This window comes from Propithecus coquereli, unplaced genomic scaffold (assembly GCF_000956105.1).
Source record: "Propithecus coquereli isolate 6110/MARCELLA unplaced genomic scaffold, Pcoq_1.0 Scaffold301, whole genome shotgun sequence".
Lineage (NCBI taxonomy): Eukaryota > Metazoa > Chordata > Mammalia > Primates > Indriidae > Propithecus > Propithecus coquereli.
In genome coordinates this window covers 2,724,785-2,795,502 of record NW_012148631.1, presented here as the reverse complement: position 1 = coordinate 2,795,502, position 70,718 = coordinate 2,724,785, and the positions used below count along the sequence as shown (strand labels likewise).

Genomic DNA, 70,718 nt, shown 5'->3' with positions numbered 1-70,718 from the left:
ATTGTTAGTTTTATTACTTTTGCCAAATCATACAGCTCATAAGTGCTGGTGCTGGGATCTGATTTCACTGTTCACTCCGCTACAGCAGAGAGAAGCAGGACAAGAAAAGAGCAGAGCTGGGGGCCCGGTCCCTGAATTGTTTTGGCCAGAACTGATTGCACACTGGACGTTTTCCTAAAAAGATAGGCCTGGCCTGGCTGCTCCTGACTCAGTGGAGCTGGCAGGGCTGGCAGGTGAGTGGGCTGGAAGCCCTGCCTCCAACCGCGTGCCTGAGTTACGCCACCACCCGGGCTGGGGTTGGCCAGACTGTGCTAAGGACTGAAATGGGATAGGAGAGAAAAGAGATGGCCCAAGGCCTGGACCGTTCTGCCCCCAGAATAGCCATTCCTCTCTGTTCTTGCCCAAACCGAGGATGAAACCTCTGGTGTAAGAGATGTAAGACTCACGGGGAATGCGTCCTCAGAAGGGAGCCACGGTCCCAGCGTCACCGCCAGCTCAACAAGCATAGTGGGGAACATCCTGACTCAAGCTGGACACACCCAAGGTCAAACCCCAGGCTTGACCCTGGGCAGGAAGCTTTAGCCTGGGGGGCCTCAGTTTTATCCACAAAGTGGGTATAAAAAAAACACATCATCCTGGGTTGCTGTGGGGGATGAAATAAAACTAGCCCAAGAAATGCACTTGGCACACAGTAGGAGCTCCACAAGTGTCCGGTGGTGTTCCCTCTGTCTCCCGGTCCCACCCCCTCTAGGTCTCTCTTTCTCTCTCTCTCTCTCTCTCTCTCTCGATCCAGCTCATTCCAGGGCAGGAGTTGGAAGGAACGAGAAGACCATCTTGGAGGCAAGCCTTAGGCTCTGCAGAAGGGATCTAGGGCCAAACATAACATCAGATTATTAAAAATGTGGACAGTAAACACCGGCACAACTGGCCAGAACACAGTGGCCCACAGACCACAGCCCAGCTGCTGCTCATGCCCGTGGCCACACCACCTGCTGCCCCTGCATCTGGGACAGACCCAGCTCTGCAGGCACCCGGCACAGACTGGCATGTTTTTTCTAAGCCGAGCCCCAGGGACCCGGCCAAGCCCTGTCCTTACAGTGAGACAGCCTGGGGAACCGCTGACAGGGTCTGCGCTCAGAGGAAGGGGCCTCACACCCAACCCCCCTCCTTGGCCATCAGACAGGCCCTGAACAGGTGACCAGAGACCAAGCCCCACAGGGACCCTACAAGCTCTGGCCTGATAGCACAGTGCTTGATGCAGCATACAGACCAGGATGGGAACCCCAGCACCCAAGTTAGCCTCTGTGTGAGCTTGGGCAAGTCACTTTACTTCTCTGAGCCCCCAGGGTCCTCATCCAAACAATGAGCATATTAAGAGCCACCCCTCTCCCCAGACTGTGCTGTGAGGGTAAAATGAGACAATGCATTTAAAACACAGGGCTTGGCACACTAAAGGGTGGGGCTGGGCCTCAGTGCACCCTGGCGCCCCATCCCAAGCTGGACAAGACCGATGCTGGGAACCAAGGTCCCATCATAACTGGGGTCCATGTGGTCACTGGAACAGCCACTTTGGTGAGCACCCAAGGGCGAGCAGCCTGGGTGCAGGGGTGAGTGAGCAGGCATTGGAGCCAAACAGTGGATCTGAACCCCTCTGTGGTGTCACAGTGTCACTGCCCCCAGCTGGGCCCCAATAGCCCCCTCTGTGAATAGGAATATCACCTACCTTACTACCTTACTTTCTCCTTCAAGGAATTATTGAAATTATTGTTGAGTGCTTTCATTGTGCACAGCTCTAGAACCCGTGGATAAATAGGGCTGGACTCCTGTCCTCAAGGCCACTGTAAAGATTCAGGAGTCGCTGTGTGGACATTGCCTGGCATTTGGCAAGCACCCAGTAAGTTGACTTTCCTACATTAATTACTGTGTCTCTTTCTCTCCCTTCCTTCCTCCTTCCCTCTCTCCTTTGGTGGTCCCTCCCTCCTTCTCTCCTTTCCTTCCTTCCTCCTTTCCTTCCTTCCTTCCTACCTTCCTTCCTTCCTTCCTTCCTTCCTTCCTTCCTTCCTTCCTTCCTTCCTTCCTTCCTTCCTCTGTGGGTCATGAATCAGACAGGGGCCCTCTGGGGATAATTACATGGAGAATGGGGTAGAGGGTTCGACCCCCTCATTCCCCAAGCAGGTGCCAAGCCCTTCCTGGCAGGTGCAGACCGGGGCCTGGAAGGAAAAGACAGAGCTGGTGGCCGCAACAGGAGAAAGGGTTTAGAAAAACAACCTACTCGAGTTACCTTCTAAACGACTAAGACTTTGGCCCCAAGACCTTCCTTACAGCCCTGAGTTCTCTGATCCTCAGCTCTGAGAGGGAAAGGAGAGGAGGGGCTGGATGACTCAGCGGCCCTTCGGGCAGAGTTTGTTCCAGCCCAGGGGCCCAGGGAAGTCCCTTTTGGGGAGGGGGAGATGCTGGTCACATACGTAAGCTGGAACTGGCCCTGGGACTCCCCACGTCACCCTAGGGTCATGACCCCACAGGGAATGGGGCTGCGGCACCCTCCCCCTGGCCGAGGCCTGCCTAGCCTGCCTGCCTGCCTGTGTCACCACCCAGCCTGGCTGAAACCCGAGCCAGAGAGATAGAGCCCGGCCGAGCCAGCCAGTTATGTCTTAATGTAATTTAGCTGTAATCGCAGCGTGTTTTCCCTCGCTATAATTAGTAAAATGTGGTTGTTTTCTGTGTTCCTGGAAGATGTCTGAACTGGAGCCAGCTCCCCGTAGCTTTTCTGACAACTCTCCCAAACAGGCCCACCAGCAACACAGTGGATTTACCAATACTGTTTTTTCCTCTTAACCTGAGTTCCCCTGATTCCTGAGTTGGGGCCTCTCCCTCCTGGCCCTGAGGACAAGCCCCAGGGTTTAGCACAGGGCTGGGCACGATATAGGTGCCCCAGAAATGTGAGTGGGCGATTGAGTGATCAAACCAACAACCCCAAAAAGGCATGTAGGGAACGAATTCCTCTGTTAGGATTTCTACAAGATCCTCAAAGAAATTGTGTGTGTGTGTGTGTGTGTGTGTTGTGTGTATGTGCTGGCAGGCGTGTGTGTTGTGTGTTGCGTGTGTGTGTGCTCGCAGGTGCAGCTGTCCACATATGATAATGTGTACCCATATGTGTACCCATGATAATGGGCACAGCCCGCTATGTGACTGTGCTTGTGACTCTGTGTGTGTGTGTCTGCCGACGGTGTGGAGACTGCGTGGGTTGAGTACTGTGTGTGTGGATGTGTGTGGTCACCCAAAGAGTGCCAGAACTGGTCCTGAACACTGCGATGACCGTGTGACAGGGCAAAGAACGTGGCACTCCGACTGTCCCTGTGCTGCCATCGTCGCTTGCATCTCCTGCCTTGGATTAGACTTAGGCACAGTCCTTCGTCCTTTCACTCAGGCAACAGCAAACATTACTTGGGTCCTACTATGCACTGTCATCTGTCACTGTTGGTGGCTCTCCACTGGGTCTCTCTGTAGCTTCTCACACCCCCGCGTATTCACTCATTCAATGAACATTCGTTAAATAATTGCATGGGGTAGCCTGTGGTTTTGTGTGGGGGGGGAGGGTTTCCATGAAAGATCAAGATTCACATTTTTTGCCTTTGCCAAATTCTCTCCCAGTGGGAAACGTATTTCCCATAGTAGGCCACTCAGCCAGGGGCAAGGACTCCCACGCCACTTACTGTGTGGCCTCACGCAAGCTACTTAACCTCTCTGAGGGCAGTTGAGATGTGCTTGATGTGTAAGTGCTCAATAAACATACATTTTTATGTTAGTAATTGTATGGGCTTTATTTTTTCAATTAATCAGCAATGCTTGGAAAGTGCCCCCACCAACCATTTCTTCCACCAAGCCCGCAGTTCCACCCAAGAAATCGAGAACTAGCCGAACATTTGCATCAGAGGATTCCGCACCGGAGGAATGCTGGGCTCGGGTTGGCTGAGTTCACCTGGACTCTGAATGTTCTGATTGGCTGGGGCATGAGTGGGTGTGGCCCATTCTCCAGAGTGCACTTGGCCCTAATTCTTAAGAGAGTGACGTCGGACCCAGACAGTGGATTTGACTTTTTACCTGGATTATTGTTCTTTCGATCTTTTCTCAGGAAATCTCACCAAATGTCCAGCTCTATGATTTCAGCAGATAAACGCCTCCAAAGCATATCCGCCCTTACAAAATGCATCAACCTTGTATTTGCCCAGCGGAGGACGGCCGGCCGAGGTGGGAACGCGCTGCAGGGCGGAGATGCGAGTTCCACCTTCTTAACCTTGGGCGGGAGGGTGTTAGGGTCTTGCTCCGGGGACTTGCGCACGTGAGAGCCTCCAGCTCTTGCAATGGGGCACTTCTCTCTGCTAAGCTCGCTTCTGGCAAGGAGCAGACAGAGAGTCGCTTTTTGAAAACTGTGGTTAAACACAAATAAAATTTTAGCATCTCAACCATTTTTAAGTGTACAGTTGAGCAGTGTTAAGTACATTCACGTAGTTGCGCAGCCAATTGCCAGAACTGTTTTCATCTTGAAAAACTGCAGCTCGTATCCATTAAACAGCAGCTCCCCACTCTCCCCTCCCCCCAGCCTCTGGTAACCACCATTCTTTCTGTCTCCATGAATTTGACTATTCTAAGTGTCTAATAGATGCGGAATCATGCAATATTTGTCTTTGGGCACTGGCATATTTCATTTAGCATAACATCTTCAAGCTTCATCCATGTAGTAAATGTCAGAATTTCCTTCCTTTTTAAGGACCAGATAATATTCCATAGACCACATTTTGCTTATCCATTTACCCATCAGTGGACATTTGGGTTGATTCCACCTTTTGGCTGTTGGGAATGATGCTGCCATGAACACGGCTGTACAAATAAATATCTGTTCAAGTCTATGCTTTCAATTATTGTGAGTGTATACCCAGAAGTGGAATTGCTGGATCGTATGGAAATTCTATTTTTAATTATTTTGAAGAACTCAACATATCGTTTTCCATGGCAGCTGCACCATTTCGCATTCCTAGTTCCTGCACATCCTCACCAATACTTGTTATTTTTGAGTTTTTTTTTTATAGTAACCATCCTAATGAATGTGAGGTGGTATCTCATTGTGGTTTTGATTTACATTTCCCTGATGATTAGTGATGTTGACCAAGAGACTCACTGGTGTTTTTTTTTTTTTTTTTTTTTTGAGATAGAATCTGTCACCCCAGCTAGAGTGCAGTGGTGTTATCGTAGCTCACAGCAACCTCAAACTCCTGGGCTCAAGCAATCCTCCTGCCTCAGCCTCCCAAGTAGCTGGGACTGCAGGCACGCACCACTACATGTAGCTATTTTTTCTATTTTTAGTAGAGACCTGATCTCCCTCTTGCTCAAACTGGTCTCAAACTCCTGTACTCAAGCAATCCTCACTCCTCAGCCTCCCAGAATGCTAGGATTACAGTTGTGTGAGCCACCATGCCCAGCCAAGAGATTCATTTTTGAACCATGAAACCAAATGGAGATTTTTCTCCACTCGCAGTACTATCTCTTGAGACCCGAAGTGGATGTGTTTTTTTATTTATTCATTCATTCATTCTTCACTCACTCATTTATTTGCCATGCCTTAAATGCTGTGCTAAGTTCTCCACAGATATTTAGAAGAGATACAACACCAAGGCAATAATACTGAGAAAAGATATGTGAAATGACATTTAAATGCAATATAGAGAACTACAAATGGCCATTGAATATGTGAAAAAAACCTCTTCACCTCACTAGTAAATCACAAAACTTGGAGATACTTAAACAAAAGATGACTTTTCCTTTTTTGCCTCATCTTTTGGTAAAGATTTTTAAAGTTGATATTAGTACTAAGAATATGAGAAAACAAGCCCTCGCATATATTGCCAGTGGGAATGTAAACTGAATTTTCATTTTTGGAAGACAATTAAGCAAGTTCATGTCTAGAATTTATCTTAATTTAAAATTGGGGCAAACGCACAAAGATGGGAATTTTGTTGTGTCATTTATAATAGCAAGGAATAAGAAACAACACAAATGACCATCGAGAGAGAATTGTTTAGTGAATAAATGATGGGATGGTATGGGGGAAGTTAGTGGCAATGAATGATGTTTAAAACAAAATTCTGCCCTCCACATATCCAGGTTCCACATCCCCAGGTTCAAGAAACCACAAATCAACAGTACAAAGTTCCCAGGATACGGAGGGCTGGCTTTTTGTATCCGTGAGTTCTGCAAAACCGACTGAGGGACTTGAGAATCCCTGGATTTTGGCATCCTCAGGGGGCCTGGAACCAAACCCCTCCAGATACTGAGGGACAACTGTAAGCTAAAAGGCAAGTTCTAGAAAAGTCTACGATGCATGTTAGCATAAATAAATGAATATACATATATATAGAAAAAATAGGTATATAGACAAATATTTTGTAAAGTATTGTGGGAAGATATATATGCTGCTCTCGATAGTGCTTCTTTTAGTTTTAAAGAGTATTTTTGCCTTTAATCTTTTGCAAGTATGCATTTTCTTTGGAATGTTTACAATGTATTTGCTCTGCTTATATAATAATAAGAAAAAAGAATATTTTTAAAGTAAATAAAAAGCAATAAAATGTGGTAAATGACAAAATAATGATATATTAAAATTCCAAGATGCACTTTTAATGTGATGCTTCAAAACATGATGCCTAGAAACCGGAGAAGAAATCATGTTCAAATCACATGTAAAGTAAGAGTTAACTAGCTCTAAGTGAGAACCCCAGGCGGGAAGAATCTCCAATGTGTAAGGAGTACAAACTTAATGGCTTTTATTTTGGCTGGGGAGACATCTTTCTTTTCTGATTTTGCTTCCATTCAAGTTGCTGTCTGTGTCCAGATACATGAGGTGCTGTTTTTAAGGGAAAAGGTTTAATCTGAGGCTGGAAACAGTTGGTGGAGCTTAGTCAGGATCAGGCAACCAGACAAGGGAAGAGGAAGGAGGTCTAAACGGGCTGGGGTGCATGGAAGGCAGAGAGTGGGAGAAGGATGGAGGGAGAAGATCATTCTCAGTACGTTCAAGCAGATGGACAGCTGCACCACACCTCCGGCCCCCAGAGCTGGTGCTAGGAGGAGAGGACCTCTGGGCTGCTTGTGCTGGCGGCTCCTGCCGGGGCCACACTCAGCACATGTCAAAGAAAGTCCCGAGGGAGTTCTAAGAGACTCCCTCCAGGTGAATCCCAGAAGTTCTCATTTCCCAAACGGGGGGCCTCCCCAGGTCTCCACCCCTTTCCCCCATATTAAGATTTTACTGACTCCCCATGTCCTCAGAATAATGCCCAAACTGCCCTAGCCTGACATTCGAAGTCCGCACCATGTGGCCAGCCCTCCCCAGACTCATCTCCTGACACTGCCACTGCAGCCACACCAGACTCCTTGAATGTTCCAGAACTTCTCATCAGTCCCCTCTGCCTGGAAGTCTTCCCCATACCCTGGGGTGAACTTGCAAATTCCTCCCTCTGGGCTTGGACAGAAACTTCTACCACACTGTTCAGCGACTTGAGGGCATTGTGTCTGCCTCCTCTCCACACCGTATCCCCTGAGGTCAGAGACCTGCGGCAGGATGTGCAAGAAACATGTTTCGTGGTTTGGAGTCGGTCTCCAGCCCCTGTCTCTTCCATATGCCCCCACGGAAGCCCTATCCGTTGCCATCACCACCCCAGGCCCGAAGACTGTAGGATTCAGCAGGTGGCAGAGAGGAGAGAGGATACACCAAACGACACGGACAGCAGCTCCCAGCCCCTGCGTGCTTGCCGTGTGCAGGGACATTCTAAATACTGTACTCATTGCATCTTCATTAGGAACTTCATAAAGTCGGCACCACTATGATCTCCTGTTTACCTATGATGAAATGGGCATTGCATAGGGTAAGTCTTTGCCCCAAATCATGCATGTGGGGACAGGTGGAGCCAGGTGTCGAACCCCATAGCCCACATTCCTGAGCACGAGACTCCATTAAGTGACAAAATAACCAAAAAAGATTTTATTTCTTGTCACACTGTGTGAAATGATGCTAGAGTACGTCTGGAAGGATCATTGTGAGGGAAAGGCTATGAAATATTTGAGAAAGAAGAAGCATTGGAGGGGAAGGGTAAATACTATCTGTGCATTATAGAGTCACAATACTTAAAGTTACAGAGTCTAATCTCATAAGCAGGTTTTTATAAGAATCAAAGCATATAATGAAGATGTCATTTGACCTCTGCAGCATCTTGCAAGATAGGTAGGGTGGGTGTTCTTACCAGCATCAGCATCACTTTTATGGCACGACAATCAGACCCCGTGAGGGGGAAGTATCTGAAGTCATGGAGGGAGGAACAACCTGGGGCAAGGGAACTTGTGAGCAGAGATAACCCATTTTCTTTTAGAGGCCGGAGTCAGCAACAGCCACCACCACTGCACCCTAAGGCGCATCTCTGAGGTTCAGCACAATATCCCCACCATTCCCTGTTGCCCTGCACTTGGCCCCCTCACTCATCCACCTTGCCCACCTGGCCCTGCATCCTGTGAGCTTGTGGCCCCTAAGCTGTTGCCCTCACCTGTCCCTGATCTGCCTTTGTCTCTCTAACAGGAGTTTGAACTCCTTGAGAGCAAAGCTGCACCTACCTCTGTCTCTCCAGGCTGAGCCCTATGCTGGCTCATAGCTGGTGCTCAACAAATGACTAGTCGAGAAAATACCTCAAAGCTCCTCTTCCCGCAGGAGGCCAAGACAAAGTATCTATAGCCCCCAAAGGACAGTGGGCACATTTCTGTCATCCCTCATCCAAGTTCCCCTGGATACTGGAAGGCTCACATCCTATCTTCCAGCAAGAAGAGAAATACAGCCCTCTGTATTAGCCAGGGGAAGCTAGGCCCTCTAACAGATAGTCCTGACTCCTCAATAGCTTAACACAATAAAAGTTTATTTTTCCTTCCCATGCTCTGGGCCAGGCAGCCCTCCATGTGGTCATTCAGGGCCCAAGCCTCTTCCATATGTGCTTCCATCCTTCTCCAGGCCCTCAGAGTTCTACCCTCTCAGCCAGTGGCCAAGAAAAGAGAAGGGGGCTCCCAGGATGTTTTTAAGGACCAGGCCCAGAAGCGGCATGAATCATTCCCACCACATTCCACGGCTTAGAAATCAGGCATATGGCCACACCTAACTGGAAGGAAGAAAAGGGAGAGCAATCTATCCATGTGGCTGGGAAGAACAAGAACATGGAGATGGATAAACATCTAATTCTCTCTGCCAAGCCCTCCTTGCCCTTCATTTCTGCTCAGAATCCTGGAGAAATGCTCCAAATTCACAGAGACTGTACCCTTTCAAGAGCAAGAAACTAAGAAGGAAATGATTTTCTAATCTCATTCTCAGCCTTACTCAGTGATTCCTCCCAAGTACTGTTTCAGTTATCTATTGCTGCTATATAACAAATCACCACAAAACTTGGTGTCTTAAAACAACGATCTAGGCTGGGCTCAGCTGTGTGGTTCTTCTGCTCCACATAAATGTCTGCTGAGTCTGGACCACCCAAAATGCCTTCTTCACTCACACATCTTCCACGTCGACACCTAGGGTGTTAGAACGGGTGGCCATCTCACTCTCTCTTTCCACATGATCTCTCCAGCAGGGTAGCCAGAACTCTTTATATGGTACCTCCAAGGGCAAGAGTTCCAAGAGACCAAGCCCCATTGTGCAAGTATTTATTAAGCATCTGAATGCATCATGCTTGCTAATGTTCCAATGAACAAAGCAAGTCAGATGGCTAAGCCCTGAGTCAATGTAAGAAAGTAGTACACAAGGGCATGCATACCAGATGTGCTTCACTGCAATATAACAGTCTACTGCAGATGCTTCAGCAGGGCAGAGTGAACAATGTGGGATCTTTGAACCCAACTGATCAGGGTACAAATCCCAGCACTGCCAGTTATCAGCTAGATAACCTTGTAATGCCACTCAACCTCTCTGAGCGTTTATTTACTCATCTGCATAAAGGAGATGAAGGCACAAGAGAACCTACCTCAAAGGGTTGTTGTAAGAATTCAGTGTGATCATGCTTAGCACTGGTCCTGGTCCCCACTAAGTGCTCAACATGCATTATTAGTTCCTGTGTCCCCATCCCCAGCTGGACCCACTTGACGATGCTTCCCCACTATAGGAAATTGGTTGTACATACTGCAGCTACACTTGATTATCCCAACATCACTGTGAACATCAGAAAATTCCAGAGATTTGACACCTACAAAAGACCAGGGTGGATCCCAGGAAGGACCTGGATCAGGAATTCACTCCATTACACCAAAAAAGAACCTTACACTGTGCAAGAACCACATCCCACCCTAATGTTCCCAAGTGGCACAAGCTGCCATGAGACCATTGATTCAATTCACATGACTGCAGACAACTGACCCAGAAGGGGGTTTGGGACTGCATGCTGCTCAGAGGTGAAGTAGGGGACTCTTATTTGGTATGGCTTGGGGAGGGATTGATAGAGATTATGGGGTCCCAAATATCTATCCCCCAAGCCATCCCTTGGCTGCCACTGCCTATGACAGTCATGTATCCCAGAGTCCCCGGTCAGGGTGGAAGTCTCCTAATCGGGGAAAGACATTCTTTCCCCAGTCACTGAGGCCAAGGATCAGAGCATCTACCCTGATGGTGGGACCCAGAGAGGACCTTGCCCTTACCTTGAAGTCAGTGCCACATGTAGAGTGAGCAGGCAGAGGGCTGTAGGCCAAAAGGCCTGGGTTCTTCTGCTCTAGCCTGAACCAGCTCTGGGCCCATGGGCAAGTCCCTACTCCTCTCTATGCCTGGGGTCAGACACATTCCATCAACAGTTTTCCAATTTTGGGCTGCTTCCATCAAATTTATCTCTTAAATATTGTGATTCTGAAGGAAATTCATCTAAAGGGAGAGAGGCAACATAGCACAGAAGTTAAGTGTCACAAGCTCCACAGGCAAACAGACCTGAATTCAAATGAGGAAGCTTGGGCAAACAGTTCACCTTGCTGAGCCTCAGTCTCCCCATCTGTGAAATGGAAATAATACCAGAACATATGCCCACTGGGTTGTTCCAAGTATTAAGTGAGATCATGTATCAGAACACTTGGCATTGTGCCTGGCACATGGTGAGCGCTCCATGGATGTAACCAACTTTTATCATTTTTAAAAGAATCTGCTCAGTGTTTTTTAAGGATTGCAACCCTTTGCTTTGGTGGTCTCTGGTCACGTCAGTCCTAGCCCCCACCTCTAGTTCCCGTCCCAGCATCATCCCCCACCACAACAGCTGATGCCGAGGACCACTGGGCCTGGGATTGACCCTGCTTGGACATGGACGCTGGGTCCAGCTCTGGGTGACCTTGAGTGAGTCATTTCACTTCTCCAGACCTCAGTTTTGTTATCTGTTAAGTAGGGGTGATGACACTGTCTACCTCCTAGGGTGTGGTAGGAATTAGTACAGCACCTGACATAAAATAAACACTCAATAACTGCTGTTATCAGTAAGTTTAATTGGGGTAAACATTTTGGGGGTTTGTTTTCTTAATCATGTTTGGGGGTGGTGGGTGCCCTCTAGTGGTGGAGCCCCCGCTGGTGGGGCATGCCTCAGCCTTTGGCCTGGGGGGAGGAGGGTGGCGAAAGGAGGACAGTTGGGCCTAGATCTTAGAGGTGGACCTTCTCGGGACTGGGGGTGAGTTCCAACCCAAGGCCACCACAGCGGGGTCTGGGAACAGCGATCTATAAGCTGGCTTGGCAGGGAGGACGGATTAGAGCCCTGGGTAACTTCTCTGCAAAGAAGGAATGAGCAGCGCCCGCCATGGAGCTAGGAGACAGGCACGAGAGGTACCGAGGCGGTTCTCGTGCTGCCTTCTACTGCCAGACGCACCTCGCCACCATCCTCCCGCTGCCTCGTCCAGATGGAAAAATGAGGTGAGGTAAAGAAAGGGACTCTCCTAAGGTCACACAGAACATCCAAGGCAGAGCACAGGCCCACGCCCGAACTCCAGGTCCGGTGCTCTCGGCCCCACACTGCAAGGTCAGCTTGGCCAGGCCGGGCGATGGGAAGCAGAGGACATTTCATTGAATCATAGTGAAGTTTCGAAGAAGGGGGAATTGCAGCAGGCGGAGTTCCCAGGGCTGGAGCCCTGCCCAGCCGGTCCCAGAGCTCAGGGAGGGTGGGAATGACGCAGCCCGGCCGTGGCGGTCTCAGGAGCACCATTGGCCGGGAATCTGCGCAGCGGCAGCCAGCAGGGCTGCAGAGGCTCTGGGAAGGATGGCTGAGCCGGTGGCCCAGGCTGACTTCGCAGGAGCCCCGTGCAGCAGGCACAGCATGCACTCGGGATGGCTCCGTGGCAGAATCCGAGAGGACCCCGCCCACCCACACACTCACACACGCAGGAAGGACGTGGGCCCGGCAGAGCCCGCGGGCAACAGAAGCCTCGTCAGCAAGGAAGGGGTCAGCCTGGAGCAGCGAAATCCCTGAAGACCCATGAGAGGGGCTGGCTACGAGCAGAAGGCCAGGCCCAGCTGTGGGCCGAGGCCGAGGGCCGGAGGCTGTGGACACAGCCAGCTCACTTCCCCACTCGGACGGGCCCCCTTCCTGTGCTCCAACCTGGGAGGCCTCGCCGGCTATGTGTCCTAAAAGCTTTCTCACGAATTAACAGCTCAGCTGAGACTCACAAGGCCTTTGTCGGATCATCCCAACCTACAGATGAGGAAGCTGAGGCTCAGGGAGGGGCAGGAGCTGCAGGGCGGCGGGGCCATCCCCACCCAGACTGGCCGTCAGCCCCTTCCACATCCTGAGAGCCGCAGAATGAGGCTAGTGGGAGGAGAGAGGAAATCTGCTCAGCCACCGGCCTCCAGGACCCTGGTGCAATGCCAGCACCGGCCCCTACCTGGGAGCCACCAGCCCAGCCCCTGGGCCCCAGTGGTTGTGCACTCCCAGGACTAGGTGCAGAAGGAGGCAGTGTGTGGAGACAGAAAGGAAGCTGGCTTTGGCACCTGGACCTGCGTTCAAATCCTGGCTGTGCTGTATAGTTACTGTGTGACCTTGGACATGTCACTTAAATCGCAGCTACCCAGTTTCCTGAACTGACAGAAAGGCATGATATCTTCTGCACATTGCATTCCTGGTAAAATCACAACTGCCATTCATTGTGCCCTTTGGGGCCAGGTACTGTTCTAATCGCATTAGCGCATTAACTGGTGTGTTCCTTTCAGCAGTCTCCTGGTGCCGTTTGACTGGTAGCTCCGTCTGCAGATGAAGAAACTGAGAAACAGCCGGGAATAGGCAGAGCAGGGATTTGAACTCAGCCCGTCTGGCCCCTGAATACTGGGCTACACTGCCCATTTATAACGTATGAAAAGTACATCCAAGATGTTAGATGCACCACGGGGCTGTGAATTTTGGGTTGAGTGGAGTGGCGAGGCTCAGAGAACACACTGACCAGGGAGTGCCTACCCCTGCCAGGGTCCACTCGGACCAACTAGATACGAGTCTGCACCTCTGGGAGACCAAGGGGAAACCGAGTCAGGGAAGGCTATGGTTGTGGTCTGGGGTCCCAGGTCACAGCCCCAACCTGGTCCCTTCATCAGATCATGTGCTCCTCAGTGGTCACCGAGGTGCCCTCTGGGCCAGGCTTGGGACTGGACACGCAGCACAAGGCAGATGAGGGCCTGACCTGGCAGCCCCTTGAGGGCAGGAGGCCCTGCCAGACGCCACGACAGTGGGGAGGTGGGAGACCAGGCCATCTCTCCGGTAGGGTGGACTCCCTACCTGGTGGGAAGGCACTGGGCCCGGAGCCCAGGGCGGAGGGATTGCGATCTCCCAGTGCCCCTCCCAGCCCGGGAGCTGCCCCTTTAAAGAGAGATGGGGCAAGGCAGTGTGCCCCCTCGGGCTGCAGCTGCAAGACTCCTGGCTTTCACACCCAGCCTGAGCCAGGGATAGGGATTGGGAGCCCCCTGCCCCTCCCTTGACCTCCCAGCCGCCTCTCAGCCCACCCCAGCCCGAGGTCCCCGTGCCTTGGTCCCAGCCCCTCGGCGCCCCAGCCATCCCACCCGCTCTTGATCTGTTCCCTGGCTGGGACTCCTGGCTGGGGCTGCGCGGCCCTTCCCTTCCCACTCCGTGCTTGGCAGAGGGGTGAGTGTCTGTTCTTGAGCGAGCGGGGCCCAGGGGGCCGGCCTAGGCCAGTGAGAGGAAAGGGGGGTGGAAGGCAGGGCTGTCTAAAGGGAACCCCCTTTCCCAAGAAGCCAGCTCCGCCCACCATGGGGGTGTGGGCTGAGGGCAGGCAGACAAGGCACCGGCCGGAGCTTGCGTGCTGGAGAGCATCTATGTGCGTGGAAGACCAAAGCAAGCGGTTCGGCTCTAGAAGAACCCATTAACCAAGGAGAGGCCAGACTCCTGCAAGGACAGAAACACCCTGTCTGCCTGGGCAGGCTTAGCCCTCAGTGGGAGAAGGGCACGTGACCACGCGTCCGGGAGAGCACTGACCCTGCACCCGGCACCATGCTGGGCACTTTGCAGGTCTGATGCCAGGTCACGCCCGTACCCGCCCCCCTTCCCGCCCGAAGCTCTCTCCCAACTAGGAGAATGAGTTAGAACCTGGGCTTGGGAGTTGGGCAGATGCTGGGTTCAAATCCTGACCCCACTGTTTGCCACCTGTGTGACCTTGAACATGTCATGTCACCTCTCTGGGCGTTAGTTTCCTCATCTGTAAAATGGTGGTAACAGTACCCACCTAGGGGGCTGGCGAGTGAATCGGGCATTAGGGGTGCTCAGTTGGTGCATGTTCCTTTTCGTGGGGCTGCCTGCCCTGCACCCCCACTCGAGTCCCATGGGTCCCAGTGGAGGCCCAGGTGCAGTGGGGAAGTCCCTCCCCTCGGCTCTGCCATCCTCCTGCCTGTGTGCAGCGGATGCCAGCAAAGGATGCACACAGCCGGGATGTGGCCTCTTGCAGAAAGAACTGCGGACTCTCACCACCAAGGCTCCTTGGGACCCACCCCTGCACTGTCACCCACGGGCATCAAAGTGAGGTAGAGAGGGAGCCACTGAGAAGTGGGGTCCTCCCAGATGTGCGCCAGAAGCCCAGGGGCCAGTCGGTGCCTGCCATTCCTTAGCAGAGTGGTCTTTGCCCTCCTGAACCTTGTCTTCTGTCTTGAGGTAGGGTGTACAGGAAGGTCCCCAGAGACTCCAGCGTGACAGCGCTCAAGCCCAGGCTGAGCAAAGCCAAGGGGATGCAAATGCAGCCCTCAAGGCTGCCCTCGCCTTTGTTTGCTTTATTGAGTAAAAGAAAATACTTTGAACATTTAATGGGGACTTGGGGAGGGGAGGAGGGGTCAGGGGGAGGCTTCATCCAAGAGAAACAGCCTCCAAGGAGCATCCAGCCAAGAAAACCCGAGGAGCTGGAGCAGAGGCAGAGCAGCCAGGGGGACGAGACCTTCCCCCACAGTGAGCAAGGCAGCCCCTGCCCCGCCCCCTCCCGCTCCTCAGTGCCTCCTTTCCTGCTGCCCCCAGGGGCCACCCAGAACCCCCAGCTCACCTGTCACTCCCCCTTGGGCATGTTCATTCACTCCTTCATGCACTCATTGACTCATTCATTCATTCATTCACCCAGGCAGTCACTTTTCTGTTCCTCTTTCATTCATTCCTTCCCTGGTTCATTCATTCACTCACTGAGGCACTTGCTCCAAGGTGAACAGTCAGGGGCCCTGCCCTCAAGGCATTCTGGGGTTAGTGCGGGACAATGGCCCAGGCAGGGAGATTGCCAGGAGCCTGCTGGGGCTGTAGGAGGCCAGTGGGTGCTCACCGATTGGCAAGAAACCCTGTTTCTCTAAGGTGAGTGCAGGGCACCAGGTGGTGCAGGCGGAGGGGAGGACAGTCCAGGAAAATGGCCCAGAGGTGGGTGGGAGCCACTGTGCTTCAGAAGGGGGCCAGGAGACCAGGGCAGGCCAACCCCGGTGCCAGCAGGGCACATCTCAGGGTCCCCCCGGGCTGCTGTGGGCCTTCCCTACTGCCAGGCCAGGAGCCCCTGGCATTCCCCAGCATTCTCCGTGGGCCTTTTCTCCAAGCTTCCCTGGGGACTTAAGCCAGAATCCTGCTGGGAGGCCTCCCATCCTGTGGTGAGTTGGGGGGTGGGGGACCTGGAGGGCACTTATCTCCCCCACCCGCAGGAAGCCCAGCACTTCCTACTGTCTGGGTCTGGGTCGCTGATCTGAAAATCTTCCTCCGGGCTCTAGTCTTCAGAGGCAGCAGGTCTTGAAATTCAAGCTTGTAGATTGCCAAAGCCACGCAAAAACTGCTGAGTATTTTTCTGAAGGAGCGGGAGGAGAGGTAGAAGTTGAGGGGAGAAAAACAGAGGACCTGGAAAATGAGCGAAGCTGGCCCCTCGTTGGTTCCTGTGGCACTGTAAGCCCAATGCCTGCCCGGCAGAGAGAGCTCTCAGGTGGAGTCCTTGGGGATTCCAGCGGCACCCTTAGGGTGTGACGTGGCTCCTCCACATTGGGGACACTGGTCCCCAGGCCATGTGTCCACCCTGAGGGTTCCTTTCCACCAAACCGGTGTGTGATGATTATGCCCCAGGGAAGTCACTCACGCCCTTTGCCTCAATTTAGCACCTGAAAGCATTAAAATCTCCCAGGTGACCACTCCCGCTGGGGGTGCTGGCTGTGACCCAGAACTGCAGGGGAAGGGACCTAGATGGTAACTGGCTCCCTACTTGCTCCTCAAGCACAGCAGAAAGAGGAGGTTCTGAATTCAAAGGCCATCTCCGCCCCTACTGAGTGACCTGGGTTCAGTCAAGCAACCTCTCTGGATTTCAGAGTAAATGGGGGCATAGTAGCTATAATAATAAGAAGAGTTACAGTTTTCAAGTGCTTAGTTCTTGCCAGGCTCTAGGCTCAACCCACGACTTCATTTAAGCCGCCAATTCTATGAAGCGGGTACTTCTATTATTGCCACTTTACAGATTAGGAAACGAAGCGAAGAGAGGTTAAGTAACTTGCCCAAGGTGACCCAAGCACAAGGGAAAAAGCAAGGATTCCAACCCACCCACACCAACTCCAAAGCTTGCAGACTTAATCATTATACTGCGTCTTGCAGTGTTTTCGTGCATTCATTGAACAAATAAAGGACATCTTCTTGCGCTGGCACTGCACGTAGAGAAATAAATGTTGTCTCTGCTTTCAAGGAGCTTCCAACCCAGTGGGTGAGACAAATAAGTAACCAAATAGAATGCGATGTGATTGTTGTTATAATAGGCGAATTATAAGATGCTGGGTGTATTAGTCAGGCTATTTAATGCCAGCTGCTTTAACAACTAACTCCAGCACCTCAATGGCTTAACAAGACACTTCGTGGTGCAATGCATTGGCAAGGGCTTCTGCTCCACGCAGCCACTATATGATCGGGCCTCCTTGGAGCCTTGTGCTGGAATCCTCTCCTGGATGTCAGCCAACAAGCAAGAGAGATGTCATGGAGGACTACACGGAACATGTTATGACCTGGCCCAGAAATCACATACCTCAGCTGCCCACATTGTTCCGCTAGAACCAGTCACGCTCCCCACTTAGCTGCAAGGGAGGCTGGGAATTGAGGAGATAACAGCAGTGAGTATCTGCAGGCATCTGCCACAAGGTGGGAGACAAAGGGGAAAGTGCCCCCATCTGGGTTGAGCAGAGATGCCTCCAGGAAGTAAGCATGAAACTGGGTCTGGTGGCGACAGGGGCAGTGGAAAGGGCGTTCCAGGGTGACCTGAAGTGGGGCTGGGGTTTGGCTAAGCACAATCAGTAACAAAGGTCCTACCCTCAGGGTCTCTATCCCTGGAAGCAGGTATTAATAGAATTGGGGAAAGTGCTGTGGACACAGAACCTGGGCTCCAGTCCCGGCTCTGCTCACTGTGTGAGCGTGGGCAGACCTGCAACTCTCCAAGCTCAGTGTGCTCATCTGTAAAATGGGGATTCCAACGTTAGCTTGGAGGTTAGAGATGGAGCCAGACACACACAGCAGGCGGTCAGTAAATGGTGACTATCCTTGCTGTTGGTGCTTCCTAAATCCATACTCCTTACCCTGGGGTGTTCTCTAGCAGTGTTAGTTAACACTAACAGTGGTGGTAGTAGTGGTAGTAGTGGTGGTTAGGTAGCACTAACAGTAGAAGGTGGTTTCCTGCATGGACTGTGAGGAAAATATTTACCCTGTTCCTCAGCGTATTATCTGATTCCCACCACTTCCCAGTCCTGAAGCCTCCAGGGGAAGGGAGCTCCCTCCATCTAAAGGCTGAACACCTGTCCCAAGTGGGAACTTTTCACCCAGTGACTTAAAGACCCAAGACTTTCCCGTCCCAAACTGTCAGAACTACAAGGCACCTAAAGGTGATTCAGGCTATTGTCTAAGAGATGGAAAAATTGAGGTCCAGAAAAAAGCAGGAATTTTTCCCAAGGCCCCACAGCCCCAAAAATATGACTAGCAAATAGGTTGCACCTCATGTGACCCATTGGTTGTGGCTGCCTGGAGCACAATGGTGAGATTTCTGGGCCTTTCTCTGGGCTCAGTGGGAAAGAATACCAGAATCAATCAGCCGTGCCAGTCATGGCAGGTTTGAGAGCGTATACAGTAGGTAACATCTACATTACTACAGCAGATGATGAAAAAATGCAATGGTCCTCCTCACCAACCTCTACTTTCTCCCTAAGAAGTTAAGCAACATTCATAGAAGGTGGTTCCTAAACATAATTAAAAGAACTTAGGGGACAAAAATCTAATGTCCAAAAAGAAGTGAAATCACTTAATAAAAGCTGGAGTGTAGACGCTATAGCAACTGTAACTCTTCACCACCACTCAGGCACAATAACCCGGGACTCCAGCAAGTGGCTCCGAGTCCTAAATTACAGTAGACATTTGATTTTGCCGTTTCCTCTTCCTAACAATGTCCCGATTTGTCCTGAGGAATTGCCTGTTCCCCCTGCACACAGTTTATTGCATCTGTTCCAGTCTCCCCGTCCCCCCACCTAAGCCTGGAATTTGAATCTTACGCAGAGAGACAAAGAGAACAGAAGTAGTTGAGTCTTGGTGCCCAGCTGTCCAGGCTCGGGACGAAGGGGTGGCCCCCTCATCACAGATGTTTTCACACGGCACTGCCACCATCTGTGTCTCCTGTGAGCCAGTAGGTTCCTTGAGGACAGACCCTGTCTTGGTCACTGATGAATTTCCAAAGCTTTGCAATCTGTCAGCATGTAGCCGGCATTCAGTAATTTTTATTGTTCTTGAATGAATGAATTAATTAATTAATATAAGAAAACATGTAAGTTTTGAATCAGAGGACAGAATTTAAATACTAGCTCTGCTTCTCACTAGCCATGTGACTTTGGGCAAGCCTGTTACCTCTCTGAGCCTCAGTTCTCTCATGTATAAAATGGACACAATTACACACACCTCCCAGGATTGTTGACAAGTTTAAACGAGATAATGGATGTGAGAGTGCTTTGTAGATGGTCAGTGATGTGCAGAGGACAATTACTCTCATCATCAAGGTAGGGAAAAGGTTGATAATAGGCGTGGATGTACAAATAACTAGCCCCTCCTCAGCAGATGATTGGATGAGGATGAAGCAGATGTTTTCTTTATCCAAAAACAGTTTGTGATTCAATGTCTATATCAAATTGAAAGTCCCATAAAACTTAATTCAAAACAGCTTCATCAATAAGGAGAATCTGTTGAATCTGTCTTAATCAAGGCACTGGAAAATTTGGGGGACTGGCTTCAGGTAAGGCTTGATCCGGTAGCTTAAATGATGTCACCAAAGACCTAGTTTCTAAGCACGAAAGAGTCAGTGGCTAAACACTTACAGGTGGCTCAGTTACTGAGCACATGGTTAGAACCTAGGACATTTTTGTTGAAAAAAATAAACAAAATTATCCTTAATCTGACATGCAGAACAAATATAAATTTTGATGACTCAGGAATCAAGGTCTTTGGTTACATGCAACAGAAACTAATTTAAGCAAAAAAAAAAAAAAAAAAACATATGTTGTATTGGAAGAAGTGATAGGGAGGTGTGGAAATGGACAGGAATCGGTGATTGGCAGGGCCAGACCAGGAAGGGCCTTGTAAGGCAACATGAAGAGTCCCAAGGTCAATGGGAAAGCATGGAGGAATTTAATAAGGCAGGAGAGTGACATGCTGCTGTCTGCATTTGAGAGAAATCCCTGGCTGCAGCCTGTAGGAAAGGTGGAGGGCAGAGACGGCAAAAGGAGACTGGAGGTGAGGTTGCTGCTGTGGTCCAGGTGAGAGGTGACAGACGCCCAGATGGGCATGGTCCTATAGAGCAGGAGAAGGGCTTGAGAAATGCTAATAAAGAAGAATCAACAGGATATGGAGATTGGATGTGCCAAGAGTGAAGAATGACCCGCAGGTTCCAAGCCTGGCAGCTGGGTGGGCAATGGCAGCACTCACTGAAACGGGGACTCGCAGAAAGGATGGCTTCCCCCCACTGGGTCTTGAGTGGGGCTGGTGCAGCCGGTGCCATTTGTCCTGCAGAAGGCCTAGGCCAGGCAGCCAGCCCAGGGAACTGGCCTGGGAGGGACGGGCTGGAGAAGGACGACCAGTTTGGTGTCAGACGTCAGGGTAATTCCAAACTCTTTTGGGTACAGGGTTGAGCCTCCCGAGCCAAGTTCTGGGATGCTCTTTGCCTCTGGCTTCCTGCCATAGGCATCATCTGCAGAGAATATTCAAAGATATAAACATGATGATTTCATCAAGGTCCGCGTGTTAGGGGACACATGTGCAGGCGATGGCAGCCCATCAAACCGTGGAAATTCTGACCCGGGAGGTTGAGACACAACAATGTGGAGGCTTCCCTCCCCCGCGTCCCCTTTGGCCTGGGCCCAGTTCTCAAAAGTGGTTAATTAATGTAATGAATTATGACAAACGTGGATGGCGCCTCTGATTTGCTGACAGCTGATACAAACAGAGGTGGTGGCCAAGAATCCCAACGCGTACATTACACACACACACCACCACCGCCACCACCACACACAACTCCACCAAAAATAGCTTGCAAATGGGTTTGTCATTCAGCGACTTTTCCATCTGTACTGGAACATGGCAAGAAACAACTGCTCTGCAGCAAAGGGTAAATGAAGAGTTGGAAATAAGTTGTCTCCCTATTTTTTTTTTATTATACAGACTTTCTTCTTCTCACCACTGCATCTCTCTATGACATACAGGCTTTTAGCCAACCCTGCATTCTATGAAGGAAGGAAGGGATTCACATTCACTGAGGACCTACTGTGTGCTAGGGCTTTATATACTGAGTCAGAATTCTTTTGGTTGTAAGCAACAGAACTCCAATTGAATCAGCATTGGGGAAAACAAAAGCAGGTGGATGTGGAAAGGACCTGGAAATATTTCATATAATCAAACAAAAATTGAATACCCACTGGGCGCAGCGGCTCACATCTGTAAATTCCAACACTTTGGGAGGGCATGGCAGGAGGATCGCTTGAGCCTGCGAGTTCAAGGCCACAGTGAGCTATGATTGTGCCACTGCTCTCCAGCCTGGGTGACAGAGAGAGACGCTGTCTCAAAAAAAAAAAAAATTGAATTCCCAAATTATAACAAGGACAAGGAGAGGCCGGGCACAGTGGCTTATGCCTGTAATCCTAGCACTCTGGGAGGCTGAGGCAGGAGGATGGCTTGAGGTCAGGACTTTAAGATGAGCCTGAACAAGACCATGACCCCATCTCTACTAAAAATGGAAAAATTAGCTGGATGTCATGGTGCACACCTGTAGTCCCAGCTACTGTAGTCTCAGCCACTCGGCTGAGGCAGGAGAATCCCTTGAGCCCAGGAGTTTGAAGTTGCAGTGAGCTGTGATTGCGCCACTGCACTCTAGCCTGGGCGACAGAGCAAGACTCTGTCTCAAAAAATAAAAAAATAAGAAAATAAAAAGGACAAGAAGGACAAGGAGATAGCTAGAGCCAGTGACTCAAACTCCATTAGAGCTGAGTTGCCCAGTCTCTCTCTCCTCTCAACATTTCATATTTATATACGTGTCTATCTATCTATCTATATCTATGTAGTCGATTCTCATTATTCAGATTCTGTGTTTGTAAATTTGCCTACTCACTAAAATTTCTTTGCAACCACCAAGTAAATATTTATGGCACTTTCATGGCCATTCATGGACATGCGCAGAGTGCTGAAAAATGTTGGAGTCACTCAATGCACATGCTCCCAGCTAAGGTCAAACAAGGCGATGCTCTGCCTTCTTATTTCCGCTCTCATTTTGTAAACAAATGTCCTTTTCTCGGTCCATTCAGTGCCACATTTTTCTCATTTTTGTGTTGGATAAGCTTCTCCCAGGCAGCAGTTATAGTGCTGCTGGCCACCCACTCAGTGTTAATTGATCAACAGTATATACAGAATAAGGTGTTTAAACAGAAACGCACAAACAACATTATGTATTGATCGGTTGGTGAAAATCCTGTGGCCAGAAGCTCGAAGGAACCTAACCCTGTGGTTCCCCTGGGAGCAATGGTTTGCTGTTCACCGATTTCATTTCCAGCGACTTTATAGAAGGTAACAACCACCGTTAACGAAAATCAACTGTATCTCCTATTTCTCCTTGTCTGTGGTAGGGCAGGGAACAGGCGGCCAACAGCTCCCAAGCCTCAAGCCTCACAGCCTCTGCCTCCAGAGAGGGGCTTTTCATGTTTGAAAAATCCCAGACTGATCAGCTGTAGTGGGAGTGGGGAAGGTTGTATGTATATTAATACATGGTGCCTCCCGGTGAAAACACGTAAAATTCAGGAACAGCAGTTCCTAAAAGAACAGCTTGTTCTCACGTGACTGGAAGAAGGACTGAGACAGACATGTCGCTCATTCACACACACATGCACATATTTATTGAATTCTCATCACACAAGTTTTACTATATCCACATACCACCTGCAACATGACCAACTAGTTTTTCTTAAATTAACTGTTTCTTTGCTTAAATGTATTTAAAAGGAAAACTTATATTTCTACCCTTATATTGGAAACTGATTGTCAAAATAAACTCATAATGTTAAAATAAAAAACAAACGTTAGACCACGAACCATCTGAAACCCTCTCACCTGAAGCTGACTGCACATTTAGAAACATAGGTTTATGTTTCATTCTCTGTCCTTAGGCTGGGGGCTCTGAGGGGACCGTACCTCATTCATGTCAGCCCAGCACAGGGACTGGTGTGGAGCTCTCGGTAAACATTTACCTCTAGGCTCAGGCTGCTGTTGCCTGCATTTCCCTCCCAGGGATTAATGCATTTGTAGAGGAGATGCTTGCAGAAGAGGAGCCCTCAAGAGGAAGGCAGGGAGAGGGAGGTTGGGGGGGAAGGGGTGCTGCCTAACTGGCTGAACCCTATCTGACCTCTTCCTAGACCTGCCATGCACTTACTGCGCTCCCTGGGCGCACTTTCCCTATTTTCTTTCTTTTCTTTCTTTCTTTTTCTTAGAGACAGTCTCACTCTGTCGCCCAGGCTGGAGTACAGTGGCCCAATCATAGCTCACTGCAACCTTGAACTCCTGGGCTCAAGCGAGCCTCCTGCCTCTGTGCCCAAGTAGCTGGGACTACAGGTGCGCACCATCATACCCAGCTATATTTTTTTTTGTGGAGATGGGGTCTCACTATGTTGCCCAGGCTGGTCTCAAACTCCTGGGCTCAAGCGATCCTCCCGCCTCGGCCTCCCAAGTGCCGGGAATACACAGTGAGCCGCTGTGCCCGGCCCACTGTCCTATGTCCTCAGCACCTTTGTGTGGGCTGTGTACCTCCCAAAAATGCTCTCTCCCTTCTCTTCACAACTCTTTCTTCAAACTCTACCTTCTCTCCTACACCCATTGGCAGCTTTCAGCAACACACAACACAAAACCCAGCCGTAAGAGACTTAACTACAAGAAAATGTTGTTGTCTCAGACAACGAGAAGGGCCCATACAGCTTTAGCAGCAAACAATGTCATCAAGAACCCAAGTTCTTTCTGTCTCGTCATTCTGCCATCCTGAGGGCGACAGCCAGCCTTCCTCGTGGTTGCCCGATAGCTGCAACTGCAGCCGTCACATCCTCACCGAAGTTCAGACTCAGAAAAAGGATCAGGCGTTCCTTGTGTCTCTTTTTAAGAGTTAAGAAACTGCCCTAGAAACACGCCCTCCCTCCACCCCCCACCACAGCCTCGTCCTCATAGCTGTGAGGCCAGAGCACGATGACATGTCCTTTCCTCAGCCAGTTACCGGCAAAGGGAACGCAGTCAGCATGGTGGGCTGTGGTGAGTCGAGACCCACCCCCGGAGGATGAGGAGGGAACAGAGCTTCCCCAAAATACCTGACCCCACATGGCAGCACAGAGCCCGAACCACACCTGTGTTCTGTAGTGAGAAGGCAGCCACATGCTTTTCCATACTTCCCCTTTAAATACCTGCCCTTCAGGACACTTGGATAAAATCTCTCTCTGGGCCATGGAAGCCTCATGTCTAATGGTTAAAAATGTCTCCAGTCTTGTCTCTTTTTCCAGACTCTTCTGCACAAAGCCCACGCCATCTTTCTCCCTTGTCTAGACTTGTGCAATTACTTTGCACTTGTCCCAGTGCAGTATAATTCATAATTGCCCTGCTCAAGCATCTGCCTTTGTCGCTGGGCTGTGAGATGCGTCTGGGGTGGGCCAGGATTGCCCTGGGACCTGAGAACCCGGCGGGTGGGTGCTGGGTGAATGCTAGCTGCATTGCACGGACGGAATTGTGACCGCGAAGGGAAGGAACAGGAGGAGGGTGCGAGAAGCAAGGAGGACACAGGGAAGAGGACAAAGCAGTCACTGAAATGCGGGCTTTGGCTGCAGACAAACATGGGTGCCTGTAAGAGCCACTTCACTAACAGGATGGAGATTCTATTGTGGGAAATAATCATTCCTTAGCTTAAATAAACCTTTTACCTCAATTGCATGTAACAGAATACAAAGGTATTGAAGGCAGAAGTTCAAACCCACCACCACTTCACTAGCAGGCACTAATTGCCCCGAGGCTTAGGTCAAAGGTTAGTGCAGGATTAAAATTGTCAGTGAAAATAAAAGCAAGGTCTCAACTCCTGAATTAGCTAATTGCTTCTCTCCTCTGTCGGCTTTGCCCTGGCTTCATTTCTAACAGACGTGCTCTGTGGCCGGCAGGTTCCTCTGCGCGACAAAGCCACTATTGCCACCCATCTCCTCGCTAACCTGAGCCTCATTACACCCGGCCCCTCCCCAGACTGTCTGGAGGGATAGAAAGCGAGTGTCCGAATGCATGGGAGGTTGGCAACAGGAAGGGAGTTAAAGCAACGTGGGTGAGTTCATTTGTGTCCTCAAAATACATGACATGAGCACTATGTTCCAGGCATTGTGCAAAACTGTGTTCCAGCTCTGTGGAATTTGTCTCTTTTTAACCCTTACGAAGCCCAAACACTTTCCACTATAAGAAACCGGGGCCCCTCGAGAAAGAGCTCCAGGCTGGGGGTGGGAGACGTACAACACATCGGGACAACCTGGGACATCTTGTCACACCTGAAAGCAAAGCACCCATCAAAGCATGAGGACAGTGACAAAAGGACACAAGAGCCACCGGCAGGAGTCCTCACCAGCCAAAGTAGTAATAATTTGACCTTCAAAAAGAATAATGACTGTCATGGATTGAAACACATTAAATAAGTTAAAAATCCAAAAGTTCATGGTGATACTTAAACAGTGCACTGCTCATCTTTGGAAGATATTAGTTAACTAATTATTCTGAAAACTGGTAGTTAGGGAAAAAGAATCAGGCACTTGTCTTTCTTGTATGAACTCTATCTTGGGGCAACTGAGTAGCTGATGGAGGGAAAGTTTTTTGTTGTTGTTGTTTGTTTGTTTGTTTGTTTGTTTTTTGAGACAGAGTGTTGCTCTGTCACCCTGGCTAGAGTGCAGTGGTGCTGTCACAGCTCACTGCAACCTCAAACTCCTGGGCTCAAGCAATTCTCCTGCCTCAACCTCCCAAGTAGCTGGGACTACAGGTGCGCACCACCATCCCTGGCTAAGTTTTCTATTTTTTGTAGGGACGGGATCTCAGTCTTGCTCAGGCTGGTCTCAAACCCCTGGCCTCAAGCAATCCTCCCACCCCAGCCTCCCGGAGAACTGGAATTACAGGCATGAGCCACTGCACCCGGCCTGAAAGTTCTTGCTTATAGAAGAATTCTGGTCAATAGACAGAGAAGGAGTAATAGAATTAGAAAATCACCATCTTGCCACCCTCCTGAAATAAGGGATGTGGGCCAAAGGTTTTCAACGTTGGCACAATTGACATTTGGGGCCAGATAATTGTTTGTTGTCGAGGCGTCCTGTGCATTGCAGGCTCCTCAGCAGCGTCCCTGGACTCTCCCCACCAGATGCCAGTAGCAGGCCCCTCACCCGCAGTTGTGACAACCAAAATTGTCCCGACACTGCAGATCCAGGCCGTGGTCCTCAATGGCTGCAGGAACCATTAGGTGAGAGCTGATGAGAGATGGAACCACACCTGAATCCGAGGCCACCCAGAGGGACGCTCGAGGAAGATGGTGCCAACCGCCACCATCAATCTCCATCAGCCCTGGCCCCAGCATCCCTGGCAGAACAGAAACCCAAGGCAAGACCCCAGTAACATTTTTCCCAACAAAGTTGCTGCTCCTATATTGAAATTATAAATCCTCCCTGGGCCCCTTTTCTGTTTGATTTCTGCAAACTGTTCTCTCTGTTAGCTAGATCTTTGCACATGCTGCTGCTGCTTCCTAGAAAGCTTTATCCCAAATACCCCTGTCGTCCCTGCCAATGCTTCCTCATTCTTTAGGTCTCAGCTTCGATGTCTCTTCCTCCAGGAAGCCTTCTCTGACTCCCCCTTTGTACTATCATTGCCCATTATATCACTTGTCCCAGTGTGTGGTTGTTGTTAACTGTCTCCTCAACAAGACTTGTAGGGCCAGACACTGTGCCAGATTCATTCTTTATCTCCAAGGAACTCAGTCTAGAGTAGGCACTTGGAAAATGTTGCAAGCAGGAAGGAGGGAGGAAGGAGGGAAGAGGGGAGGCCTGACTCCATGCTGTCACAGTGTTGGTGTGTGCATCTGGATGAGCATCAGCGTCTGAGTCCTCCTGCACGTGCAGAGCAAGTGCGTGTGAATGCGGGTGTGCATGCGCAGTGCGGGAGTGCCGTGCACAAACGGGGGCTCGGAACGCCACAGCCTGGGCTGTCTTACCTCCTCCCTTCCCGGCTTCAGCTCCCCAAGCTCCTGCCATGCCACATTCTGTAAACCTTCATCCGTTTTTGTGCATCTTGCCTTTGCTCGTGCTGTTCCTCCTTTCTCCTTGCACTTAAAGCTCTGCCCAGTCTCCCCGAGCCTCCTGACCCCTGGCTCTCACCCTCTCCCCAGCCGGTCACCTCCTCCTTTGTGCATCCAAAGCTCTGAGTCCTCCCTCTCCGCCCTCCTCTCTTGCTGCCTTGTGGGCCACCTGTTCGCAGCACTCGGCCCTGAGCTCTCCAAGGGCTGTCTCTCCACACGCTGGCTGTGTCGAGGCACCTCTGTGCTCCCAGCTGCCGAGGGCAGGCGAGCAGCCAATGCCCAGGAGAATGTTTTCCAGGTTAGGACTGTGCATCTGTGTGGGGGTAGGGCGTACAGGTGCACGGATTGGACTGGAACGGGGTATTCACATATTTTTGCTCATGAACCCCCCAAATAATTCTGAAAATTATATATATTTTGAGCAGAATCCATATCACATGCAATTAAGTTAATTTAAATCTGATACAATATATGTAACCTAAACATTTGTACTCCCATAATATGCTGAGATAAAAAAAATTAAAAAGAAAATAAAAATTAATGAAAACTGAAGCAAAAAAAAAATTTAAATCTAATAAATACTAGCTGAGAATAAGTACAGGAGTTGTGACAAGTGAGAGAAAATAAGAGATTTACACCCCAGCTCTTTTAAAATGCGGATTTATAGCAGCCAGTAATCTTTCTGCAAAAGTTAAATGAAAATATTTCCCCTACAAGTCTGAGTAAATGTTTAAGAAAATGTAAAACGCTAACTTCACTCCAATACAGGATCTTGTACTCAAAGATGACCTGTAGAAAATAAGTTTGGAACATTCCACTTCCTTCTCTTTTAAACTGGGCGAAATAGCCCTCAGAGACGTAAACCAAGGACGTGGTGGATGAGAAAACGCACCAGGCGCTTCCCCCAGACTCCTAGCTCCCAGTGCGCTATTTCCAAATCTTAATGTCGTAATTCTAAGACGGTTGGTTTGGTTGGTAGGTGGGTAGGTAGGTAGATGGACAGGTGGATGGATGGATGGATGAGAGCGAGGGGCAGGGCATGGAACTTAGCCATGAGTTTGTGCCCCTGAATAAAATAAGTTACTCCTACCGTCAATATTTCTCTTGCTACCACAAAACCCTCCCTTAGTAGTGAATGCATTCCAGGACAATATTTGGGGAATGAAAAAGACAGAGACAAGGTAATTCAAGTAAAATTCTCAATACTTCCACCATCCGACTGTACAATATACCTGAACTCAGAGTAGCCCAACGTGGACCAAATTGGGAGCCACATTTTGCCCTTCCAGGACAGATCAATATCCAAGAGAAAAGCGTGAGTCCCACCACGAATGCACGGCACCACAGTTCAGGGGAGCCCCCCACGCTGAGATCATCCCTATATTCCATGGTCTGGAGTTTTCTACACCCCAGGGCAACGCGTGCAGTGAAGTGCAGGGCAGGCGAGAAGTGTAACTTTCTGTGCAAAGTGCAGAAGGGACATTGTAGAAAGGCGGGTGGGAGGAGGGTACAGGACCGGCCACAGAGGCATTCTGCAACAGGTCAGTTTAGGAAAGAACACTTAGGAAAGCTGAGGATCTGTTCATTGATTCCCTTAAGTTTAGAGTATCCATGGACCTCTTAGAAAGCCATCGCGTACCCTGCAGTGTCGGTGTCCTGAGTCTGAAGGCCTGGGATTGGAACACAGCTCCTATGGCAACAGTGAACAATGAGGGTAGGAGCCTGGCCCCACAGCAGCAGCATCAGTATCCCTTGGGAATTTTTTAGAAATGCAAATTCTTGGGCCTACCCAGACCTATTGAAGTTGAACCTGTAGGGGTGGGGCCCAGCAATCTGTATGTTAACAAGCTCTCCTGGGGACTCTGATGCACACTCAAGTGTGAGAACCACTGGCATAGACTTTTCTTACTTTTTTTGATTACCCTTTCTTCTACTAATAACACTTCAATATCCCCTGGGGAAACCATCCATCCTCTACTTTCAGAACTTATAGCTGGGTGGAGTTGGCTTACCTCTTCCTCTCCCCAGCTCCACGACCCAGGGAGTCTGGCCCACGACCTAGACCTGGACAGTCAAACTATTCTATCTCCCAGATCACAGTGACTGGTATAAGAATATTCAAGAGAGAGAGTTGATCCAATCAGAGTCAGCCCTGGAACTTTTACTGGAGCCTGTGGGAAAGATATGTTCTTTTCCTGCTGAAGTTATTAATCCAGTAGGATGTAAGCCTAGAATAATAGGGAAAGCCTTCCTGAGAATAAAGCCAGCACAGCAGAAAACAGCGAGAAGAGACTGAGCGCCTTGATCCAGCTTTTCCTGAAGCCAGCCAGATGCCTGTGCACTTTTCTGTTACACAAGCTGATAAATTTCCTTATCGGCTTAAGTCAGTTTCCATGTGTTTCTGTCACTTATATCCAAAAGAATCCTGAATAACACAAACACAGAAGTGGAGGTCCAGAAGAAGACGAGAGGTAGGGTTCCAGAACCTAGTAAACCTAGTTTCAAATCCTGGCTTCACCACTTAAGAACTTTGTGACTTTGAGCAAGTCTCTCTGCCTCTCTGATCCTCTGCCCTTATGTAAAACAGGAGTAACGCCAACATTACTGGAGGGCGGGGGGGTGGCTGTTTTGTGGTGTAATAGTTATGCACAGGATTTGGGGAGCTCTGTCTGACTCCCCCAAATGACCTCCCTTCTCTTTGCCTCAGTTACCTCATCCGTAGAAAGCAGATGAAGATAACCATCTGGGAGGATGGTGGTGAGAATTAAATGAGAGAACTGGGGGAAATGCTCGCACCAAGCTGGTGTTCTATTAGTACGATGGCAATGAGCCCTGCGTGAGGTAGGCAAATGAGACTTAAGTCCAGGACAGTCTTTTTAAACCGGCCACCACCTCTGACCCACCTCAGAGGGTGACACAGGCCTGCAGCTGCAGAGTGACCAGCCTGGGAGACTGGAACCCTGAAGGAGCTGCTCCTTCCGCAAGTAGAAGAGCTGGGCAGAAATTCTAGCAAGTGCTAATTAGGTCCGTGAAGCTGCCCGAGGGAGGGGAGGGAATGCCTGATTAATGACCGGCTTGCTCACTTGCTCTGCAGGGGGCCACACACCGGGGCTACCTGCTGCCTCCCCTCCTCACCAGAGCTGGAAACCCCAGCCAGGAAGCCAGGCAGTCCCGGGACTCCAGGGTGAGCCTTGCCGCCATCTGGTCCCCAGCGTGGCCCGCCTAATGTTTGTAACAGACCCAGGAGCTAATTGCATGTTTGGGGAGCAGCCTTCACATCTTTAGCACCTAATTCACTATTGTTTCTTTGGAAGCCCCAGTCCTATGGCTGGGGAGGGAGGGTTCTGCCCCAGTTTATGGGGCTTTCAAGCCCGGGGCATCCCAGCCTGGCCTTGTTAGGCTCCAGCTGGGCAGGCAGCCGAGAGGGCATCCCCTCAACTTCCTGCGCTCAGCCTGGGGCTGCACCTCCCCACACCTGCAGGCTCACCTGGTTGGCGTTGGCGGCAACACTCCCCAAACACAGCCTCTGCTATTTGTCATGGGAAAGGGCCTCCCCACCCAGCCCAGCAGGGCCACTTCACTGCACCCACAGCGAAGGCAGGGAAGGAGAGAACAGGTGGGAAGTGAAAAGTGGGAACAGGGGGGCTTGGGTTCAAATCTCAGCTCTGTCACTTCCTACCATAGGACCTGGGACCAATCACATTCTTCCGTGGGCCTTGGTTTCCCCATCTATAAAACGGACATTCTAACACGTATCTTGCCAGATTCTTGTGCCAAACAAGAGCATAGTAATAGCTAAGACACCAGTAAATAATAGCCTGCTCTGCCCTGGGAGGCATGCACTAGGAGCTGCATGTATGTACATTACTGTGACCATCGAGGGTCCGCATAGAGCAGGAGGGGGAGGGGTGGCTATGAGGGAAAAGACTCTGGATCCAACCAGTGCCCAAGGGTAGGGGCGGTGGGGAGAGCAGCCTTGACTCCAAACCCACTTCTGTCCCGGATTCAGGGCCCGTCCCGCCCTTGCCTACTTGCCCCTTGGAATGCTAGGGCAAGGGCCGTCTTTACTCACCTCCGGCACCAGTACAGGGCTGCGAGGCAGAGGATGAGGGTTCAGAGCCAGGAGACCTCACAGCCCTCTCAGCCCTGCCTTCTGCTTCTCTGGCTCAGAGACACAAGTTTGGCAAGGATGTGAAAAGGGGCCTGGGTGGGCACTGAAGGGGCTTCCCGACCCCTGATTCCCCTCGCTCATTACTATCATTACGATCCTCTAATGGGCCTTGTCATTAACTCCAGGGTGACCTGGAGCAAATCAGCTCCCCTGTCTGGGTCTCAGCTACCCCCTCTCCGGAGTGGTGAGGTGGAAGGCAGATGGAGAGAGAAGACCGAGAGGGTCCTCGGCAGCTCTCACTGGGCAGGACTAATTCCCGGTTGTTTGCTCTGCTATCTCTTTCAAACAGTACCAGGTCAGAACGACTGCATTGATGAGAGACACCGTTCATAGCAAAGACGTGACTTGCCCAAGGTCCCACAGCTGGCAAAGTGGCCAAGTCATGACAAACTCAGGTGCTCTAGGTCCCATATCTCTGAGGCAGGAGCCATGACAGGGATGTCCTGGGGAGGACCCAGAGGGTGAGAGAAGGGCTGCCATCAGGCTCCTGGGAAGGTGGTCTGTACCCACCTCCTTCCTCTGGTGGGTTGGAAAAGGATGGGCACCAAGGCAGAATCAGGGGGTCAGAGAAGAACCCTGGACAGCTGCCGGGAGCTCCAAGCATCCAGACTTGTGTCAAGCCACAGCACTAGGGACAGACAGTCCTGAGTTCAAATCCCAGCTCCTCTATTTACTAGCTGTGTGACTTCAAGCAAGTGACCCTACCTCTCTGAGCCTGCTCCAAACACTGGTTAAGTGGATTTAATAAGCCTGTGCTTGGCACATAGTAGGTGCTCCGAAAGTGGTAGCTGGTGTCGTGGAGTTCCTCGCCCAGCTGGACTATGGAAAAGCTCGCCAGCCTCCTCCCTCGAGCAAGCGTTCCTAAGAAGACATCATCCGTGGCTGGGAAAGCTTCCTGCCAGCCCACTGTGCTTATCATTAACATATTTCTCATAGCTCGAGAAAGGTCCAGAAAGCTCTGTCTAGAATAAACAGAAGCTGGGCCCACATCTTCCAACGTCAGGGCCTTCTAAGAGGCAGAACAAGGAAATAACCACTGTCCCCATTGTCCCCTGGGGGTGGAGCAAAGGTGAGGTCCTGGGTGCAGAGGGTGCTGGCAGCCCGTGGGCCCAGGACAGAGGCTTGGGCTGTGCTGGGGGCCCGTCAGAGCGAGCAGTGGGCTGGGCTGAGAGCCCAGGCCACGGCGTTGGGACAGTAGCCAGAGCAGTCCCTTTAAGTGGAAGGCACATGCATGCATGGCTCCCATCTCACTCCCAGTCGCAGCTCAGGTCAAGGTCTGGCCCCTCCCGTGCTCCCCCTACCCCATTCGCTCTGCTTCAGCCCCGTGGTCCCTCCTCATTCCGTGGCAGCCCTCCAGGCTGTAGCACTCTGTTCCCTGTCTGGAATGCTCTTCCTCTCCCTCACGTCCTTCCAGAGGCTTCCCTGACCACCCTATCTAAAATAGCAGCACCATCACCCTACCCGCTCTCCTTGTTTTATTTTTCCTTATGATTTACAGGTACCTGATGTCGTATTTTATATCTGTTTGGTTTGTTGTTGATCTTCCCTAATAGAATGTAAGCTCCACGAGGACAGGGGCTCTGCTCAGCTGATGGTGGATCTCCTGGAACAGCGTCTGGCACGCAGAAAACTCGACACATATGTTTTGGATGAGTGAACAAATGATTGACTGAATTCTGGCTCCACAATTCGCTAGCTTGTACTGCTTTGGGCAACTCATTGTCCTTCTCTGACACTCCCAGTGCAACAGATAGGAAACACCCATCTCGTGGAGTTATTGTTCCAACTAAATAAAATGGCATAGGAGGAACGAAAGGAGCTGACATATAAGAGGTGCTCAGTAGATGACAACCAGAATGACTGTGATTATCACAAAGGTCTCAGGCTGTCACCTGCTCACCGTGGGGTCTTAGGCAAGGTGACAATCTCTCTGAGCTCAGCCTGTGGGTCTGTCGAGTGTGGAAGCAGAAGTACCCATCCCCACGCGTGGTGGTTTGTCGGACGCCCAGCAGTGTCCCTAGTAAAGCACCCAGCAGGAGGTCTGCACACAGTAGGCACTCACCAAGGGGAGCTGCTGCTGTCCTGGAGAGTCTAGGATTTGAATACAGGCCCCCCCCAACTTTCTTATTCTGTGATCTTGGAGAAGTGGCTTAATGTTGTCGAGCTCAGTCTCCTCATCTGTAAAACGGGGATAACAACAATGCCTTCCACACAGGGATCCTGAGGACACAGTGACATTGCACACCTAAAGGGTTTCACAAAGCCCTAAGGAAGTGTGTAGTGACAGGCAGGAGGGCAAGCCACAGACTGCAGGACGGGGCCCAGGGATAAAGGGAGGCCCCTTCCCGAGGCAGAGAGAGAGGACAGGAGGACCCAGGGCTGTGCTCCCCCCAAGCCCTGAGGTGGTGGCAGAGCAAATTCATATCTCCAGAGAAGCCCACTCCCCTCCTACCCTCACCCCTGCACCCCTGCCCCTCCTCTCCCTAGGGCCTCCTGGGGACCTGTCCTGGCCAGCTTTGGAGGGAAGTTTTCAAGGGAGGTGGGTGGCAGCCTCAGGACCCCAGAGGACGTGCCTTCTGCCCCTCAGTCAACCTCCCATCCTACCAGGAAGACAGACCAGGGGGAGAGAAAAGACCAGACACTTTCCTTCCCCAGCCTGACTGCTCACACCTGTGCAGCCCAAACTTCCGGGCACGGGACTCACGGACCTTCAATCTGCTTTCAACCCGAGACTAATCTGGCCTCTCCCCCACATCCTGGGGCAGGCTCTGGGAGAGGAGACCTTGAAGAACGGGTTCTTAGAAGTTACCACCACCAGGCTCCTCAAGCTCCAGCCCAGTGTGAGAGTTTGAGGGGAGAAACATCAGGTCCCACACTGACCTGGACCCTCCTACCGCATCCCTTGTTCAGTTCGTGCCTGGAAGAACACTGATGTGGGACACGCAGGCGACTTAATCAATTGCTCCCTAGACTGCAAGGTCCACGAGGCATGACTTCATGTCTGTTTTGTTCTTTAATGAACTTCCAGTAACTAGAAGAGTGCCTGGCACTTCGTAAGTGCTTAATAAATATATGCTTAATGGATGAATACATTGATAAGCCAGTGAATGAAGCAATGAATCAGTGAATTACTAGAAGTGAAGTTCCTTGTGGGCTGGAATTTTTTACCCGTGTGTTCTTTGATAAATCCTCAGGGCCTAGAATCGAGCCTTGGCACATGGGAGGTGCCAAGTAAAGGCATGTGAACAAATGATTGACTCAATCACTGAGTCAATGACTCATGAGAATGGAATCTCTCTAAAGGAAAGGATTTCTGTATGTTTTTAAGACTGCCTTCTCAGTGCCTAGAACAGTGCCTGGTACACAGTGGGTGTTGAAGGAATCCGTGAATGAATGAAGAAAGCATGAGCAAGACCCGAGCTCTCAGTGCAAAGACCACAGACCAAGAAGCATGAGACACAAAGGGGCCACCCTCAGCCCCCCTGCCCCAGCCAGCACTCGCCTCATGGTGTTTTAAATAATTTGTCTGTTGTTTTTAATTGTTGAGGCAGTAATACTTGGTTCATGAAACTGCAATATACAGAGAGGTGAAATAAATAGCTTATATATATATAATATATATAATATAGCTGGTTTTAAAATATTCCCTTATCATTGGTGTACTAGGTCACGGGAGTCACGGAAGGTCGATAGCAGCATCCTCCAGAACTGTGAGCAATGCAGGGTCACCACGATTGGACGAGGCCGTCTGTCGTCGGGAGGTCGAGGCGCGGAGAATTCCCAGGGGCACGCCTTCCCTGCGCGGTGTCTCGGGACAGCTTGCAGCAAACAATAAATAAATGACTGCAAACCAGAGAGCAATTTTTGTTGGAATTTGGGACAGGGATAGGGATTGGGAGAGTGAGGAAAGTTTGGGGTGGGGGGTACTACTTTCTTTGTTTTACTTTTTTTTTTTTTTTTTTGCTTTCAGAACCTTTGGGAAAAAGGACTTTGGTTTCTCGGAGTGTTGGTTTCCTCATTCAAGTCCTCCTCTGGGGACGAGTTTAGAGTTGTCTGTTCCTAGAGAGAGACAAGCACCTGTGGGTTGACAACAGTCCCTTTGTGTGAGTCTTTTGTCATTGGGGGTTTCAAGTCAACAATAAAATCCTCATCACCCCTCCCCCTAAGAGTTTTGGTTCAGTTTTTGTCTTCTTTTAAACACAATGTACAAAAATAGAGCTTCTTCCTTATTTTTCATGTAAAAATATTCCTCTGATGCAGTTCTCTGGGAGTGTGAGTGTGGGCCAGGGCGGCCTCAGGGTCTGCGGTGGGACGGCCTAGCCGGGGTGCGTAGGGCGGATCCGACGGGACCTCTTGGTCACCGTCGTGTACTTGAAGGGCTTCTGCAGCTCTGCCTGTCCCTTAGGGTAGCGCTTCATGAAGTGCACGTCCTGCTGGTTCTCCCGGGTCTTGGGGCCCTTCCGTGGCCGCCCCTTCTTGGTGAAGCCCACGTACCAGCCAGAGTACTTAGCTGACATCAGGGCCGTGTAGTTGTTCTCCAGAACCTTCTCGATGAACACACACTCCTTGCTGGTGCCATCGGGCTGTAGGGGAGAGAGGAGGAGTGATAAAGGAAAAATTATTCAATGATACTTCCTAAGGCGTGGTAAAGAAGACTTCATTGAGGACCACTGCAATAGGGACAGGGACCACTGCGGTGGGATTTTGCAGTGAGGCAGGGAGTTGGGCTCAACTCTGAACACAGCACAGCAAGTGGGAACTGATAGCCAAGGAGCAGGGTGGCGTCAGTGGGTGGAAAGTGACTAAGAGGAACATCAGGAGTAAGAGGGATTCTTGCTGAGGACAGGCCAGGAAGATCAGACGTCACCTGGGGGTGCTGGAGGGTGAGGAACCTGATCAGATATTGAGGGTGATCAGACCTCAAGGGTAGAGGGTTCCTACTAAACTGACTTAGCAGGGTTCTTACTAAACTGGATTCTACAAGGAAGCGATGGGCCTAAGATAAGGTTCAGGAGCCTCAATGAAGTTTGGCCAAGCAAAGACTCTTTGTCAAGAGAAGGTGGGAAATGCGACCACAGGTGTGAGGGGCAGAGCACTGTGGAGAGAGCATGGGCAGGTGGCCCTGGCTGGGGCAGCACAGTGAAGAGGGCCTGACTTAAGCCTTTCACTTCCTGGGTCTGTGGAATAAACTTTTGTTATCAGCCCCTGTATCTTTTTCCATTCTCCAGTTAGGGAACAGACTCCCACTATAATTCAGGAATCTGCTCCTTCCTCACTCTCCACCCTCACAGCCACCTTATCCATACTAGAGCAATAGAACCAGACCTAGCCAATCAAAACAGTACTTCCCCTTAGTCCTCAGCGATTGGTTCACAGGGGGGCATGTGACCCAAGCTATCCAATCAGAGTATTCCTTGACCTTTTCCTAGGCGACCCCAAACATACGTGGATTTAAACTCACAGAGTATGTAAGGCTGAAGCAGAGGCAGCCATTTTACCACCATGAGGGGAAATCCTGTCTGACAGTGAAGCCAACACAAATGAAGCACAGCCAAGAGGAAGAAAATGAGAGAAACTAAGTCCTGGTCACATCATTTGGGCTCTGAATCCAGCCACATCCAAAGGTCAAGTTACCTCACCATTATATGGACCAATAAAGTCTCATTTCCTTTAAACCAGCTGATGTTATGTTCTATCAGAAATGAGTCCTGACAGATTTTCACAAAACCTGACATTAAGTCAGCTACTCAATTGTAACTCAACTCCACTGTGATATAGTTAAATGTAAATTACATTTCATGTGGGATGTGCTGCATTTTAATACTTGGTATGAAGTGGGTGAGAGCCTCCAAAAATGAGATTCAGCATGGCCAAACTCCAAAGCCCATGTCCTTGGTTCTGGGATGTCAGGCTCCCAGGAAGATCTATGACCTCCTTGGGAGACTAGGTATGCCAGGCAAGAAGCACCAGATTTCGAGTCAGAAGCTGAATGATCTCTAACACTTCCTTGTGTAACCTCAGACCAGTTAATTCCACTCCCTAAACCTCACATTCCTCACCTACCAAACAAGAACAATGACTTCTTCGTCACAGAGATGTTGTGAGGAATGATGCTTATAAGTGAGTCAGACACACAGTAGGAATTTGCTAGATTATTTCTAAGGGCAGATGGTCCTGACAGGATCTGACCTGGATGGAGGCGGGTGGAGAGGCAGGGCTTTGAATCTCCTCCCTGAGATGGCCGAATTGCTTGATGGGGAAGAGTAGGAAACACACAAAGTTGGAAGGCCTGAATTAGCTGCATTTGAGTTTCCAACTAACATCTCCAAATTTAGGCCGGGCCCACTCCTCGTTACGGATGGATGCCCGGCCAAGTTGGAAGCCCAGCGGTCTGGCTGTGTGTGGAGACTGAGGTGCGAGTTCCAGCCTTTTGTTTGAAGTGGAAAACGGGCTGGAGCTTCCAGGAACGTTCACCTTTGAGTGGAGGGCAAGCTTGGGCCCTGCAGACAAAGTGCTGAACTTTGCAGAGAGGAACAGGCAGGGTAAGAAAACACTCTCCGGAGAATGAGATCTTTCGAGGAGGCTGCAGAACAGACAGGAGTGGGCCTGGGAGACATATGTGGGACCCAGAGGAGGGTACAGATGGGGTGAGGGATTATTGTGAGGGAAGCCAGGGCAAATGTGCAAGGCAGGTAGAAGGGAGTGGTCTGGGCTCTGGGTCCCCTATGGAAAATTCTGGAAGCTGCCTGTCCAACCTGAGTCCAGATTCTTCACCTGGTCTAAACAGAACAATCAAAGAAAACTGAACAAAAGCTACATCATGCTGCATCCCCACCCCAGAATATCTGCCACTGCCCAGAAAACTGCTTTCATCCCTCAAGGTTCAGTTCAGTAACTGCCTCCTCTGGGAAGCCTTCCCTGACTGCCATTTATCTCCCTGGGAAATTCCTCTTCTTCCTTCAAGACTCCATTCAAGGATCAAGCTTTATTGGGCTTACATATTCCATCTTCTGAACCCCATTCCTCCCCCCACACCACAACAGAGCAATTCTGCATCTGCCTGCCTCCTAATTAGCCCAGGAGCTTCTTGAGGTCAGGACTCCTTCTTAGCTGCTCTCGCAGCTGAGCACAAGCCTTAGCCCAAGACAGGGGTGCCCTGAGCATTTGGGGTTGAATGGATGAGAGTTTCATTAGGATGGAAATGGTGGGATGACACACTAAAGGGGTTTCCTCCTAAAGAACACAGACTCTGTCTCCCAGATTCTTCGCGCATGTCCCAGAGACAGTCATGAGCTCTGAGAGGCCCCTCCTGGGGGACGCGCTGACTAGGGAGACAGTGAATGGAGGGCTGTAGATCTCTGCCTGGCCCACCTGGTCTCCTTACTCATTCATTCACTCATTCGCTATTTATTGATTACCGACTACAGGCCAGACATTTCTACATCCATTATCTCATTGCATCAACTCTACCTGGTAGAACAAAACAGAGCTCAAAGAGGCAAATAGCCTTGCCTAAGGTCATGGAGCTTGTAAGTGGCAGACTTGGGGTCTGAACTTGTACTAGGCACTTCAGCTCTCTTCTCTGCCCAATTCCAGAGAGATCCTCAAGGAGAGAGGCTGAGGATGAGCAGTAGCTGCCTGTCACACATCCCACCTCCCCCATGCCCACGTAGCCGCCACTGGCACAAAGCAAGGTTTGGGATGTGCAAGGAGCTACCCAGTGCCCAGCACACAGGCTCAGTGCATGTCTGGATTTCCTTAAGAAGGGTGAGGAGCTGGGCTTTGGGCTAAAATTTACCACCCTTGGGAACCAGCCTTGGGGCTTATGATAATCACAAGTTCTGCTCCATGACCTCAGGCACAGCAGGCTGCACCTGGGCTTGACCTTGCCTCTGTTCCTGACTCCCTCCGTGGCCCTGCTCATCACGTGCAGAGGCTTCAAAATACCTGTGCTTGGGCCCCACCCCCAGAAACTCTGACTTGATTGGTTCAGGCAGGGCAGAAGCATCAGTATATAGAGGGTGAGTGAATATCCCATCCCAGAGCCCTGGTGATTTAGCAGAATTTGATCTTCTCTCCCCTACCACCTCCAACCTCCTTCTTCCCAAACTGGCGTCCTAGTCCTTTTATTTGAACTGAAGACTGAATCCTGATGACTTCATTGGGCCCCTAGATCCATGCTTACCTGCAACCAGAACTACTCCCTAGACTTTTTTAGCTATATGAGCCCAGAATTCCCTTTCACTTAAGCCAGGTTTCAGTCACTTACAACCAAAGCCATCTTAACAAAGATGTGCTGGTGGAGAGGGCACTGCATGCCCTGCAAGGGTCTGTGGCTCCATGTTGCCCCCAAAGGACTCATCATCGATCACAAAGATGGGGGCAGATGAGAAAAATGTGATTCGGGCTGAGTCTTCAGAGATGGGGAAATGCCTGGCACATAATGCTAGATACTCAACAACCGTTTATGGAATAAAAGGAAGCGCTGCTTCCTAGGGCAGGTGGGTGTGGGTTCCAGAGAGGTGGCAAGAAGGGGGGCCACACGGGTCTGCAGGGGCTTGGGGACAGAGCTTTGGCATATGACAGTACAACGCAGCAGAGGGGTAACTATGGCCAAGGGTCTGGAAAGGCTCTGCTGAGGGTTCAATGTGGGTGCCCTGCCGTGGCCAGAGATGTACAGGGTTGGCACCCAGGAACAAATAAAATAGCCCAAGGAAGACGACCCACTGAGCCACTCCAAAGGAGCCAGAGCTGAGGCCAGGGGTTCCCACAGGTGAAGAAGTGACTTTGTGACCTGGCTTCAAAGTAGAAAGGAACTAACATTTAACAAGTGCCCATAGCTAAGGGCCTGCGTTATCATCCCATTTTACAGGTGAGGACACTGAGGATCAGCGAGGTCAGGGCACTTTGACTTGCTTGGCCTGATGTGGATAATTCTGGCTGTGGGGTAAGAGTCGATCCATGGAAAGCAAGAACCATATTTCTATTTCTTTGGCGCCCCTGTAGCCCTATGGCCGGTACACAGAGCATAAACAGATGGATCCAGAATCTGCCCTCCATGAGCCCCCAGACTGGTGGGAGATGCAGGCGCAAAGACAGACAGCGACAACCCAGGTTAGCAGACGGGCAACTGAGGGCTGCTCAAGGGACTGTGGGCTCTGGGTGGGTGGGCAGACAGTGGGGTCAGGGAAGGATGAGCCGGGACTCAGGGCAGATGGACAGAGGGAAGGGCAGTCCCAGCGGAGCAAACAGCACATCCCCATCCAGGCAAGCGTGGTCCACGCTGGCGAGTATCGGGGCATACGGAAAGCTCCCCAGGGCCTTCAGCGTCCCATATCAAGGGGTGGGGGAGAACCCGTGGGTGGGTTTTGAGCTTGGTGGCGGTTGGAGGGCAGGAGAGACCCGATCCCCTTTGTGCTTTAGAAAGTGAAGGTGGGCAGTGGGGAAAGGCCTGGAGGTGGAGCCTGTGGCTGGGAACCCACAGGTGAGGTGGCCGGATGACAATGTCTAGAAAGGTGGGAGGCCAGACAGTGGCGGTGGCAGGCAGTTAGGGCAGGAAGGGACTCCCAAGACCTAGGGCCTGACTGGGCGGGGAGGCTGCGGATAGGAAGGCAGGACGGACGGACGGTAGGACAGTAGGACGGCATTCCTGCTCCAGGGGCCTGAGCGCAGGGGAGCTGGGGAGGCGGGCGGAGGCCCGGTCTGGACAGGTGGATTTGGGGGCGTCCTGGGAGCCCCGGGGTCAGCCCAGAAGAAAGGCGCCTGGCAGGGGCTGGGGGCGGGCGAGCGAGGCCCGGCGGGAAGGAGGGGAGGGAGGCGGCGGAGGGGCCGCGCCGAGCGCCAGCTGAACCGTCCCCAATATTAATGACGGGAGAGAGGGCGAGGGGGCAGGAAATCGGAGCCGGCTCCTGTGGAAGCGGTGACTCAGCGGCCAGCCCGGCGGGCGGAGGGCGGCCAGCGGCGGGGGAGCGGCCCAAGGGGACGGGGCTGCTCTTTTGACCCCGGACGGCCCTCCTGGGTCACGATGCCGGGAAGCGCGCGGGCGGGAGAGGGCGCAGGCCGCGTGGGCACCGGGCACGGCGGTGCCGCCGCCCCTCCTTGAGGGGAAAGGAGGAAAACGGGCCTAAAACTCAAAGCAGGTTGGGCCTGGGAGGAGGCCCGGGCGGGCAGGAGAACAAAGCGCCTGGCGCAGGGCTGGGCCGCGCCGCCACAGGAAATGGCCGGCCAGGCCAGGGGGACCGGCCAGGCCAGGGGGACCCGGCGCCCGCGGCCCCCAGCCCCGGCCCGACCGGCCTCGCGACGGAGGAAAGTGAATCACTAATTAAAACCACTCCTCGGCATCCCGGAGCCGCGCTCTTTGGGTTACTATTATTTTGCTCTTTGAGAAGCTTCAGTTGGTGTGGGCAGTGCGGCTGGAATCTTTTCCTTCCAAATTGGTCTTTGAATCCTGCCTAGCTCTAGCGTGGGACCTGGGACAAGTGCCCGGGCATGGCCAAACCCCAGCTTTCTCATCTGAGAAACGGGATGGTAGTGGTACCGGCCTCATGGGATTATTTGGGAACGTTTTTGCTCAGTGCCCGGCAGATAGTAGGTGCTCAATTAACGGAGGCTATTGTTGCTGTTATTAACAAACAACAATGCAACAATACCTGGCTTAGGTCCCCGCCTGTTCCACTCTCCCCAGCCACATGGGCATGGGGAAGGGGGAGAGGAATGAGAGTTGGGAGAATTCAAGAAATCAAAAACATGGCTTGGACAAGACTGTGGTCATCTCCCCTACTCCCAACAAGCTGTAATGAACCTCAAATAATCAGCCAGGGCCTTGCCACCAAGCAGGAGGGGCCCATGCCCCTTGGGATCTGACTTTACCCTCCATCCCAACTCTTCCTGTCTGGGCAGAGCCCTCCGCCCCTGTTATATGAGTTGGATATGGAAGTGAGTACAGTCCTTGCAGAGAGAAGAGGACAGAAAGCATGAGTCTGTCATAGCACTACTGCCAGAAACACCTTCCATAGGAACACCCAAAGGCAGCAAGTGCATGACCTTCAACAAACAAGCACACCCAAGAAAAAAAGAAGGGTGCTGAGAAACAGCTTCGTTGGAGACTCAGAGTCCCCAGCACTTGGGTCCACCCCACCCCTGCCCTAATTTGTTACATGCAGCTCCCTTGCCCGTTCCAAAGTAATAAAATCTTCCTGAAACGCTAGAACCATGAGGCCCAGTGCTGACGAGTGGCCGGGTTCCGGAGGCCGCTGCTGCACACAGCTGTAAACCCCTGCGACTGTTAAAATGATCGCTGCAGCCACAGCTCTTGGCCTGCCGGTTCTCTGTTCCCAGACGTCAGGGAGTCAGGGACATGTAGGCAGGGTGCCCTAGAGCACCTTGGGGGTTCTCCCACTACTGAGCGAGCCAGAGCTCCACACCCACCAGGAGAAACCAGGGCCCAGTGTGCACCCTAAAGTCGCAGCCATGGATACCTCGGCCTGGCTGGCCACAGGTGCAGGGCAGAGAAGAGTAGGTGAAAGGAAGAGATTACAGTGGGCACTCGCACTCTGTGTGCTCTTTCTCTCTCTGACACACACACACACACACACACTGGGGCTGACAGTGCTCTGGACACTTTGTTCCAGCCCTCCAGAGCTGCCAGTTGGGGACCCCCAAGTTCCCTGGGAATTCCAGGCCATCACTCACCTTCCCCACGAGCTTGCCTTTGCGATTCATACACAGGTAGAATTCCGTCTCCTTGCCCTTGATCCGGACTTGACTACCGAAGGTGTCTGTCTCCACTAGGAGCTGGGCTTCGAAAGGCAGAAGGAGAACAAGACACGTTTTTTTACCAGGGGGAGTGGCTTGGTCTAAAGGCTCAGCAACATGGTCCCTGACCCTATGCCTGGTTCCTCACTGCCCCAAAATCAGGCATGGGGAGGCCTCTGACAGCTCCCATTAGAGTACCCTGCCCTTCAGGCAGGAAGATGGAAGCTCCCATCACCTGTTCCCTTCCCTCCAGCCTCCCTTGGCTCCACTTGGGATCCAGATGGCTCCAGCCAGAGGGCAGTTCTGCCCCCGATAGCTAAATACCAGTGCGCCCTTCTCCCCCTCATCACCCACCTCCCCCGGAGCCTTCAACTCCATTCCCCAAAACAGGACAAACGGCCATGCAAAGAACCCATTCCCCAAAGCAGGACAGACGGCCATGCAAATAATCGCAGAAGAGGAGCAGGCTCTGGGCCAAGGGGTGGACAGATGTGTGTGCATGTGCACGCACGCACACACACACACACACACACCTGTCCTTTGGGGACGTCAAGCTATTTCCTCCAAAAGTTAGGTCCGAGGCCCGTTCCTGCAGGGCAGACATCCCTGCTAGTGCCCCCGGCACCTGCCCTGGCTATGTGCAGCAGGGAAGGCATGGGCAGTGCAGTGGGGAGCCCCCTGGGAAGGGCTGCTGTACTCAGGAGATTCCACTTCCCTCAGTGGAGGCCTCCAGAACTGAAGGCCAACTAACTCCCAAGAGCCCAGAAGTCCCGATCAGGACCCGATTTCCCCTGGTCCAGGGTGGGAGACCCCATGCTAGACCATCCGTGCTCCACGAGGCCTCCCTCAGGATGGGGGAGCTGATCCCTTAAAGCCCTAACTGAACAAGGACATCAAGTGGCCAGAGGGTGACTGTCCCGATTAGGCATGCTGTGCCCAAACCCCTCCCTCTCCCTCTGCCAGTCCACACCTTCTCCCCAGTAGGCTGCTGTGTGACTTTAGGTAGGCCATGCACCTTCTCTGAGCTTTCTCTCCACTCTGGTCTTGAACCCTTATGCCTGGCTCCCCCTAGCTCCCCCCTTCAGCTGCTTTCTTTGCCTGTGACCCCCAATTCTAGCATTCCCTTCCCTGACCCTTTGCTTCCCAGCACCCACCCTCCCTCACCCACAAAAGTTTAATTTCAGTGACAAGGGACTTCCTTCTCCATAACAAAAATCATAGCCCCAAATTCCTGAGTACAGTATCCTTGGAGCCACAAAGAGTGTACCTCAGTGCCCCTAAAATACACTAGGTATGATTTTAATAAAAAAATTTACAAATATAGACCCTGGTGCCCTGCTGTGAGAATTAAAACCATCTGGAACTCAAGATTTCCAATAATTAATCTAGCCCTCCTTTGACACCACTACTAATTAAAATATGATACCCACCTTTCCAATAGAGGGGGAAAAAAAAGAAGAATTTACATAAAATTTAAAGATCTAACAAGAATTTAGTAACTCTAGAAACAGGGGAGGCACATTCTTCCCTCCACCTTCCCCCAACCCTTTTAAACACTGAGTCAGGAAAATTAACCAATACCGAGATGGAGGGGTCCAAGCCCTTGAGCCTCCCTGTTCCCGTAATTTCCTCGGTGAGCCCCTCCCCAGGCCAAACACCACAGCAGACTTGCTCTCTCCACCTCTGCATAAAGCTCAGGCCCCCAGCGGGTGGGGATGAGTCCAGGTACTTCTGATGAGTGGAAATGGTGAGAGCTTTGGCATGCACAGATCTGCATGTGAATCCCTGGTTTCACTTGCCAACCTCCTGATCTTGGGCCTCAGTTTCCTCTCCTGTAAAATGGGGATAATCATCCTTAAACGGTTATTGTGAGAACTACATCAAGTGATGCTGTCAAGAGCTTAGCACCCTGTTCTCAGAGGTCAGGGAGGGTAACTCAGTAACCATTGTTTAAGTTTCCTAAAAACTGCAAAACCAAACCATTTTCCCAAAAGAAAAAAAACCACAGTGGCAAGAAATCAGATGTATGAGCAAGAGTAGCGGTGGGGCAGAACTTGCCTCCCCAGGCCTTGCGCTCTGATCTGAACTTCCTCAGCATCCTCCAGGGTTACCGGCGTCCCACACCAGGAAGTGCAGCAGAAAATGCCCGGGCTTGGAACTCACAGGGTCTGTTTCTGTTTCTGGCATGGCCATCCTAGGCTAGGTGACGTTGAACATGCCACAGCCCGCTCTGAGCCTCAGGCCCCTTGCCCGTGCAAGGGGGAAGGGCTCGACCCTATTTCTGGCTCTCCCTGGGATTGGTGGGAGTGGGGAGTCGGGTCTAGGAGAGGAGCAGGGAAGGGTGAAGCCACAGGGCTGGGGCCCAGGCTCCCCAGGTGGGTGCAAGGGAAGACTGGTCTTGGCTGCCCCCTCCGGGCACATGCCTGGGCCTCTGCCCTCAGAGCAGCTCCTGCTACGCACCAGATCTGGCTCCTCTTGGAGCCCACTGAAGCCACCATCCCCATGAGGTTGGGAATCATTGTCCCCATTTTACAGTGTAAAAACTGAGGTTCAGAAAAACCACCCAGCAGGAGGGGCTGACATCAGGACGTCCTGCCTCTTCTTGCTGAGTTCTGGGCTCCAAGGGGGAGAGACAGGCTCCGAGCACAACCCACCACTCCCCCACCAGGGCCACGGCAGGAAGCCCTGGCTTTGGCCTGAGCTGTCCAAAGGTCCTGGGGCTGGGATGGGCCGAACCACCACCCCCTGCAAGCCTAGCCACCCCCACCCAGCACAGGGAGGGTCTGCGCCCGGCAGCCGCGCCAGGGGAGCCAGAAGTCTGTTCTCTCCCCGACCACAGCATGCGAAGGAGTGACCTAGACTCCACTCAGTGCATGACATCATGAGGAGGGAGCTGGGCCAGAATTATGTAAAGTCTTTGGGGAGTAATAGCAGCAGCAGTTCTCAGAGAGAGAGAGGAAGAGGAGGGGGGAGAGAGAGAGAGAGAGAGAGACACCGCTCAGGCCAGGTTTGCCCCAGAGCCTGCCGGGCCTTCAGCACCACGTGCCCCCTCCCATGACCCAAGCCCCCGGATGCAGCTCTCAGGAGCTAGAAACCTCATCTCGGCTCAGCTCCGTTCATGGGGCTGCACCAGGCCAGGCAGAGCAGTCGATGACATCTCGCTCTACTCATCAGACTCCTCAGCGCCCTGGCGGGGCCACCATCCCCCAGCCTGCACAACCCAACGGCCCCTCCCCCTGCCACTCTCGCCCCCACCCGTCTCTCCTCTACATGGCAGCCAGAGGAATCCTTTAAAAACATAAATTGAATGATGCCTCTTCCCTGCTAAAAACCTCCTAGGGATCCCCAACCCGCTTAGAAGAAAAGGCAAACTCTTCACCAGGACCAAGGAGGGGCACCTAATCTGGCCCCTGCGACCACCCCCACCTCCCTTCCTTGCTGTTCTCTCTGACACCCCAAGCACGCTCCTGCCACAGGACCTGTGCATTTCCTGTCCCTCTGCCTGGAGGTTGCTTTGCCCAGGGCTCCCCATAGAGGCCTCTCATCTCCTAAGTAGCCACTCAGATGTTGCCCTTCAGGGAGGCCTTCCTGGACCACGCTGCCGAATGTGAATGTTGGCACCACCCCCGCCCCCCTAGCCCAGCCCTACCCCATGCCTCCGCTCCATTTTCCTGAGAGCTCTTCTCTGAAACCTGTCTTATTTTTATTGTCTGTCCCCACCCAGCAGAATGGAAGCTCCACGAGGACAACAACTTGTCTGTCTGATTACCCACCGTGATATCCAGCACCTGTCCCAGCCCACGCCTGGCTCTCGGTGAATGACCAGTAAGTCAGTCCTAATAAATACATAAACAGCCTTGCGATGTAGGGACCATGAATACCATTCGAGAGTTACAGAAAACTCACTTTAGCTCTTGATTCAGAGAGGGGAAGGGGCTTGCCCAAGGGCACACACCTGGAAAGAACAGGGGACGGGTCTGAACCCTGTCTGACTCCACTGTCAATGCCCTCAGCCACTCTGCTCCCTCCTGCTCCCGCCCACCAACCCCCAGTCTCAGTGACAAAGAGAAAAGCCTTGTCCCTCTCTAGGCCAGCACTAGGTAACCTCTAAGGTCTCTTTAGGAAGTATCGGTAACTCACATTTATCTAGCATTTAAGACATGCTGGGCACGGGCCACACTACCTTTTATGCATTATCTCATTTAATCCTCACCACCACTCTGTGAGGCTAGGACTGTTGTTATCCCATTTCACGGGTGAGAAAATTGAGTGCCAAGGTCACACAGTGATGGAGCTAAGATTCAACCCCAGAAGGGCTGACCCAGAAGCCTTGGTCTCTATCTACCCAAGCCCTCACTTCTCACCTGCCCAGTCCCTCTCCTGGGGAGCGAGTTTGTGAGCACGGAAAGGGCAAGGAGGTCTCTGTAGCCTCACTCTCCCGAAGCAGAAGTCAGGGGAGGAGATGCCCACGGAGCACAGGGTGGAGCCCAGCCCTCCCCAGCTCCGCTTCCAAGTGCCCTTGAGAGAGGAGAGGGTCCCCTGGGTATCGGCCTGAGGAAGACACCTTCGAGCTGATACTGGGAGATGGGAAGCCCTTAGAAGCACCTAGGGCTGGGCTCAGGCCACAGGCAGAGAGGCAGGGAATGTTCCAGATCTGGCTGAGGGGAGGAAAGGCTGCGTGCAACCAGAGGAGAGTGAATACAGGTCGGAGAGCCCACAGAGCCCGTGTCCCCAGGGCAGCACAGAGCAGGAGCCTGGCGGCCTCCAGGAGGAAAAAGGGCTCGAAGGACCCCCTCCCTCCTCCAGCACCCACAGAGGAAAACAGAGAAGGGTAAACGAGGGTGTACGAGAAAGGAGGCTGGAGAGAAAGCTCTTTCTGTAAAAACTCACACTGTCCCCCACCTCGCCACTTCTCTTAACTGCCTGAAGTAACAATAAGTAAAAATAATGATACAGTTACTACTGACATGAGCCTCTGCCGCGTGTCGGGCCCCATGCTGACAGCCCGAACCTGGCAGATCTCACGTGGTCCTCGCAGCAAGCCTGCGAGGGAGGAACTGTCGCGCCACCATGCAGGCAAAGAAACTAAGGCAGTTACGCCGTGAACCGAGCAGTTGAGTCACCTGCCCGGGGTCACACAGGAGGGCCAGGATTTGCACGCGGGCAGAGTAACTCCAGAGCTGTCTGACTCAGAGATTCAGACTGAGGTATGTAGGCAGCGTGGGGACAGACACTGACAAGTCTGTGGCCATAACAGAAAAGAGAAGTGGCATTGATTGATTGACTGATTGGCTGACTGATCCCTGTGTCATTCCCCAGCTGGGCTTCCCAGGGGTGATTGGGCGTCACGTCGACTTTGGGTTTGAAGGGTAGGAAACAGCAGAGAAGGACAGAGAGAGGCAGCCAGAGACCTGCAGAGACTCACAGAGTCAGAGTGGAGCACAGAGACACAGGAGATAGGACCCCAAGAGCAGGGGCCTGCGAGGACAGAGCTGGAGAAGGGGTGTGTTTCGCCCAGGCCTGGGGTGAATTCCCCAACACCTGCCAGTGACAGGCTGGGCAGAGCGGCCCCTACTGGGCGCCCCATGAGGGGGCAGCAGCCGTAGCAGTCCCGGCGCTGACAGAGCTGCTGGCCTCTCTCCTGGTGTCTTCCACCACCCCCGCCCCTTGTGGGCAACGTCCTTGCCACAGAAGGTGCTGGAAGGTCACACAGAATCAGCTCTCCCTTCCTCCCTGTGAAGGTGGACCAGGTCACAAGGAAGGGAGAGAGGGGAGGGTTGGGGAGAAGGTATCCTTTCTGGAGATGTTTCCCCATCACTGTTACACACATGGAAGGTATGGCCTTTTCTCCAAAGGTGCCCACAGTTTCCCTTCTGAAGTCCCCTGAGGAGGTTTCTCAGGCCATGTGGACTCACCGGAAAGGAAGAGGGGAAAAAATCAATAGGATTGATCAGGAGCTATATTTAATCCCAGCTGTAGCTCCAGTGTAGCCATGTCAGCAGAGGGGACGGTGAGGCATGGGTGGCCACTCCTGCCTGGGGACAGAAGTTATGAGGCCTGAGCTCAGAGGGCAGGGGGGCTTGGACTGAGATAGGAAGGCCCATTCCGAGCTAGGAGAGCTCCCAGGGGAAGCTGGGTCTGTCACAGTGCAGTGCTCGCTGGCTGGAGGGGGCAGGGAGGGAGAGAGGAGGCGCTGATTTGCCAAGTGCCCGCTGTGTGCTGAGCTCTGTGCCAAACACTGTCCCTCTTTGCCCTGATGCCCTAGGGGGAATGAGCCCTGTGCACGCCCCCTGGCACACACGTGGCGTTGTCCCTGCATTCTCTCGCTCAAGCATCCACTAAGCACCTCTTGGTGGTTGGCTCTGTGCACTGAGATTGCAACAGTGAACAAATACACAAAAACCTCTACCCACTAGCAGTCTGCATTCGAATGCGAGAGACACTGAATAGCTGAGTGTCTAACAGAAGGTCAGACAGCGATGGGTACTAGGAAGAAGAATGTACCTTTGGGGGGACAGAGCGGGGGACTCTCCGGTGAAGCAAGGGAGCAGGCCATGAGCACACGTGGGAGAAGAGCCTGCTCGGGTGGAGGGACGGCAAATGCAAAGGCCCTCAGACGACTGTGCTCGGCATGTTCAAGGGACGCCGGGAGGCCGCTGTGGCTGGAGCCGCGTTAGGTTGGAGCAGGATCCAGGCCAGACCCTGCCGGCTCAAGGACGTGGGTTTCACTCTGAGTGACTGAGTGCCTCGGAGCAGGGCAGGACACCCTCACATTTTGGGCTGCACATGGGGAACGGACCCCACGTGGGCTCAGACTCAGGGACTAGAGGGCCCTGCTGCCTCAGCCACCCAAGCCAGCCCAAAGGGCCTTGCTCCTTGCTCAAACACAGCCCTCCAGCAAGTACCAGGAAGATGGACATGGGGACATGGCAAGGAACAAGACAAGGTCACTGCTTTCACAGCTCACATTCTCTCAGGGGAGCCAGCCCTGTCCACAGATGGTTCCAATACAGCAGGATCCTTGTGGGGACAAGGGTGAGCACAGGGGCACTTCAGCCAGGTGGGGGGCTCAGGGAGGCTGCCCACAATTGGAGCACACCAACTGCCAGTGACCCTGGAACCACAGGCTCACACCATGCCTCAGCTGGAGCTAACTCCGTACCCTGCACCCTACCCACGTTACAGGTGGGGAAACTGAGGCCCAGGGAGGGAATGAGTGGGCTCACAGTCACATGGGCAGTTAGTGGCCTACATTCTGCCTACTCCAAGTCAGCCCCTGGTAAGGAACAGGGAGCTCTAGACCGTGGGCTTCTTGCAGGCTGCACCATGCACGTTTTACTCACCACTGCGTCCTTGGCACTCGGTAATCTATGTTGTACGAGCGAGGGACCCCAGCGTCAACTGATAGGAGACAACACCACACCCAACAAGAGGATCCAAAGGCCCTCCTTCCTCGTCTGGCCTGCTGCTCAGGGTTACATGGGAGAAGCCTCTTCTACTTGCCTCTGATGTGCCAAGTTCCCACCGATGGAGACAGGCAGCTGCCCTTCTTCCTGGGGCCCCTTCTGGAAGTCTCGGGAAGCAGTTCCTGATGGGGAACCTCAACCTGAGCCATGACAGCACCCCCACTCCCCCAAACAACAGTAATGAGTCCAGGTGGTTATTAATATTCTCATTTTAATTATCATGTGCTCTTTGGGCATACAACTCTTTCATTTCAATGACTCCACTTTGTAGATGAGGAAACGCGATCAGAAGGGCTAACTCAGAGTCACGGTCTCCCGGTGCGTAAGTGCTGGAGCCAAGATTTAAACCCCATCAGACTCCAGCGTTTACATGTTCAACGCTGGAATCACAGTCCCCCTCACTAGCACAGCCCCCGCGCTGGCCGGCCCCAGCCTTCCTGGACACTGTTGGTCCTTGGAGGCTGGCCTACCGCAAAATGGGACATTTTTAATCTCTTTTTTCTCAAGCAGAGAAACCCATTTTTCAAATGAAATCAGGCAGGAATATCTAATCACAAAGCCTGTGAAAGCAGAGTTGCCCCTCCACGCTGGGGCCCCAGCACTCCCAGCGCACGGGCTCCAGCCGCCCAGGCTCTGCCCTTCTGAGAGCCCAGCCCAGTGGCCCAGCAGCCCTGCCTCCTGCCAGAGGAGCTGACACCTCACCTCGCTGTACACCCCAGGCATGGAGGAGAGCCCAGAGCTGGAGACACTGGTCCCAGGCTCTGCAGGACGCTCAGTGGCAGAGCTGCAACGGGAGCCCAAGTGTCCTGACTCCTGGTCCAGTGCTGCTCTTTGAGGTTGCAACCGCCTACAGGACAGAAGCGACCAGGGCCAAAAGCAAGAAGAGGGAGGCTGATACAATCCCAGATGGGCAGGGTGACCCCCCAGCAACCTCCCACCTGCCAGGTATCCCACTCTGTAAGCCTCCGGTCCTCGGGCCAGCTCTCCTCTCCCTCCAAAGCCCAGGCCAAGGCTAAGAAAGCCCCTCATTCCTGGAGCAGCCCACTCTCAAGGCTCCTAAAGCTTTTCAGTGCTGGAAAGCTTCAGGGGGCCACAGGGAGACCCTCTTGCGGAATGGCGAGGTGCAGAAGGCCCACTGACAGCTACGCGGATGTCATCGAAGTTCCACTCAGTGCTCTGGAGCAGACCAAGAGCCGCTAGGCAGGGCGCCCAGGCAAAGGGGGCCTGCACCTCGAGTCCACCCCCACCGCAGAGCCTGGCGCCTCAGGATGCCAGCCTTTTACAGACGCAGATCTGAGATTCCCAGTGTTTGTGGGGATTCCAGATTCCAGGTGTTTACAGGGATTCTGTTTATATTTGTTACTTGCTGAAATTCAGAGACTGCAAGTTAATAAAATCATGTGATTCTTACTAAGTGTATATGACAAGTCTCAGACTGCATGGTCCTTCCAGCTGGACTCAGCCCTGAGAAGAAGGAGCAGGTCCCTGGGCCGTCCAGCCCCAGCCGCCCCTCCCCCGCAGGCAGGGCAGCCCCGAATGCAGAGCCACGGAGCAGCCTCACCCTCCTGCCTGGCCTGCCCACATAAATCACCCTCCCAATAATATTTGTATTGATTATCTACATTGGAAGCCTCAATTGGCTCCATTGTCTCACTTCCTCTCCCAGGGCTCACAGATGGGGTCCCTCGGCCTCATCTGCGTTTCTAATGTGACATTTAAATGGAGTGGCAGCAGCCAGCTAGTCCCCTGCCCTGGGTGCTGGGGGGGTGGAGGAGCACACTAGCATATTCCTTGAGAGAGGTGATTAAATCCTAAAGTGTAGAGCAGCAGAGAAGCCAAGGTGGGCTGGGCCCGGGACACTCCAGGTGTGGTCCTGCTGCACCACCTGGGCGCTTGCTGGAAATGCAGAAGCTCAGGCCCCACCTCAGACCCCTGAGTCAACATGGGCATTTTGACAAGAGCCCTTGGTGATTTGCATGCACGGTAATGTCTAAGACGCACCACTCTAGTCCATCCCTTGTATTATACAGAAGAGAAACTGAGGCTCAGAGAAGGCAAAGGGCTTGTCTGAGGTCACACAGCAGGTAAGACCCCCTGAGCTCCCAGTTCAGGCAGAGGGAATGAGAGGGCAAGTGGCTTCTGGGGTGAGGGGGCAGCCATTTCTGGGCTCCCCTCCCTCCCGAGCTCCTGCCTCCTGTCTCAGGGTGTGGACAGATGGTTCAGACCAGAGTCTGACCCCCCTGTACTCTCCTAGCCTGGAGGGGCCAGCAAGAGCTCCGGGGACTCCCCAGGAGGGCACCTCCTCCCGCCCTGGCCAGCCAGCTGCCCCTTCCCTGGCAGCAACTGGACAGCAGATCCCAGGGAAAACCACCACCTGGGGCTGCCCAACACAGCCAGGCGTCCGCGTCCGTGGAGGGGGGCAGGGAGAGACGGGAGGCCCCGGAGAGGCGGCCAGCAGAGGGCCTGGGAGAGGTGGGCAGGAGGAAGCTGCGGTCAGAGGGAGGGAGGCAGGGAGGAGGACAGAGGTGGTGTGGAGGGGAAGACAGAGAGATGGACAGAAACAAGCGGGGAAGGGGTGGAGGCAGTTACCTGACTACGGACAGGGAGCAGGGGGGAGGCAGCTGGGCAGGAGGGGCGCAAGCCCAGCGTGGCCCGGCCCTGCCCAGCCCAGCCCTGCCCAGCCCCCAGTGACAGTGCAGCTGCCACGCTTGGGCCCTACCATGAGGTCAGTCCTGCCCCGGGGCTGAGGGAAAATAAATGGTGTCCAAGATAAAAGGTCCAAGAAATTATTTGTCTTGTTGTCACGTCCTGACTGCCACGGGCAGGGGCTGGCAAGCAGGCGGGGCACCATCCCAGACACGCCTAGGCTGATAGGCTCAGCCCTCGCAGGGGACCACAGTCCCACCGGTGTCTTGGCCACCCACCGCCCCGGCTCCCCAGGCCCAAGCTGGGGTCTGGGACGCCTCCCAGAACCTGGGGCCGGGAAGGCAGCAACGGTGGGGGCAGGTGCTTTCCTGGTGAGGCGTGAGGACCAGGAGGCCTCGCAGCAGCCTTGGCTTTTCCTGCCCAGCAATTTTAAATAAATAAACTGCGTAGTAAGTATTTGCTCAGCGTCTGTCTCGGCCAGATCCCCTCTAAGCTCTGGGAAGGCGGAGTCCTGTCTTTTCCTGACTACTGAGCACCTTTGTGGGCCGGGGACTTGGGGAGGGAGGGAGTCAGGGTGTCTCACTCCGCCCAGCCCTTGGCAGAGGCGGCATGAATGGGGGGAGGGGAGAGGGTTCCCAAACACCCCAGAGGAGGGTTGGGCAGTTCCAGGGTCAAGGGCAGGCCAAGGGGACCATGGCCCAGGGTGCGGTGAGTGCCCGTGCAACACAGGTGCACAAGCTCAAGCTCAGAGCACACACGCACACACATACACACAAGCATATATGCACATACATACACACAAGCACCAGGCCTGTTTCTACCACCACCAGCATCTAAAAAGCACCAGCCAGAGGCTCCCGCCCCTTGAAGTATCTGAAACTGGGGCAGTGAAGCAATGGCTCAGAAGAGCAACCACCTACTTTAGGCCATCCCTAGGCAAGGCACTGATGCTACAACAGCTGCCATTTAAGGAGCATTTACCAGCAAAAGCACTTTTATTCACGTCTTCAGTTAGTACTCCTAACAAGCCTCTCAAGGATTCACTATGGCATCCCCATTCTACAGATCAGGAAACTGAGGCTCAGAAAGGATCAGTACTAGGCCCCAGATCACATAGCCAGGACCCCGCAGAGCTGGGATTTGAACCTGAGGTCTCGGAGGCTGGGAAGAGCATGTGCATAGGGTGGGAGAAGGGGGCTGGCACATACCATACTTGTCCCCGTCCTCGCCGCGGGCACTGATCCTGCGGCCCAGGACCTGGATGTGTTTCCCACTGGTCCGGCTGTAGAGCTGGTACAGCCGTAGCTGCTTACGGCTCACATCGTCCCGAGCCCGCGTCTGGTTCTCCACGTGGATACGGAAGTCCACGTTCTCCTCGGCAACCAGCACCTGGGCAGGGAAAGGGGAAACAGTGAAGCCATCCCGGGAGTCCCAGTCCCCTGCATGCAGGAGCCAGCCCCGTCCACAACAAAGAGCAGGGGCCTCCTCTCCGCCAGCTGTGGGCCGCACCATGACACCCCCATTTCACCCCCAATGGGGCAGATTCTGCTGTAACTTCACCCCCCATCCCCCAGGAGTGCCCGTGCTCACCTTAACCAAGCATTTGCCCACATCCCCGGCCCCTCCTGGAGAAGCCTTTGCTTTGCACCTGCTGCAGAAATTCCCTGTATCCCTCAAGATTTAGCTCCTGCCTGTCCACATCCTCCAGGAAGCCTTCTGTGGTTCCGCCAACACACATCTCCCGTCTCCTTCCCCAGATGTGGCCTCTCATCTGGACAATTTGCATGCACCTCCTCGCTGGCCTCCCGCTGCCACTCTCACCCTCTGGCAGTCTGTCCTCCACCAAACCCAATCCCCAATCCCCACATTCTGCAGGGCTTCCCTTCACACTTTATAGATAAAGGTCCTCTCCATGGCCTCAAGGCCCTGCGAACTGAGCCCAACTGCTTTTCCACCTTCCTCTTCCACCATTCCCTCCCCACCAGCTGCACTAGCCACCTTACTGCCTCTGAGCATTCCAAACTCAAATACACTGCTGCCCCAGGGCCTTTGCACTTACTCTTCCCTCTGCTTTGATGCTCTTTCCCAGATCTTCACCTTTTGGCCCCTCTAGTTCATTTGGGTCTCTGCTCAAATGTCACCTCCTCACACAGTCCTTCCTGGGCCCTTTTCTGAAGCCACCCCCACCTCTGTCGCTCTCCCCCCCTCCTCCATGCTGTGTGTTTCTTTCTAGCATGTATCAGCCTGACATATCACCTACTCATCTTGGTTTTGTCTGTCTGCCCCAATAGACTGGCAGTACCATGGAAGATGGAGCTGTCTCTTTCATGTTTGTCCCTATATCCCCAGCACCTAACACAGTAGAAACTTTTTTTATTTTTTATGTTTTAGAGGTGGGGTCTCACTCTGTCACCCATGCCAGAGTGCAGTGGTGAGATCACAGCTCACGGCAGCCTCAGACTCCTGGGCTCAGGCATCCTCCCACCTCAGCCTCCCAAGTAGCTGAGGCACACGCTCAGTCACATGCCGCCATGCCCAGCTAATCTTTAAAAATTTTTTGTTTACACGGGATCTCACTATGTTGCCCAGACTGGTCTCTAAACTCCCGGGCTCAAGTGAGGCTCCCGCCTTGGCGTCCCCAAGCGCTGGGATTACATGAATGCTGAAAAGACCTGGAGCCCTGTCATGCCATTCAGCATTAGATTAGGTTTTCCTACACCCGGCTAATTGTCCACATGTCCCATTCCACCTTAACCACGAAGCCGAACAGTTGCTGAAAGCCAGACGGCATTCTGGGTTTGTTCTCTGTGTGCCCACAAAGTCTGGCGCGATGCTAGGCACGCAGGACCCCACCGACACACCAGTGCAGCCCCACTCAGCCTCTGGCAGAGCTCTCAGGATCCTGGCTGCCCAAGCATCCGCCTCGCCCTCCAGCTGTGAGCTCCCAAGGACAGGAACTATGTCCCTCATGTGCTACAGCTCACACCCAGTCCAGGATCCCTGCCCCCAAGCTGACCTGCACGTGTCCTCCCACCTGGGCCTGGGCCCCACAGGCACCGCAGTGGGACCACATCATTGAACCCTCACAGTCACCCTCAGCTTGGAAGCATCATCCTATTACAGGTGAGGAAACTGAGCTTGACCGGCACAGCTTAATGGCCAAGGTCACAGAGCGGGCCATGCAGAGTCAAGTGTACCTTGCTGGGCCAGCCTGCCCCCTACCCCACCGTGCCATTAGGAGCTGGCCCCAGGTTCAAAACCCAGGGCATGCCACTCTCCAGCTAAGGGACCTTAGGCAAGTTACTAAACTCTCTGTGCCTCAGTTTCCTCACCTATAAAATGAGAGTGATGATAATGGCGCCCACCCCAAGGGTGGCTGTGAAGATCAAACACATAAAGGAAGACACAAAGTGCTCAGGACAGGGTCTGGCCTGCAGTAAGCACTTGGGAGAGATGACTGCTGATGGAACTTACCAGAACCCTTTAAGGGCTCTAAGGGAAGCCCTGCAACCCAGATTCCCATTTGGGAAGGTGCTATTGCTTTTGATAGTCCTGATAATCCCATGGGAACGCGTATCACCCCATTTAACAGATGTGGAAACTAAGGCCCAGAAAAGTTAAGCCCATTGCTGCAAGCCACACAGCCTGGTGGGGCAGGGCCCGGCCTGCTGGCCCGGCACCACGCACAGCCTGGATCTGACACGTGGGCCCACCTCCTCTCACATCCTGCTGCTCAGGGAAGGACGAACTCCAGTACCTCTGAGGCCCACACCTGGCAGGCATTTGTCCTGAAGACCTCCTACCCATGGCCTCCGACCTTCCTGGAATGACTTCCGGAGGTGGCTGGCCCTGTCCCCTCCCCCAGAGTAGGCCTCCAGTGTCCCTCCCTATCCTCCAACTCTCCTCCTGCTCACAGGAGACCTTATTGACCAGAGGTCAAACCAATCTCCTTACCCCAGGTCCCCGAGGGCAGCTGTCCTGCCCCAGAAGCTGGCCTCCCGTTAATGATTTTCTCCCTGGCCCACTGGACAGAGGCAGTGTGGGTGACCCAGGGTCAGCAGGGGCTATCAGGTGGCTCTTCCCCAGGATGTGGGGGGAAACAATCCATCTTGTCCAGCTTCCACCATTTAAGCCACACTCTGTGGCCAGATCAATCCCGAGAGAGGTAGTGGGGGTGGCCTCTGACATGGGAACAGGGTCTGTCCTCCTGAAAGGCAGGAGGAAGTACCCCTGGGCTTCCTGGGCAAGACTCCTGGTGAGCTCCAGCCCTTTGCACAGGCTGGGTCCTCCACCCAGGGCACCCTGCCTGCCCCCTCTCCCTGGCTGTCACCTGCCTTCAGGGGCCACCTCTGGAAGCCATTCCCGGCCTCCACCTCCCAGGCTGGATTCGGGCCTCAGGTCAGTCTACTGCAACGGCTTATTGTCCCAAGTCCAGCCTGTCTGGTTCCTCCCTGGGATCTCAGCTCTGCCCACAGGAGGCGATCATCAAATGTTTGCCAAAAGGCTGTGGCCGAAAGTGAGGGGAACCTGGAGGCCGATACTGGCCCCGCCACTTACTACCCGAGCAAGCAGAGCACCCAACAGAGGATGGCAAGGGATGTTTTTAAAGCTACTGATCACTAAGCTTTCCTCTGCTCCAGGCACTCTGCTAAGAAGCCCTCTAGACACGGAACCTCCTCTAATTCCCTCAACCACCCACGGAGGTGAGCACCCATTTCACAGATCAGACCACTGAGGCCATCGCTCCAGGGCCATAGAGCTGGAGCGTGGGTGAGCCCAGCTCCAGGTCAGCAGCCGGAGCTCATGCAAAGCGGCGGTGCCTTGGGAACCTCCACTTCTCCTTTCCCGTCAGCTGGCTGCCCTGACAGGGGGCCGATCTTCAAGGCTTTCCCAGTACGGTCAGAGCTGCTGTCAGCCTGGCTAACGCCCCCACCCCCAGGTGCACAATTGTCAGGGGGGTTGAAAAGCTGTGGTGTGAACAAAATCAAATTGCTTCGGCTCTCTCAAGGCGAGAGCGGTTGGCACACAAAGCATGCCTCCTTCTGTAGAGGGAAGTGCCTCTGTCGCTCCACCATCCTCCCAGCCCAGACACATGGATTATCGCTGGGGTCGAAGAGGCTTTTCCCACGGCAAGGTGGCTACCATCCCCCTGCAGCCGGAGACCCCAGTGGCCCCCAGCCCACCTCTTCCCCTGCCTGCGGGCTTCGACTCTGGTGGAAACATTGACTCCCCACTGCACAGAAGCAACAAGGAGGGCCAGACAGGCTCACACCTCCCCCAGGTCTGCCAGGTCCCGGGACGAACATGGCACTGAGTGGAACAGAGCCGGCCCACCCACCACGGTGCCCCCACCAGGGCATCCAACAGCCACTGTCACTCCCTGTGGCCTGAGACGTCAGCCTCACCGGCCCACTACGGCTCTGGAAAGCACGTTAGGGAGCTTCCTGTTTCTTCCTGGGCCCTTTCCGCCTCCCACAGATGCCCCCCATGACACCCCTCCGACATGCACACACTCAACGACGGCGCAGTACCTAGCACTGACTAACCTTGGGTGTCACCTGGCTTCACCCGATCACCAACTTACTCGATTTCTTTAACCCTCATTTTTCTTATCAGCAAAATGGGGATTGTTTACCATATTTACCTCTGAAAAAGACTGTATTAGTAACAATAGCCACTGCTTTCTTTTTCTTTAGTTTAGTTTGTTTTTTAAAGAGCCCGTACTTGTGGAACACTTCCTCTGTGCTGAGAACCACCTGAGGTCAATTTTCCTTTGTAATACCCAGAGCAACCCGACAAGCTGCTATGATTATTATCCCCATTTTACAGATGGAAAAACTGAGGCTCGGAGAGGTTACATCGCTTGTCCTACGTCACGGAATTGGCAACAAGAGGGATCAAGATTCGAATCCAGGCCAAGCTCTCCACCACTTCACCCTCCTCTTCCTCACTCGCCTCCTCTCCCCTCTCCCAGGATGGCAAATGGTTCAGGCCAAAGGCCACAGCTGGGGGTGGGGGTGGGATACTGGAGCTCTCTGCCCTCACCCAAGAGGGAAAGATAGGGTCATACTGCCCACCTCACCCAGGTGCCCAATCCTGGAAGCCTCATGCAATCTGCCCTCCTGCCTCCAGGCGGCCTGCCCAGAAAGGGAGGGTCTCCCTGGTCCCAGAAGGGGCCCAGCCACATTCCACCACCGCCTGCAGCCACACAGGGCGGGCCAGCTGAGGCTTTCAGAGCTTCTCCAAATTCTAGATTCAAACCTGAGATCTTCACCCCCCTCCAGGGGTGGTCCTTGGTAAAGACGGCCTCTCTCTCCACCTGAAAACACAACTCCCCAAACTCTTCCTCGAGAGCGGGCTGGACCTCGGCCCGGGAGGTGCCGGACGGATTACTGCCCCGGTGACAGTGAAGCGCACCTTGGCTCCCATTGACCCGGCACTCGTGTCATGCCAGGGCCCAGGCTCAGCACAAGCCGGGCACCAGCTCCTCAAACAACCCAAGCAGGTCGAAACTATTACTATCCCTGTGTGCCAGGTGGCAACGGGAGACACAAAGAGGCCACGGGACTGGCCCAACTTGTACAGAAAGCGACAGGCCCCAGATCTGAACCCACTTCTGGCCCTGAGGCCCGTGAATTTCCCCCAGCTGGCACCTCTGGACAGAAAAGGGGGAGGAAGGCTGGGCCCACTCTGAATCTCGGTGTGGCTCAGATGGGCACCCCCACCCCTCAGCCCAGGCTTCTGGCCCCTTTCCTGTCACACCCTGCGCACCACGCTCAGCGAGGACAGACAGGGATACCGCGAAGGGCCTCCCCACCCCCAGCCTGTCCATTAAGCTCCCAGGGCTATCAATGTATTGATTGGCAGGGCTGAGCCATCAGCATGGGAGGGGGGCTGCAGCGTGGGGGCTGGGCTCAGGGTTGGCCTCCCTTTCCCCATACATCAGCCTTGTCTGTACAGCTCATCGATATGGGCGCCGCTGCCGCCGAGAGTCAACCCTGGAGCCGGCCTGAGGGTGGGGGCAGGACCTGGAAGACCCACGTCCCCTTCTCTCCCTCCCTTTCCCTTCCCGCCAATCCCTGCTTCCATGCCAGCTCCCTTACAGCGCTTGGGCCGGGAGAGTAGTCATGCATGCCTATGACACAGCAGACAGCCCTTTATTCCGGCACTCACGCCCACTGTGGCCTTTCCATCACCCGCATTCCTGGAACTTGACACTTCAGCCACCTCAATCAGTGCGGGGCTCCCTGAGCACACCAGGCTATTCCCTGCTTCCAGGTAGCACTGTTCCATGTGCCCACAAGGCTTTTCCATACACGCACACACACGCGCACACACACACAGGCTCACGGTGTCCTCTTCAAGGTTCAAACGGGGTATCTTCCCCAGCCAAATGCTCTTACCTGAGAGGCTGATTTCAGGGCCCTTCATCAGAGCACCCACTGCACCCTTGAGCCTTGCTCCCTAGCACACATCCCTGTTTTTCTCAAGTCCCCAAGGGCTGAGACAGAAGCTGACACCTGTCTGTGCTCAGCACCTGGCACCAGGAGAGTGGGTGGGGGACTCAATCCAGGTCCCTGGCCCCCAGAGAACCTCTCCCCGGGCCCTCCACTAACACACCCACTTGCATCCTGCATGCCGGGCCTGTGCCGTCGCCACAGTGCCTGCAGCGGGGGTCAGACCTCCCCTAGACTTCCGGGAACCTGCGAGCTGGTGGATATCCCAGAGCCGGATGCATCCTGCAGCTCACGGTGACTTAACGCTTACAATGAGCTGGGCACCGTGACAAGCGCTTCCCCCAGGGGACCGCAATTCACCCTCCCAGCAACCCCAAGAAGCGGGTTCCATCCCAATGCCCATACGAATGACAAGCCGCAGAGAGGTCAACCAAGTCTCTCGATCACACAGCTACCTAGCAGGCGAGGTGGGGTGTGACTCAGGTGGGCCGGGTCCAGAACCTGAGTTCCTCTCTGTCCCTGTGAGCTCTACAGAGAGTGCACTGGGTCAAAGAACAGCAACAAAGTGCCATGAGATTCCAAGGCAAAAGGTGGGACAGGGCCCGGGGGCATGTGGAAAGTAAAGCTGTCCAAAGTATCTGCCATCCCGTTACAGGGAACACTTGGAGGGAAAAGCCGAAGTCTTGGACATCTTTTTCATTCCCCCCGAAACCCAGTCCAGGGCCAGACATGCAGCAAGCGTCCCATAAATGTCTGTGGATGGTTAATGAGGAGCAATACCATGTTTGAGTGCCTACTGCATATCTGGTCCAGGACATGGCTTCAATTACTCCTACCGACCAGCCTGGGGCGTGGTATGATATTATCCCTATTTTTGTACCTCATGAGAGAACAGAGACTCAGAGAGGTTAAGGACCTTGCCCAAGGCCACACAGCCTATGAGTGGTGGAATGATGATTAAATCTAGACTTATGTTCAAAGCCTATGTTTCCAACTCAGATTGGAAGAGACCCGATGTCACCGATCCAAGGAACACATCCTTCCTAGATTTCTCTAGCACCCCACAGCATGTTATGTACCCAATATACACAGTATCATTGATTCAGCAATTACTACTACCTATTTATTTATTGAGTGCCAGCCATATGCTAGCTACTCTGTGTACAATATCCCATTTAGTCCTCACAATAACCCTTAAGAAGTAGATGCTTCTCATTACCCTGTTTTACAGATGGGGAAAACTGAGGTGCAGAGGGTTGAAGGCTAAGGAATATTTACTGAATGGCTGCTACGCAGCACAGCCAGGATTCAAACCCAGGTTTCTGCTACACCAAAGCCTACACATTCAAGTACTACAGAAACCACCTCCCTTGCCTTGCTGATACCCAGGTGGGTAAACCAAGGCTCAGAGAGGGAGGTCACACAATGAGCCAGTGACAGAGCCAGGACCGGAACCCAGGGATCCCGGGAGTCTCTCTGCTCTGTGGCAGAGCCCCTTGGGAAGGAGGACTCACTATACCTGGCAGGGGGAGGGGCGAGGGACCCCTCTCAGAGCAGGAGGCCCAGGAGCTGGGTCTGGACTTCAAAAAAGAGTTCTTGCCATGCATGGCCCCTCCCCCACGCCCCTCAGGCAGCAGGGACTGTTTCCTAGGTTGTTTTTTTCCCATTTTACACATGCAGAAGCTGAGACCCAGGGAGGTTAAGTAACTTGCCCAAGATCACACAGCAAAGAGAAGGCAGAGCTACGGTGTGAAGCAGGCTGGCCAGCTCCAGAGCTCTCACACCAGTAAGCCGGGGAGCTAGACCTGGGCAGGCCCAGGGCTGAGCGCAGCTCTGCCTCTCTCTCACCGTGTGACCAAAGGCAGGTGACTTCACGCCCCAGCCTCCTTTCCCTCCTCTGCAGAGTCCCTCTCTCCAGCCTGCAGGTGAGGCTTGACCTGAGTCATGTGCGAGTGAGCACACAGCACCTCGCGGCCACTGCCAGTGGTGTTGCTGTTGGCCTGATGAGCCCGCACCCCAACTTTCCACACCCGCAACTTCCCTGCTGGAGGACTAAGTCACAACCCAAAGGCCCTGCTAAAAGTGGAAGGCTCCTCCCCGTGCCCCTCCAGTTTCCCTCTGGGGGCCCAGGGTGCCCTTGGACCTGCCGGGGGCAGGATGGAGGCAGCACCTGTGACCCCGACGCGCTGCCCGAGCCTGCTGACACTGGCCGTGCCAACCACAAGAAATTCTAAACATCCACCTCCTTATCTCAGAGCGGGTGACACTCCCCGGCTGCAGGAATGCCGGCGGGGCGCCCCGCCCCCTCGTCCTCCGCTGGGAGGGGAGCGCTGAATCCCAGGCCCCACCCCCAGACACCCAGACACCCACCTCTCAGTCTGGGACCCTCTCTGATCAGCACATTCCGGGAGGATCAGGGCTGCAGACTCCGGTCAGATGCCCTCAGCCCCAGAGACCCTACCCGGGTTCTGAACACCCCCCGCCAGAATCCAAACAGGGCCTGACGTGGACCTCTAGCCTGTCTCTTGGGACTCTGTTTCCCCACCAGTATCTTTCTAAACAATTTCAGCATTCTTCTAGAAAAGTCAGCTTGGCGTGGTAGAAAGAACGGAAGATCTTGAATCCAGAGTCTTGGGGCTTAGTTAGCTATGGCCCTGAATAAATCCCTTCCCCGCTCTGTGCCTCGGTTTCTCCATCTGTGAAGCAGGAACATTCCCCCTTCCTACCTCAGCCTCCCCGGAGAATGGCTGGAAGAATGAAGCCAGCTTTGGGATGTAAGGGACACTTCGACATTCCCACAAGCAGGGCCTTTGGCCCTCAGGCAAGTCTCTGCTCCTCAGCGCTGGTTTCCTCCTCTGCTCAAGGGAGGAAGAGGTGCCTGCCTGGCCATACTCCACAGGCTGGGAGAGCAGGGACAGAGTGCACAAGCCCCCGTGGAGCCGGCACTTTCCCCCTCTAAACTGGGAGCTCCTGGAGGCCAGGGGCTGACTAGGTCTATCCCCAAGGCCAGCAAGAAGCAGGCTCCCAGCAAGTGTGCGCTGAATGAGGAGGACCTGTCTGCGCGGACAGATGGATAATGTTGCTTTAAGAATTAAAGTACCATCCACTAAGAGGGCTCCCACCCTCCTCTTGTCCCGAGGACACTGTTTCCGGCTTGCCCATCCCAGCCAGTTTGAGAAAAGGGTCTAAACCTCCCTGAGGAGGCCAGGGGTGGGGGGGTGGTCAGGCTGAGAGGGGGCGTGGAAGGACACTTCCAAACTCCAACGCCTCGTGGGGTGAGAGAGGAAGTGGCACTGTGGGAGGGACAAGGGGCTGGCAGGAGGGACAAGGGGCCAGAGGAAGCCCCCCCAGCCCTGGCCTGCCTCACGCCTGGCCTGTCTGGGGAAGGCCAGGACCTAGCCGAGCCTGGCGGCAGGAACAATGTCAGGCAGGTGCCAGCCGCGCTGTGTGAAAGGCCCAGCCCGGTGTCATTGTCAGAGCTCAGCCAAGTGCAGAAAAGCAATTTACTGGTCACGCCGCCTGCTCCCCGCGGAAATTTTTAAAATTCTTCCGATTTGAGCTATCTGTGGTGTCCCGAGTCGTGTGGAGAAGGGATGAAGGGATTTTATTAAATTCCCAGCTTCCTGCTTCCCGGGGTGGCTGGTGGGTGAGGGCGGGGCTCACCACATTGGGGGTGGGGGGCGGACAGTGTCTGGCATTGAATGTGCTCATGGAATCGTGGCTGGGGGCGGGGACCCATTCTGGGCCTGGTGGTTGAGGGACACGCAGAGGGGAGGAGCCCAGAAACTGCACTGCTAACACTGGACCAGACCCAAAAACACCGAGGTGGGGAGGAAAGGGCATAGGTGCATCCATTTCCCAGCAGAGCACGGTGCCATCCTGGGGGATGAGAATTCGAAAAACTTCTTCCACCCCTATCATGTATCAGTGCAACCTCATGACCACCCATTTCACAAATAATGAAACTAAGACTCTCGGGGACCCACAGACAGGGAAAGATGGAGCTAGGGTTCAGTCTAGTCCACTGGTTTGCAAAGCCCTGAGGCCTTCCCACCATGCAGGGAGGCCTCCCTGGCCCCTGCACACCAAAGGAACTCTAACTGCGACTGCAAAGTGCCCAGGATGTAGCCACTCTGGCAGCTGCCCAGCACCACCTAAGCAGGGAGCAGACTCCAGCTCCTGGAAGCTGACATCACACGGCTCCCACCCCTCATCTCTACTAAGGCCACCCTACTTTTGTCCCTGGAGCGTGAATAGGGACATGAGCCTGCCAACCTTGCCCACAAGCCCCTAGGATGGTATTTCTTTTTTTAGGGATTATAGATGCTTTTGAAAATCTGCAGGGAGCTGAGAACCCCCTTTCAGGAGCCATAGCACATTTGGGCACCATTTTCATGCAGTGTTTCAGGGACCCTCCAGTAATCCTCTCCTTAGATACCCGAAGAGGGCATGGCAGTTGGGTGTGGAAAGGCTGGGGAGGACAAAGGGCAAAGGAAGGGGGTGGTAGGAGAGGGCGAGAGGAGGTTCCCTCACCTGCTTGAAGGCTGCCTCTTGACCTAACCCAGGCAGACCACCCAGCTCTTTCCTAAGATGCTGGCTCTAGCTCTGGCCAGGAGGTGGACGGAGGGGGGATGCAGAGTCCAGACTCTTTCCCACCAACTCCCCCGGAGAACACAAAGACCACACAGCAACCCCTCCTGGGCTCCACTTTGAAAAGAACCAAGAGCAGCAGGCATCTGGAAGCTTGGGCAACATGGCCTGCAGCCCTCCCCTCTGCCTCCATGCCCACTGCACCATCCCACCCCCGGCGCAGCACTGTGGAAAACAGCTCTTGCCCAGGTCACACAAGCAGAGCCCCCTGCAGTGACCCTGGGGCCTGCCCTCTGCTTGGGGACTCAGCTGCAGACCAGGCAGGCCATGCCTGGCACTAGCCTCCCTCTCCGACACCAGCCACTCCACACCCCACCCCCATCACCACACAGGGTCACATCTGCTTTGGCACACAGCCAGTCTTAAGTTACTGACTCCAGTTGTATTGATTCAAGCAGTCACTGGGGACCCCAGCCCAGCCAACAGGAGGAAAGAACCCCATCAGTCTGTCTGTCCATCCATCCTTCCAGCCCCCAGCCCCACTGGCTGCCCCTAGCTCGGTGCCTACCATGAGGGTAACAAGCCTCTCCCTAGGGTGGAAGGAAGATAAGCAGCCACCACCACCAAACACTGCAAGAGGCTGCTGACTCCCAGCACTCAACACATACAACACTCGTTGTGCTGGAAAGCTGGGAGAATCCCCATTTTCCCCAGCTCAAGGCTCTCTCTGGGCATCTCCAGAACCCGAAGGCTAAGGTCTAAGCATCTTCTCTAACTAGCCCTGTAAGGACACCTGCCTTCCACGGAGAAGGGGAAGGGTCAGATAACCCTGTTCTGGCTGGTGTCCGGCTCCGCCTAGGTCCCCTCCCTTGCAGCTCTAGGTGGGTGGGGGGCTTGGGCAGCTGGGCTTCCTATTCCCTTTGCCCACTCCCCGCCTCCATGCTGAGGCAGCCCTGGTCTGGTTCTAATCGGGGCTGAAGTCGGCTCCCTTTTTCCCTCTTCGCTCTCCCTCCCACCCCCCTTTTTCCTTCATTTCTACAGCTTTGGAAGCCAGAGCGTTCCAACTGTCTGCGTGCCAAGACCTTCCCGAGTCTGAAAGCTGCTGAAGTAACAGATCAGATTTTAGCAAGTGCTTTCCAGGCTGAGCGCCAAGCCCTCTTCTGATGCACGGAGAGCGAGCGAACGCGGAGCAGGCTGGGAACCAGCCGAGGCTGCACCACCTTGGGCGAGGGCGTGCGGAGCGCGGCCCGTCCTGGAGCGGCCTCGCGGGCAGCCGCCCTTGGCCTAGGTGCCCCGCGTCTCCCCTTGTCCCGAGCGCGTGTGTCTGTCTCTTAGTCTCTCTCTCTCTCTCTCTCTCTCTCGATGCTGCAAACGCCTTTGAAACCACAGAGTACTTTACAACTGAAGCTTTCTTCCTGGACTCGAAATCCACTCTCTGAAAGGAGCCTTTTTGTTTGGAAGAGCAAGCGGCGATGTTAAGGGACGGTTGGCAGAGATGATCCCTAGGTCCCACTCCTCGCTGGCCGCGGGCAGGGGGCTTGGAGCCGGGCACATTGCTGCGGCTGAGCCCGCGGGCTCTGGGCGCCGATAGGCGCCGCGACAGCCCGCGCTGGCTTGGGCCCCGCGGCAGAGCCCCTTGCCCTTGGCCGGTCCCCTGCCGGCGCAGGGCGCGCACGGAGCCGCCCTTCCGAGCCCTGGGAACAGGTGCACCGGGCTCGGCGCCCAGGAGGGGTGGGGCACAGGGAGGGGGCGCGGCCCGGGAAGGGGGGTCGGCATGTACCTCGAAGCAGGGGCGGGGGAGGTCAGAGTCAGGAGCCCACGTACCTGTACCTGGAAGCACAGCAGCAGGAAGTGTAAACACCTGCGGGAAAGAGATGGAGAGGCGGTCAGTGGGACTTGAGGGAGAGGGGAGCGCGGAAAGACAGACAGACACGCAGTCGGAAAGTCAGGCGAACAGACGGGCGGGCAGACAGAGCCACAGGCACACGGACAGACGGCCGGGCAGGGTGGCAACTCCGCGCGCGGGCGCTTACAGGCAAGTGCAGGCGGAGGGCGCTGAATACATCGCTGGGCGGGGAGGGAGGCGGCGGCTCCTAGCCCAGCCTGCACATGTCCGCTCCTCGCGGCCGGGACCGGGCGCCTCCGCCGCCGCCGCCGCCGCCGCCGCCGCTGCTGCTGCTGCTCCCTTCTCGCCGGCTGCTGCTGCTGCAGACTCTGCTGCTCCGGGGCGCTCCGCGGCGCGCCCTGCGGCATCAGCGCCCCGCGCGGCTCCTCCCGAGCGCTGCGCCCTCCGGGCTGGCGCAGGGGCTGCGGGCGGCAGCCGCTGTGCAGGAGGCGCCCGGCCGGTGCGGGGAAGCTTGTTCACTGCTGGCCGGACGGCCGTCCGGGAGTCGCGGGAGGCTGGCTATCTGGCTCGCTCCGGGGGCAGCATGCGCAGCAGGGCTGGAAGCTGGGCTCCGCTGTCTGGCCAGGGCGCGGGGCTGCGCGGGGCCAGGGGTCAGCGCTCCGGGGCTGGGGCGAGCGGCTGCAGCGCCAACACGTCACGGCCGCTCCGTCTGGGCGCCCGCCGGCTCATGTCTCCTCCTCCGCGTCTCTCCGGCCGTGCGCATCGCCGCCTCCCACCACTGGCGGCGGCCGGGGCGTTTTCTACGCGCGGGCGGCGAGGGGGCGGGGGGCCGGGGGCGGGCCCGGGCCCGAGCCGGCACAATGAGGATGCGGGACCCGGGGGCTCCCCCCTCGGGGCGCGGCCGGACGGGCGCTCAGCTCGCCTGGGTGCGCCGCGCCCACATCAAAGGCGGCCCTGCCTGCTCGCCTGCCTGCCGCGGCCTCTCGCTGCCTCCTCCTCTTTCTCCTGGCGGCTCCGGGTTGCAGGGGAGGTGCTCAGACTCTCAGCGACGGGACCGGCCGCTCCGAAGGGGCAGAACCCGCGAGGCAGGAGCTGGTGAGCGCTGGAAGCCGTCGGAGCTCTGCGCCGGGGCGCAGTGACCCGCGCTGCGGCGCAAACGTTGCTGGAATTGGGCAGGCGGCGGTCCCCAAGAACGCAGTTAGGTGCGGAGCGTCCTCGCCCGCCCACATTCGCTACTCGCACTCACTCACACCCACCAGCACTTCAGTGGGGAGCGGGGAGGGGGCGGGTCGCGCCCAGCCCTCGGGGCGGCTCCGCTTAAGGGGGGTCGATTTTACCCGCCCTGAGTCCACGCAAGATCGTGGCGTTTCCCAGCCACCCCCCTGGCGGACTGGCCACTCTAGGTGGTTTTTTTCCGTGCCTGCCGCTTGGGAGGGGGGGTCTCCGGGGCGTCTCTCGCTCCCACCCCAGGGACTCTGGATAGGTTCTTGGGATCCCGGCTGGGCTTTCCGGTAGGCGATCCAGCTTTGGAAACACACGGCTACCACCTAGCGGCCCGAGGCGTCACTGCAACCCCAGCGCGGGCGGGCTACAGGATGGGTAGTAACCAGCAGGACTCTGGACAGGACCACTCTAGACCCTCTTCTGGCCTCTTTCCAAAATCAAGCTAAAATTTGCCTCTGTTTGCATACTAAGCAGCCTGGTTCCTTTCACCAGGACTCCTCTCAGGACACTCGTTCTTACTGCCTTTGCCCCTTCCAGAGGCATAACTCCTGTCCTTCCCGCCAACCCCAAAGTATAGGTGTCCTTGTCAGGCACCTGCCTCACTCTGGCTAGAGCCCGCAGCCAAGCTCTGCTTTGGCCTGATACTTAAGGGAAACAACTTACAGTGAGAAAGGCACTGGAGAACAAGCTCAAAAAAGCAAAACCCAGGAATCCGGACTATTTGGTTAAAAGCCTCCTTGCATGGACTGTGTTTGATACTCTCGTTTCAGTAGATCATCATAAATTGAGGTAGGTGCTGTCTAACAGTGCTATTTCCGAAAGTTATAGGATATAAAACATCAGCAACTGTTCCAAATATCAGGCCTCTTTGCAAGCTATTTTAAGTTCCCTTTCAAAGCTGAGGCTATTTTAAACAGATAGCCTCTGTTTCAGTATTGGACACAAGTGCAGAAAACCTTTTCAAAACCAGGTGCTGAGTGATGGGGAAAATTCTTGCATGAAGCTGCTGGGCTGAATTTACTTAGACATTCTGATTGCCAAAACTAGTCTTGCAGAGTTACTGGTAACTTCCCAAGTTCTGGAGAAAATGAACCAATCCCATGATAGGATGCAATGACCAACCACAAATAGAGATGCTCCCACTGGAACCTGAGTCATTGCCACCACCTTTGATCTTGCTTTACAGAAAGCCCTCTAAGACCCAGTCAAGAGGTGGTTTGTCTTACCACCTGCTAAAAAGTGTTCGAAGTGTCTCCTAAGAATCATACTTCCAGTTTTCTTCTATACTGTTACTATTTTCTATTACTTGGGAATAGAATGAGTACATAATTACCTATGTCCTATCTAAAATGCTTGCAATCTTTTTCAGTGCTTATAGTATAACTTGTTGATCTGACCTATCACACAAATAAGAGTGACCATAAAGTCCCGTCAAGACAACAGTTCTGAGTAAGAGCATAAAATCAAGAGAGGCCCTGGATTTGAATATTGCCTCCAACATTTATTTATAAATTCCAGCAAGCAACAGTCTGAGATTCTGCTTCCTCATCTACAAAATATGGCTAAAAACAGTAACAACTCTCACAGAGTTTTCTGGGTACTGAATGAGATCATTTAGAGTCTGGCATATAATGAAGGCTACAAACATTTTAGCTGTTAACTAATAATCATAATTACGGTTTTAGAGTTATTTGCACATTTTTTTTCTTCACAATTTCATGAAGAAGGGAGGCACGATCACTCCCAACTTATAGTTGAAGAGATGTTTTAACTAGAATCTGTCTTTTGACTCCAAATCCACTCATTTTATACCACATTATTCCTTTTCCCCACCATTCACACCCCCAAACCTAGCTCCATATACCTATTTACCAATATGACTTATTTACCATATGCATGAATCTTAAATGGGTTCTGTCTGGATTTGACATGTCTGTATAACACTTAACATGTGCCACTAATTTCATAGTCACTTCTCACCAATTCATTCAGTCACTGTGCATTGAGATCCTACTGTGTTATCATGCCCTCACTGAAGACAGACAAGGTCCCTGCACTAAGAAAGCATTTTGCTTCTACTAGGGAAGATGGGCAGTAGCAAGCCAAGAGATGAATGCTAGCTTGTTACAGTGCTTGAGTGAAACCAATGGGATGAGATGATAAGCAGCAGGAGAGACGTCACGGTCAGGCCTCTTGGTGACACTTAGGCA

The 70,718-nt window shown here is 53.5% G+C and overlaps 1 protein-coding gene across 1 annotated transcript; it reads right to left on the bottom strand.

The window, feature by feature from the left end:
- Positions 1-35,036: 35,036 nt before the first annotated feature.
- FGF18 (fibroblast growth factor 18) lies at positions 35,037-68,049 on the bottom strand. Its single transcript, XM_012649714.1, has 5 exons — positions 67,472-68,049; positions 67,263-67,299; positions 54,600-54,780; positions 43,217-43,323; positions 35,037-36,108 (listed from the first exon to the last, which is right to left on the bottom strand). Exons 1-5 carry the CDS (start codon positions 67,501-67,503, stop codon positions 35,842-35,844), a joined length of 624 nt encoding a protein of 207 aa, XP_012505168.1. The 5' UTR covers positions 67,504-68,049; the 3' UTR covers positions 35,037-35,841.
- Positions 68,050-70,718: the final 2,669 nt, after the last annotated feature.

Excerpts from the sequence above, each read along its gene's own strand:
- FGF18 (XM_012649714.1), bottom strand. The coding sequence starts at position 67,503 with ATGTATTCAGCGCCCTCCGCCTGCACTTGCCT. Across the intron at positions 43,324-54,599 it reads CGAGGACGGGGACAAGTATG|CCCAGCTCCTAGTGGAGACA; the intron begins GTATGTGCCAGC and ends TGCCTTTCGAAG. Across the intron at positions 36,109-43,216 it reads AAGGCAAGCTCGTGGGGAAG|CCCGATGGCACCAGCAAGGA; the intron begins GTGAGTGATGGC and ends TCTCCCCTACAG.